This window comes from Sinohyriopsis cumingii, chromosome 10, assembly GCF_028554795.1.
Source record: "Sinohyriopsis cumingii isolate HCF-2022 chromosome 10, ASM2855479v2, whole genome shotgun sequence".
In the NCBI taxonomy this organism is placed as follows: domain Eukaryota; kingdom Metazoa; phylum Mollusca; class Bivalvia; order Unionida; family Unionidae; genus Sinohyriopsis; species Sinohyriopsis cumingii.
In genome coordinates this window covers 24729309-24801397 of record NC_142970.1, presented here as the reverse complement: position 1 = coordinate 24801397, position 72089 = coordinate 24729309, and the positions used below count along the sequence as shown (strand labels likewise).

Genomic DNA, 72089 nt, shown 5'->3' with positions numbered 1-72089 from the left:
AATGATTCTCTGAAAGATTTATTTTTCATTTAACTTAACCAGTGAACGAACTTCACATCTGCAATATGTTGTTGTTGCAGATCTGGATTTTTATAAGCGACATCATGAAAGTGGCAATCTTGATCAATCGCTGTTATAGGATACTCTCCTGGTCTGGATGATCTCACTCGTCGAGTCGAATATCAAGTCGAGTTCCAGGACCACAATAATTATATCCTGGAAGATGTTTTTCTCCGGGGTATTTAGCCCATTGAGTTTCTGGTAATTTTCCTAATGAAGAATCTATATCACATCCTGTCTTCATACAACACGAAATACATTTATATTTATTTTTACCACATTTCACACAATTGCCTGCAAGTGCACGCATTTTATTTTTTGTTATTGTTGTTAATCCACTTGTGGGGGTGGATAATTTACATCGAACACAATGTATACACATATTATTTATTATATTTCTATAACATAGATGTCATTGATTTCTCAGCGACACGGAAGCAAGAGCCAGTATAACATCTTTTAGTATTACCGAATTCCATCATAGTAATAATAATAGGTCAATCTGGGTCTGGTGATACGCAATTATTAATCTGATAATGAGATAGCTCTAGTGGGATAAGTTATATTTAGTGGCACCATCCGTAAATGATCAGAGATGTTACGATGTACTTTTAATTAAAATATCACATTCTTGGACGAGGATGGTAACGATATTATTGATCTTATTACCGATATTGATTAAGTTCCATTTGTAAATGACGTCAATGGATTTATTAACAATCTCGTGGTATACGATAATGTAATGCTGGACAAAAAATTAAATCCAGCTCGGATATTGTCTCGAGGCAGGCATAAAAAGGATGTGAAATATGTGACTCAGCGACATACACAAAATACCGAAAGTTATCAGACACAACTGTAATAATTTAGTTGTGTTTGGTGGAGTAGATACACATACTGTGCGAAATATTCATCACACTTGGTATTCAGGGGACATGGACATGATTAAGTTCGAAAACTTCTTTTCAGAGGCACAACCTATCCCACACGGATTTATAACAATACATTTACATTATCCACGATCGCGAAATCGTATAAATCTTGATAAAATCTTTGTTTGAAAGACTGATATAATAATGATTCAATTACTCACAAAATACATCAGCAGAGAGGGTGCGAAAACAAATAAGTGTCAAGGTGGGTAAACAAAACCACGCATTAAAATTTAGAAAAACACAACGACAATAATAAAGTAAAAAAAAGGATTAACCCAACGAGACAAACCCTTGGTTTTATTTAGAGGCTTTGGTTTTATGTTATTGACCTAATAGTTTTCATCTTTGAAGGAAGCTTTATTTTCAACAATGGACCTTCCAGCAAGTGGTCTGTTCAACCTCCCTGCTGCTTGTACTGTAGCTTAAATTTCTTTGGATATTATACTTGTGGAAATTGTATATGATCAAAGAACTAAGTTAATTAAAACGACTACTCCCTGAAAGTGAAAAGAATTACCAAATACATGAAATGCAAAAACTGTTATCAGCTTTTTTACAATTTACCGTTGAAATCCAGGAAGGGAAAATGACCAAGTGGAGCTATCAGGATTATTTTCTTATGGGTACACATATGTCGTAAGCCCAAGATCTATAATCTATAACCCATATTACACACTTCAATATACACCAAAATAAAGGGAATTAAAATCTCTGGCACCATTTGTAACTAGATAACCAGGTTGGAATTCGGATTCATGACAGAAACACCTTTGATGGTGATACCAATATAATGTTTAATGATGAATTGCTCCAATGAGAAAAGAATTATGATTATTATGTGCATGCATAAGATCCAAATATTGGAAAAATTAACATGATCTACACGAACCTAATAATGCAACAAATGACAATACAAATAAATGAATTTACGTAGTACAAGGAAAAAGGTGAATGAAAAGAATGATGTGTTTTAAACAAATAGTAAACATGAATTTACTCATATAGTAGAAAATAAGTAAAATGATCAAAACAAAGGGACAGATATCGTACAAAATATGTTTGCAATCCAAAAGACACTGTGTATTACAAACCCCCAAATTAGCCCATTACTAATAGATTACATGTATGGAGTTACACACTCCATCAAATGCACATTTGGCTACCAGTCACATTGGTCAATCAAGCACTCAATATTCCAGGTAGTCACCGACCACCAGTCAATTCCTTGGTCAATCAAGCATCAGCGCCAACCAATCGGTCAGCAATGCTTGATCACCCACTACTCGACTGGCAACACATTTCACTCAGCTCTGCGGCTGTTATATTTCAGTTTTACAGCTGTTATGTTCAACGTTTATGGAAAGCTCTACAGCTGGTACCATATTGACTCTGATCAGCTAAAAGTACATCTAATACCTAGTACTATGCATGACACGGGCATATACGATAACTTGTAATGCTTTTATGTACAGCAAGCTACACAAATTACATTATCGGCACAAAGAAGTGAACCGACCCGTGTCCAAAAAGAATCCTACTGTACTAAACGTTTATTAAAAATGCGACTTTTAATTGCTATATAAATCGCTTGCTAAGTCACAAACAATATAAAAATTTCGCGTTATTCTACGTAAGTGACGCTTTATTGAAAATATACAAAATTAAACATAGTAGTTTAATACTTATAACTTATTATATACGTAAGACATTAATAAATATCTCGCATACCTCTACAGCTGAGGATTTGCAAATACTTAAGTAGGTGTTAACATCTTTCATTTCTCCCCAGCACAAAGCTGATTTGTAGTCAAGAGATGACACCCTGATTTTCCAAATGTGTGTGTGTTTTGCATTGTTTCCCTGCCCAACCATAAAAGATGTGCAGTGTTGGTGTAAAAAGGTAATAGGTCTAAATAAGTGGTTTTGCCAGGGTTGATCTTGATTCTGTTCTGTAAAGGTATGTTAGTTATCCCTTCTGCTGGGTACTTACGCCACATGGAGCTCATAAATTCCTCAAAATAGGTTTGCCTGGAGAATCAATGAAGAAGCTGGAATGTAATATCCCTGACTAACATTCTGGTGGAGTTTCTGTTCCGGAGGACTCTTAATTCTCAACCACTCCCTAAAACCAATTAGAATAGGTCTATCCATGGGCATAGTCCTCGAGCAGGATAGGGGCGAACAGAAGTGTTGCTGGAACGTCATTTTTGGAAAAGTGAAAGCTTCTACGAAAACGAAAAGAAAGGGTCAACAACAAGAATCCGAAGCTTCTAACTTTCCGAGAGTTTATCTATCGGGTTAGCTTTTTCGCTTTGTTGTTTTTAGCAAGCATAAAGAATACATTTCAATTCTCCCCGTACCATAGTGTTATAGATCAACATATATGCGACGACATATATTCGTCAGTAAATGAAAAATAACACCACCTTCACTGACAGTCAAGGGGAATAATTAAAGGGTTTTGTCACATGGTCATAAAACATTAGATTTCTATGAATTAAGATACTCTTGCTTGTATTTCTCGGAAAATACCGATTTGATTATAATACTTGTAACCCCGATTTTTTTTTGTACCAAAGGAGGGAGAATTAACTACAAAAAAATAATTTATTTTCAAGCCAATACTATTATAAACTACAAGCGATAACTCCTCACCGCGTCACGTATCCGCTACAAGGTTATCTCTCTTGTCTAACATAATCGGAACGTAATAGAATAAAATATTTTGATTATACATTTTAGAATATGCCGATTTATATATTTTATCAGAGACTGGTTGTAATGAAGTTAAGCAGTTATCAAAACACTTGCCAGCTGCATTCATTGATCGAAATATTTTTTCTCGCCAGTCTATGTATTTACGGACTTAACGCTCCTAGGAAATGTTGTTATACTTTCCAGTGTTTGCGAATTTGTTATCCTCGGTTTGTGTGATAGTTCTCAGGTTATACAAATTATTATTTTTCTTATCTGAATCAATATGACCGATCACAAGACCGTCATCGAGTAACCCGTGAAAAGTCTCGTATACAAAACGGTGACAATGATACTGATAAGTAGCATTAGTGACATCACCAACTGGTTCTTTTCAGGCGACTGTTTCTTATTACACCATTACGAGTCGCTTCATAATTCTCAATGATGGGATGTCTCACAGGTTCTTTTTACTCCATTTATATACAATAGTATTTGTGTGAATATTTTTTTGAAAATCTAGCTAAATAATCTTCGGAGCTTTTATCACTTTGTTATTGTGGTCGTTGTTATTTTTTGTCATAATATCGCTTCAGCTCCCTGTATTTTTTACCACCACATTTGGAACGCCGACATAAAAATGTGCATACTCGATTTGTTTAGGCGGTGGTGGGTAAATTTGCAATATTGCCTGTGGTGCTAACCACGATGCAGCGGCAGCACGTGCGACATTTGCTGCTCATTTTTCGTGTTTGATTGATTATCTGTGACATAATCAGATTTTTTTGGTTCTGGCGGTATTGATAATGTCTGTGGTAGAATTTCAGGTAATCCCAATACCGTTCTAATCAATGATTGATATATATCCACGGCGTAGTTGGGAGAATTTATCTCGATTGCGAAAGACAGAATTGGTTCATAGCGGTTATTACTATACTGGATTCTTTTCCTGTGACATTTTTTATTCGACGTTTTAATTCTTCATAGATTTCTTCGAATTGATATCTCCCGGTTGGTATTCCAACAACGTTCCAGTCGGGTGTACCATCTGGTTTATTTTTATTTGCGAATACAAACGAATTATTTGCTGGTAATCCACCAAATGATTTTTATCTGATATTTGGCCAACTATGGTATATTTGCAACTGTGCTAACGCGATCGTGTCGATCCGAATAGCAGTTGGAAAATTAATACTGAATTCAGGCTTGGTTGACCTTACCGTCATCATTGTTTTTCTTGCCGGAGTTGTATTTGCGGCTATCGGCTGAAGTAGTTCTGTCATTATTATTTTCATTTTCTTTCAAATGGTGGTTTACTTTGGACTGCTTGCAGTCTGCATATATCTTAACCATTAACGCGAATTCGGAGTCTGATATTTTTTCGTCGCTGAGGCTTGATGATATCATCGACGATAATTTAGAATATGCTGTTGCTGAAGTGTTTAATTTTACAACTGTGTCGCTGAGTTTTGTGCTCGTGCACGTGGATATTTTTTTTTTTTGCTATGATATTAAAAACACCTGCAACCGCCGTTGATGATGAAACGCATATTGTTACTGCTACTGCAGTTGTTACTGGCGTTAGCGCTTATAACACTACTGCGGTGGACGCAACTAACGCAGATACCGAGTATACTAGAACATCGATGACAGCTGCACGCCGCTTGTATTTTTTTAATTTCAACGTATACTGGTCAATGATGGTTTTTAACTCTGATTACCATTCACGTACTTCATCATATCTATATTGTTGGACGGTTGACGCCATCAACGCCATTATTATTTTACACAGTAACCAACTGAGGTGTTTCAGCTACAAATTCCAGACACCACCAGTGAGATGTTGCGGTTAATTTCTTATCAGCTGCTTCCAGTATAAATGTTTCTTCGGTTCCGCTATTTAAGATAACACTCACAACCCCGGAAAACTTATCGGTTGAATGCCGCCAATGATATGTTGTAAATATCTCAAATTTTGCAGCACTGAACACAGACAGCCTGTACACACCAGTAATTATTGCGGTATGTTTGATAGTATTATTTTGTTTTGACCATGTTGCGAACCCGGATGACACCGTGTATACTATATTGGTAATATGCCCTGGAGTTACTCCGGGTGGAATTTTAATCAGATTAATTTTGTTAACTATATTAGGAATTCCACTTACGATGTCTTCTTGTTTTCTTAATCGTATCCATTGTTTTTTTGTTTTTTTGGTATCAGAAAGTTTCACGTCAATTTTATCCAATTTTTTTTTTTTGTATCAGAGAGTTTCATATCAGCGGTCAACGGAGTACCAAAGAATTCCTCTGCGGTTTCATTATTTTTTCTAAAGTTTCTACGGATATTTGTAAACATACTGACGTGAACGTCATACTCGGCCCGCAACGTGGATTATTTACCATCTACGGTGCTGTAATTAACGTCAACATATTTTTGTTGCGGCATCTTCGTTGGATGTTGGATCTCTTAATACTACTATTTTGTTTCCGTTCATGTTGAGTTCACCTGTCATTGTGTCACCGGTATTTTTAAGCGATTAGCAACACTTTTTGTGTTTTCATCTCTGATGGTTGCAAATGATATACTTGAATCTCTGATTTTTCCGCTGTCCGTAAACACAGGGATGTTATCCGTGACCGCACCGAGTACTCGTCGAACTATGTCATTCCATATGATATTGCTGGCTTTTAGCTTGCCATATCGATCCTGAGAAACAACAACATCATCTGGGTCTATCCCGGATAAGTTTAAAAGAACATCGATTTCATCTTTAGTCGCGTATTTTGATAAATCAATATCATCGCTTTTTTTTTTTTTTTTTGCTTTTACTTGTGCTGAGAGATCTTCCGTAAATATCAAGTATTATTTATGAAGAATTAAATAAAATTTTAAATCTTGCTGCGGTATACTCGTGTACGACTTTGTGAGGTGGTTTGGCTGATCTCGACAAAGCGTCAAGTACATTAATTACTTCACGGCCACATAATGGTGGATCGGTTAATGTTTGTGTTCGTAGCGTTGAGTACCAAACTGGAATACTTGGAGTGCTTTGTAGAAATTCAACTAGCGGTGCTAACACATACGAATCGAAATAAATAATTCCACGTGGATCAATTGCGTAAGCAACCCAATGAGTTCCTGGACCATCGCTGTTATCAAGATTAATAATTCATGTTTCTTTGATATTCGGTTGGCTCGGTAACTGATTTCGCATAAAAACACCTCTGAAATTTTTTTATATTTAATTGTTTAGTAGCATCAAGTAAATCAAAATTTGACATCGGTGAAACTAAAACTGTTTGAGGTACGGTGATGGTGGAGTTCCTGGGCCTGCTCCCTTTTTTATATCCTTTCCCAGTTGTTTTCTTTAATGCCATTCCAGCAGCGGTTCCAACAGCGCCTAAAGCAGCTGCTTTCGCAACAGCTGGTGCAGCAGCAGCTATCCGAGCTGGTATTGCTGCGAGAAGTGGAAAGATACCATCTGTTTTATTCATGTCTTTGATGGCCCTTGGAGCGAAATCAAGTTGAACTCCAGTTTTTTGCTTCTTGAGCTTTATTGAAATGTTTTAGTTGAGTTTTAGTCAACGATAACTTGTTTGGGCCACTAGCAATTTGATCTCGCGCTAATGTTATTTTCGCCCCGCACACGCTTGCGTTTTTTGATTGTAATTTTTTCGCCTGACCGGGAGTCAGAGTGACATTAACGTGACTATATGACATTTTTATAATTAACGCGTTTGGTCTAATTGTCTACATGTTTTCTACTGGTGCATCAATAACTCTCATTTGCCCACCAACACCTTCAAGTAACATTGCTTTATCGCTGAGGATAACTGCGATTGATCTATATTCTCTCTAAACAACTGGTGGACCAACTGTAGCACCAGGAGGTGCTGTTACATTAGCTCGAAAGTGTATATCAACGACAGATTGTCTAACTAAATCAAGATGTTCCAGTGAAAATTATTATATTGGATGATATGCTGTAAAATCTAATTGTGATATTTGTAAACCAGTATCTATATTTAGATCACGTCCCAGATATTTCGTCAAACGATGGTATACGCGTGCAACATGATTAGTATGAAAATCTAACAGTATACTTTATGTTCTCAGATGGTTCTTGATGTCCGTTTATTCTTAAGGAAACTTCAGAAACACCGAGTTTATCAAATAACATATGACTCCGTGTTTGTGAGTTTAATCGTGCAGTATCTTGAAAAGCAATAAAAATATGTCGTGGTACAAAAACTCCCTGCTGCGATGTTATATACCATGTAAATAACCCTTAATTCTACTTTGAACACTATCTGTGGTTACTGTAAAAAATGATAACAACGATTTACCACCTTGATTCATAAAAGAAAGCATTCGCTGTTCTTCAGTAATTGCCGGAGTTATTACCGGCATCCACACCGAAAGTTTTGTCAGTATTACTTCACCAGCATCACCCCCAGGTCGCCAGATAGCATCATCATCAGCAGCTTTTCTAACAAGCACAACTGTATGTCTTGCTCCAAAAATTATTGTTCTAACATCTCTACTAAATCCAAATATGGTGACAAAGGAATTGCACATGACAATCTTCTACGATAACCACTCAACATTAATTTACACGTTGTAAATCCTAAATTAAATTCTGTATTAGCACAATAAACCACCGGCCATACATGAGCGTCCGCGTTGTTGGCATTGTTTCTTGGCCGTCTTTTATTGTATTGATCATTGTTAGGAAAATCAGAAGTGTCTTTAGCAAACATCTTTGATGGACCATCTGATCTTGTATAATCATCCGAATATCTTGCCAAACCTATTATTGTTGTAGATACATCAACATCTTTTTCAATCGATTCAATTAGTTTTCCGTCATATACATAGCACTGTCAAACAAGGCCATAATTCCATTATTAGCAAAACCGACATTAAGATTATCTCCATATGGTGTATCATCTGTTTTTATAATTTCACCTTCTACTTCAATAAATGCTTCAGCGAGTAAGAAATATCTGCTTGTATCTTGAACCTGTAATTCAATTCGTCCACGCTGATCTGGATTTCGTGCGTCGTAAGAATATTACTGAAAATCACGTACTGATTCATTTTTAAGAACCGGTTCGCCTATGTCAAACGCTGTGTCGGATTCACGTTTATAGATTTTATTATAATTTGTTATCTTCTAAAACGAAGACCACTTCCGGATATCAGACTTGTATTTATTTGTTCAGTCCCTTCATTCATCAAGGCTGCTAGTTTTTTATTTGCGGCTTGATTTATTATTTTACTGACATTTGCGAGCATAACTTCAGTTCTGGGTAATTTCACTGGTTGTGGTTGGATCGCTTTTGGTCTGCGTATTAATCGTGCTAGCCTGTCCTTGATTGCCAAATACGCTATATTGGCAACGTTACCAATAGCACCAGGAGCTTTATCACGAATAACATCAATAGCTTTTATCGATAATTGTTTTGCATTTGGCATTGCTTTGGGGGTTATCTTTGTGAATAAACCCTGAACAACATCACCAAGTCCATTTCTGTAAGTCATCCTATATACTGGTAATTGTGAATGTACCACCCTGGCCATGATTGTTCTACGATGAGAATTTTGTACGATCATTTTTATTTAATTATTTATTTATCTAATCATTGTGACAATTAGTCACTATGATAATCATCAACGAGCTCATCATAAAGTTCTCGGTAAATATCAGTATCCATGATACCGCCTTGAAATAATCGTTGACAAATATCAGCTGCTTCATTAGTTATTTCTCGTGAGTTATTTCCTCCTATGAGAACTTCTATCCGTTGCATGTCATCGAAGATATTGTTAGGACAGGCAATAAGACCACTTCCTAAACCACTTCCGGTTGCTTCTTCTTCTGTTTTTCCCGTGCTTTTCTTACAGCTTTTTCAGTAACCGCTGTAATGGGTTTAAATAATTGTTCTGTAACATTTACAAATTCAACTTGTGCTTCTTGACGTTCTTGATGTTTTTGTCGCTCTCGTACTAATTTAGTGGTATATGCTTCACCGATGTTAGCCATTACTGATATAATAATGATTTAATTCACAGCAGCAGAGAGGGCGCGACATCAAGTTGTTTCGTTTTTTTGTGATATATTCGCACACTTGATGTATTTCCAGTAAAAAGAAACAGAAAAAAAGCAACTAAACACCATGAGGGACTCTTGGAGATAGGCTATCTTTGGAATCCTCAACGAGGTTTGTTATTTTGATTTTGTCATTTTATTGCTTTTTTGTGTAGGGCTTATTTCGGTATTTGGAACCCTCTAAAAGTTGATCTGTTCGCCCTCTCTGCTGCTGCTTGAAAATGGAATCTTCCAGAACTCAGGACGAACATGGCGGATGTTACCAATAAGCAGTTGCCATCATATAATCTTGTATCGAAACATACATTGTGGAACCCATTAGACAACAAATAACGATTATTATTATTGGTATTAGTATTAGTATTATTATTATACAAAGCATATTATTCTGTATATCTTTATAGTAATTTACATTAATTTTTGGCCATTGTTTTGACATTTTTTCCCCCTCTTTGCACACTACGACTGCGACCCTGTATCGAAAATGGACTCTTCCAGACCTCTGTACTAACATGGCTGTTTATTGCTATAAATTGTTTAGTCATGTTCGTAATAGTGAAAGTTGAATGAGAACAGGGGTATGTCCTTCTAAAAATGTGTTTCATCTACGTTGAACACTACAGAAACACAAAATGTTAGATACTGGAGAACATACCTTTTAGGGCTTATGTGTCAAGTGTGTGATCAGTTATTTAATCAGAGTGGAAGTTTAAAACGGCATGTGAAGAAGCATAATGGAGAAAAACCATATAAGTGTGAGCTATTTGATAGACTGTTTAAGCTGAATGGAGATTTGAAACTGAGGATACATACAGGAGAAAACCATTTAAGTGTGTAGTGTGTGGCGTTGAATAGGAGTGAGATTTGAAACTGCAGATGAAAAAACAAACTGGTGATAAACCCTTTTTAAGTGTGTCGTATGTGATGAAAGGTTTAGTCAGAGCGGAAATTTAAAGTTGGAACATACTGGAGAAACACTATAAAACTGTGATGTGTGCTATACAGAATTTAGGCACATAATGATGCGATGCATAGAAACACCGGAACGAACCGAAACGCCGGAACGCAGTAAAGTAGAAACACCGGAACGCATCGAAACTCCGGAACGCACCGAAACGCCGGAACGCAGCAAAGTAGAAACACCGGAAAGCAATAGCTGAAAATTGTAAAACTTTGAACATTTACTATTAATAGTGTCTAATACAATTGTTACATAATTATAATGCTTAATCTCTTACTAATAAATACATAGTATGATTTATTATTAATGCCGGGATGAATGAACATCGTCAAAATCAACAATTTAAATAGCCGTACAGTGGAAGTGTATCAAGATTTATGCGCGGACATGTATTTTAATGATATAAATATAAAGATAGTTGCAAAAATGGCATGTCAAATCATTTCCGTATTTATTTTGTAATTTACATCACAACAAAATTATTTAGCACGAGATTCATAGTAGTTACATTTTCCATATCGATTGTTCAACGATAATAATATTCAGAAGAAAAAAGTACACGCAGTTTTCCTATTACGACAGCTTTTCTTCAATCCCCATGTGTATTCACTTCGAGGACCGAAAGAAAAAACCGAACATAGTACGTATTGTAGCATACTGTCCAGTAGACTCAACAAGGGCAACATCCCCGCTTTTTATAAGATAGTTGACGTTTTAATGCTGTGTAGTTCCCGTTAATTTTTTTAACAGTTTATTTTAAACAAAGTTGTAAAAAAAAATAATATGCATAATTGTAATTTATTTTTTTACATTAAGAATCTCTCTCTCTCTCACACACACACACACACATACACACACACATACACACACACACGCACACACACATACACACATATATGTGAGCGATAAAGATCTAGAAAGCAATGAAGCTAGAGGCCGAGAGAGAGAAACACTAAATACGAGTATGAAAACGTGTTTTCAGCGTAGTGACTTGTGCCATGTACAAGTACTTACAAAAGTTATTTATATTTCCTATTGACTCATGCTTAACTTGTCGAATTTACCTCTAATGCGGTTAATTGGAGGAAAGAAATGGTATTATGTTTTGGTTACCCGGTAAACTGTTCGTTATTATGCTTCTGACCACATTTAAATGAATTAAAATCTATGTCAGTAATTCGGAAGCAAAGTACGCAAGCCGGCAGCAGTGTGAATTTTTCCCGCGTAAACGGGGACGCAGTTTTCCGACTGACACACCCGAGTTTTTGAGTCGAGTGTGATGTGTGTATTTTTGTGTATAGCATGATTTGAAAAAATACTATGAAAATGGGGATATGCTCAAATATGCTTATTTTAAGGTTTGTATCATTTAATACGGCCTCGGCATTCCATTTAAGCCGACATAACAAAACGTGTGTTTTCTCATATATATATATATATATATATATATATATATATATATATATATATATATATATATATATTGCTTAAATGTATTTAGTGTATTTAAGTATTTTAATTAGAATGCGCAGTATATGTTAGTTTGTGTTTTCTCAGATATAAGTATGACCACTTACATTTCATATCCCATAATCATCCCCCCTTTTGAGTAATCCCTTTTAGTACATATATAAACAAAACAAAAACACAGGGTAGTAATCGTTATAGTTATTATATATACCTTTCCTCTAATTACACAACTCCCGCACTACATAGTTATTGGATTCTTTGGCATTATTCTAAATAAGTAAAGAGACGGCCTGTTCGAGTCGGGACAAGTACAATTAAAGAAATAAAGTATGAACCCTCACTCAAGTACAGACTGTCTCAGTATAATGTTAATGCGAGAAAAGACACGCATCAGCAAGCATACAAACCAATATGGTTTATTTTTCCTTTAAATATAGTACACCGTTTACTCGCCCAAATTCCAAATTTAATATAAAATAAGCAAACAATGACAAATTATCATTGGATGGATTGTATCCAATAAGAAAATGTAATATTAAAACAGGGATGATTTGATTAAGTGGCTGTCCCTGCACGGAAACAATATAGCATACACACAATATAGCATAAATGCAATTAAAAAATATAATCAAAGATCAATTAGAAAGAAAAAAATACGTATAATAGTCTATTGAAGTCCAATGATAACCAAAGGCTGCAGATAAAATAATATCTATTCGTTAAATTAGCATTGGCATTTTCATAATTAAATACGCACACCAGAAGATTGTAAGGATAAGGAGGAGGATATCTTGTTCAGGTTTTAAATAAAGCATAACTTGTACAATACTGAAGATTCATATTGAGTTGGAATGATATTTTTTAGTATTAAATTTGACAATGACAATCTTAAACGTTGTTTTACAGAATTCGGTCAGCTTCGGATGATGGGAAGCCAGCAATCCTTATTAATGCAGCCAGATTGGAGGAGATGCTCCTACACACTCACAAAATCAGGCCTATCGCACAGAGCGGCAACAGCAGCAACCGTGATCCAGTAGCAACGGAACTGCTTAGAATGTTCCATCCGGCGTTTGAAACACGAAACATACCACTGTCTGTAGTTGGAGACGGCAACTGTTTGTCTAGAGCAGTATCCCTAGCCGTTACTGGTTCTGAACATTTTCACAAATTGCTAAGGTTGAAGACGGCTATTGAAATTATTTTGAACAAAACAACTTACAGTGAAAACAGTGATTATAATTTACATGACTTGTTTTCAGATAATAGAATTGTAACAAGCAGTTATTCACAACTTGTACACATTGCCGTTGTCATCAATTCGTATTCTGAAATGGCACATATGTATATGGCACATATGTATGCCCTGAATGCAGCAATAAACATACCAATTCGGTCATATTATCCGCCCCAACAGCATCCAGAGATGTCGTCGGAGCCGTACACTAGAATCGTACAGGGTAGAGGTGTAAAAGTTTCTGATCCTGAAATTTGTATCATGTGGAGTCAGATGTTGCTTCCTGACAATCTTATGACTTTTAAGCCAAATCATTTTGTTACAATTCTTAAATTGCAATCTGAAATAGAAGTGGTAGATTTAAATAAGTCTAATTCTTCACACAGGAATGGAGAAATTGAAATATCAATCTCATCTGCAGATCTCAATAAATCGAATAGCACTCATTTGAACAGCAGTGCCGACGATGACATGACTGAAAAAACCCAAATACGCTCACAACGATAACATAAATCTTACGGACGAGGACGGGAATGAGGACAATCCTGCAAAAGGAAGACTAGAAATGGGAAAATTCTTAGATAATAGCAAAGTAGTTCATTTTCTTTCATCTTCAGATAGTTGCATAGAAAAAATCCCAACCGGAAAAAAAGAAAAATGTATATTTTATTACTGACAACGGATCGAATATCGTGAATCGCAACAAGAAATCCAAGAGTAGCTTTTCTGATGATTGCGGTAGTTGGAACACGGCTTTGGGTACCTCACCGAAATCGTATTATTTATTATGTGCAAACGGTGGTCTCAAGAAAACATATTATTACAAGGGTCAATTCTGTAATAATTCCAGAGTTATAGGAGAACACGGGCAGATGGAGCGGAAATATATACCTATGGACACTCAACCAGAATCAAACAAAGTTGTTGTGGTCCATAGGTACTATACTTCGCTAAAAGCGGATAAGTTATATAAGAAAAGAGTTACCTGGTTAGGGGAAGGGGATTTAACCAGCCGACTTGCTGTAGTAGAATACAATGGCACATTTCCTGGTCAAACCCCCAACCCCCATGGAAGTTCAAAAGATCTAGTGTGGGAATATTTACGCACACCCGACTTTGTAATGACAGAAATAAAGGACATGTTACAGACAGACAAACCAAAATGATCTATGCAAAACTAAAGAAGAAATATGACGAAGTGATGCGACCGACTGGAATGCAGCAAATACGTGATATAAAGAAGTATGAAAGATCTAAGAGACAAAACTCCGGACATAGAAAAACTGTCGCTGACCATATTCAGCAACTTGAGAACATGATTACACGAAGCCATCCTTTCGTAAGAGCTCTAATACGGACTAACGGAAAAACGTATTGCATTTTACTTTATGACGATGAACAGATAACTGACATAAAGAATATGTGCTGCACTGGACAGATGTTTTAGAAGTGGATAAAACGTTTAACCTCTGTGACATCCATATGACTGTGACTTCTTATAAACAACTTTCTGTAATTAGACAGCGTACAAAACAGCCACCAATTTTTTATAGGACCGGTCCTCGTGCACGACAACAGCGACTTTGAGAGTTACTGCCACTTTTTCCACCATTTGAAGATGAAATTAGTAGACATAGATTTGACTAAACTTGTGATTGGAACCGACGACGAAACGGTAATGGACAAAGACATAATGACCGCATTTCCAGATTCTACTCATGTCTTATGTACCAGACACCTTCGCGAAAACACTACACGCAAACTTAAAGACGACGCCGTTGACGAAAAAGACCGCAAACTTATTTTGGACAAAATATATGGATTTGGAGGAACTATGGACGCTGATGACACAATTTGTTTTGAAGAGAAATGTGAAAACTTGAAGTCTTTCCGTCGGGAAATTTCCTCAAAATTTATTGACTATTTTCAGTCACGACTGAAAAATCAGTTGATGACGAAGGTAAAATGATCGACGACGAATGGACTAACAGCAACTGCGAGTCCGTTAACCACGTGTTAAAGCAGATTGTAGAGTGGAAATCGAAGCCACTGAAAAAATTTGTATCACATTTAAACGACATGGTGGGCGGACAGTTCAAAGAATTCAGAAGTACATTAATTGGTACTAGTGAATACCGACTCGCTGACAGTTACGGGCAGTTTCACATTTCGAAGACGGACTGGGTGACACAAACTACCCAAAAAAAGAGATAAACTCTACAAAAATTCAGACGATTCATTGTTACACACAGTAAATACATGACATCATCTAACGGACATTCAGAAATTGTGGCTCCGAGGACACGTGGAAAGAAACCCGGACAAAGAAAACGAAAAATGAACGAACAGTGACGAAAAAAAAAAGACTAAGACGAGTAAATAACATGTATACTCCTGTTGTTGCTACATTTTTTTTTTCTGAGTGGGCAAGCCTTATTTGTATATTAATTTTGAAACATTTGTGTGTTATATGAAACAACAATATAATGTTTGATTTCTGTGAAACTACTATCTTTGCATGTCCGCTTTTCTTGTTCATATTTGTATAAGTTTTAAAGTTAATATTAATAGGAATTATATCATAAATTGATGGTAGGTTATGTGATGCTTTGTATATAAAAAGGTATAAACTAGTAAATTGTCCTTTGGAATATATAACATGGCAACGTGTTAATTACATTGTATATTTTAGTGAATGTTATATATATATATATATATATATATATATATATATATATATATATATATGCCACCATGTTGGCTAATGCTGCTCGTCGGGTAAAACTGCGCAACGATTCGTACATATTTTGGCAATGAGGCTGTATGCTGAGGCCAAAGTCTTATCAATTTAATTGATATAACTTGGTATGTGTTTATTCATGTTGTTGCTACATTTAATATTATTTTATTTCTGAGTGGGCAAGCCTTATTTGTATATTAATTTTGAATGATTTGTGTCTTATATGTAATAAATACATTTTGAAATATGATCCAAATCTTGTCTTTGTGTATTTAAACCCATTTCTACCACTATCCGATACTCTTCTTCAAATAGCAGAAGAGGTTTAAAAAAGGTCAACGAATGACGGAAATGAACTGACACGCAAATCTCGCATGTTTCTTTGCATTTAGACCATTTGCACGCATACTTCATGATAGTTACACTCAAACTAAACAGCTGTTTCACATGCTGGGTTGCACAATTCTCACACATCTCGGAACTTAAGATAATAAGAAAAATTAATAAGTGATAACCACAACATAATAATCAACATTATAAGAAATTAATAATAAATCAATATTAATTTGTTTTTATTATTAAGAGCTGAAGCATTAAACTCATGTATAAATTGCATTACACGCTGTTAATATTAAATTTTGTTACTATAAGAATTGTCGCCAAAATGCGCAGGTTCCAGCTTCTTTTTTGTTTAATGTTGCATCACTTGCAGAAAAGAAATTACATATTAATTTATTATATAACTACTGTTAAATGTCACAAACATGAATTATACATACACCACCAATATACGATATGATATATACGATATAACTGATGTGCGTTGCGGTGTTTCTACTCTACTGCGTTTCGGTGTAGTGTTAAATTTTGACCCTCGTTGAATTCTGACCCGCCGGGTCATTTTTCAACGACCGTGATCAAAATTTCACGTTAAAATCTGACCCTTTTTTAAATGTCCTGTTAAATAACGACCCAGATGTAGTATCACATTTTGACCCTCGTTGAATTCTGACCCGGTCGGTAATTTTTCAACGTGATCAAAATTTCACGTTAAAAACTGACCCTGTTTTGATGTCCTGTTAAATAACGACCCGTTCAGGTGAAATTATGACCTTAGGGTAAAATGTTCTGTTATCAAAACTCAACGTTGATTTTTGAACATCTTCTAAAATGAAATTAACTTATTACTCACTGAGCTGTGTCTTTCTTAATTTTTTTTTTTTTTTTTTTTTTAAGGAAACAATTGTGTGCAATAGAATGTCACTATCGTAATTCTCTCCGTTATAATTTTTTTTTAAATGTCCCAAAATGCGGAACATTTTCAAAATAGCTGAACTTTGCTTTGGACAAATTGGACAAACTGATAAATGAATGACTATGTTTCACTTCGGTAAAGTCGCAAGGTTCAACAGGGCAGGTAAACAACTGAACAGTATATTAGCGTTGATCAGGAGCGTGGCTGCCTACAAGGCAGCTGCCTACACAGAATTTTGACGATTTTTTTCAATGGTTTAAGTTTCACTCACGAAACCGATATGAAATCTATATTTATATAATACAATACATACGGAAAAGAGGATTCATTAGAAGCAAAAACACGAACAAGATAGTAGCAAACTCGATTTTATTGAGTCTGTTCATAAGAATTTGATGTTTTCTTGTTATTTTGACAGTATTAAAACAGTACCAAGGTTCAGAAAGTCTCAACAAGATGCATGAAATGCTATCTCAGAGCCTCTAGATTGTAACAATGTTGCCCAGTACCCACACACACCCCACTCCTCTAGCAGTTCGAGGCTTCGCCGTTCAACATACCTAATCATCAATCATATACTAGCTACGTCCCTGAGGATAATTATAACAGTAAATAAGAACCCGTGAATAATGAATAAACCATCTACAGTCGGTTTAAAGATGCATACTAATGAAAAACTTTGTCTATTTGTTACTGTAGATAAATCGGGTAAAATTAGGATTTTATTAAATGAAAATGCAGGTTATATATATATATATATATATATATATATATATATATATATATATATATATATATATATAAGAATTAACGTTCAGTTTAAAGTTTGTGATGGATCAATTGCCTAGGCGGTTCAGCGTATTATTTAAGAAAACCCTATATATATATATATATGTGTGTGTGTGCGTGTGTGTGTGTGTTTAGCATGTGTATAAGCGTTCGAATCCCAGTGAGGGCGCTCTTTTATTAATTTATTTCAAATCGAATTTTGAAGTATTGATATGCAATTTGTTCTAACGTTTTCTAGTTTATAATGTATTTTTGAAATTATTTTTGGGAAATGCATATTATTTTATTTTCATAAACATTCTGCATTTAAAATTACAAAATAATATTCAAGCGATACGACAAAAAAGGCGTGGCGATGTAACTCTTGTTAGACCTAATATGCCGTGTATGCTTCTGAAGTGACCGCGCCTTCGCTTGCTGTTTATATATACGTGCATTTAAGACATTTTGATACGATCTTAAAGTTGCACACCGGTACTCTTAAAATCGATAATGCTAACTGTTTTGTCATGATATTACATCAAATAAAAATCTCAAATATGCACCGGCATGTATTATGCATTATATATATATATATATATATATATATATATATATATATATATATATATATATTTTAAAATCATATCGATTGGGAATAGAACCAATGACCCTTTCTTGATACCCAAGATTTTAAAAAGCTTACAATGGCATGCATTTTAATGCGAATCATTTCAACTGTTATCAATATACATGGGTATAACTTATCTCTCTATAAATACACCATTGTTTATAACGGTTATCATGTAACTATCGGCCGACAATACAGAGAAGCAGAGATCAATTGACAATGTTTACGTTTAGATCAAATGTAAACAATATATATATTTAAATTTTAAAAATACATTTCATAATTTTATTACAAGAAAAACGTAAAACCCGCGGCCGTAAATTATCGCTAATTTAGCACGATTTACCTGTATTAAAAGATTTCCAAAAATGGTTTCCTTCACTTGGAATTAAATTATATTGTGCTTGGGTAGCGAACATTCCATTAATCTTTTAAATTCTGACGAATACAATTGAATAGTTGGGAGCAATCAAGTTTCCCAAAAGCAAGCAAGATCTCTTAAGTTTTTGCTACATTTAAACTAGTATTATGTGTTATTTGTTCAAAATCCCTCAGCATGTAAGGGTGATATGGAGCGGAAACCAAATATATAGTCTATTGGACCTTTGATCACAAAATATCACATTTAGCATGAACCAACAAGACTGGAATCGGCTCTCTGAGCAAAATCTCAATATTGTGCAAATTTGTGCCAAGTAATATCAAATCCCTCGAGACGTAAGGAATATATGGACCGGTCATGAACTATATTCAATTAAACATCAAAATATTATATTGACCTTAAACCTACGTGGCTGAAACTTGTGCTCTGCAAATCGTCTCGGTATGATGAACATTTTAAACCAAAAGCACTACGTCTCCCCATTCTTTGGGGGAGATATAATTTGACAAAAATATTATAAATGCTTGAATACAGCTATAGAAAAGTCATCTTTTTCCCCATGTTAAGAAATATTCCTTTAAAACACCGTGTACGCTAGTTAGTTGGACTGGGTGACAAATGAAAAAAAAAAAAAAAAAAAACAACATAGGAAGCAGGCAAACAAAAAATAACATGTTCGATAAACGCTTCATTTACAGAAAACACCATAGTAGTATTAAAACTGGCAGACAAGTTGGAATCTGAAAACTAAGAAATAAATTGTAAATAATTCAATTCAAAAGCAAGCGTTTTGAACTAATCGACCTAAATGGACGTTAAGTTCGAAATTAAATGATAACTTCAACTGTAATATTTCTTCAATAAACAGTATTATTGTCATTACAAAGAGCAAGGCAATGGCCTGAACAGTTGCAAATTGCTCAGGATTTATAAATGTGATTCTGTATGCAATTGTTTTATGTTATTGGTCACTTCTGACAAAACTTCAGCATTTGGTGTCCTGCCTTTCACATCTGTTGAAAAGCTGACAATCAAAACAGTAAGTCAAGAAAGTTCTCATGGTCATATAGCAGATTAAAAACGTTAGGGTCAAATTCCTTCACGGCATCTTCGGTTCCTGGAATTTTGTAGTGCGCATCCTTATATTTCTGTACATAGACAGTATCCGGGCATTCTCTCATTTCTTGAAGTATTTTTTCATCATTATAGTTGTTGACAAGAGCAGCTTCGAGTGTTTCAGCAGAGACATATTTCCAGTATTTCTCCGGAACATATTTGCGTATAGGAACGTAAGGTGGTCTGCTGAAGAGGTTTTGGAATTCGCAGTCTTCAACATCTAATACTGGCTCATAATGGTCATTCCGGTGTAATATGTACATGCTACTCTCTGAGGTAGAATTTATTGGAGTATACTTGTTCCAAGAACAATTATGCTCTGTAATGTACGTGCAATACACGTAAACGTTCGTGTTTAACATACTTGCAACAGCTCTTATTTCCACATCCGTACCCCATTTTCCGTCTTCCCACATCTGTGTTTGATTTAAATATTGTGTTAAAGTTTTATTAGTGTATTGTTCAAATGTTCTGCTGTTCTTTGTCATGTATTCTATAACCTTCTGTCTGATCTCAGCATAATAGGTCTGAACTCCAAAAATGATGTAGCTAAAAGTGCGGAACAAGCAATTACCGTCACCTCTCATCTGCGCATGTTTTACTGGACTTGCATTGATGCTCACATGTCTGGTAGGAACTGGCTTGTGATAGTTCTTAACGTTAAGACCAAAAAATCTTGACTTTTCCTTCTGCCAATTTTTACTGGGTGGGTCAAAAATAATGCTTGTTTGAGCCTCAACGTGAAGAATTCTAACATCATTTGCCTCATATTTATTCCAATCACCTCTAGATCTTTTCCTTTTCTTTGGAGGTAGGAAAGTTTCATCGTCTGGATTTTTCTGGCCACCTATTTTCGACCTTAGTTTAGAGTCCTCTTGATGGTCTTTAATGGTTACTTCCGGTTCCCTTTTGCGTTTTCCAGCGCTACGTGTTGCGTTCACCTTTTCACTACAATACCCATCTTTTTGATGTTCCTCTTTCATTAGGAGATGATGTTTCAATTGGCAATATAGGTGAATCAGTTATAGTACTTCTGTCATTACTCACGACATTCCGTTCACTGCCCTTGACATAAATTTGCTTTATGTCGATATAATCATTCCTTCCATATTTTGTGGAATTGTTACTTTTCATTTTCTTCTCGCCACCATATGCCATGTTAGAACCGCGCTGGTCAGTATGTTGATTTGTTTCATTTTTAAATTTGTACTTCTTTAGTCTGTATCCGTTTACAGCTACACTTTGACCATTCAGTCTATAACAACCCGATTTTAACACTTTTTGAATCGTGTAAGGTCCACACCATAACGGATTTAGTTTTCCACCTTTTCTTGTAAGCTTTCGAGTGTTATGAAGCAAAACTTGATCGCCCACTTTAAACTGAGACGGTCTGATTGTAGAATCATAATACATTTTCTGTTTTTTCTGCTCTTTCTTTATATTTTCTGCTGCATACTGCCGACATTCTGTTAATTTCAAAAACATGTTTACTCTTTTGTTTAAGTTTTCTTGGTTGTTTAAGTCATCCTGCGTGCTAGATGTTGTTGGCAACTGTAACTCGACAGGAAGCCTGGCCTTTCTACCATATACAAGAAAAAATGGATCTTTTTTCGTAGTACTGTGCTCTGCTGTTCTATATGCAAATAGCACATATGGCAACTTCGAGTCCCCGTCGTCGCAGGTTTTGTTCACAAAGCTGACGAGCATGTTAGAAAGTGTACGGTTGAAACGTTCCGTTTGACCTCCAGTTTGTGGGTGGTATGGAGACGCAACTTTGTGATTTATTCCCATTTTCTCACAAAATAACTTGTTCAGTTCATTACAGAATTCTCTGCCCTGGTCCGTTATTAAAGTGTCCGGAATTCCGTGGATGCATACGAATTTAACCAAGCTGTTAACTATAGTTGCAGCATTTTTGTTAGGCACTGCCTCAGCATCTACCCACTTGGTCAAATACTCGGTGTACACAACAATGTACTTGTTTCCTGAAACAATAAAAAAACAAATACTGTATAATTACAGTGTAGACGAAATATCACAAATTATGATGAAACAAGAAATGTTTATAAAGAAAATGCAACCTGACCTTAACCTTTAGTATTAGTTGTTGTTGGGGGGGAATACAAATTCATATTTTGTAAAATGAATTGGATGGGATATTTTGAGATAGCTCGAGGAAGAAAACATTGGACGAATTATTCAAATAATCAATTCCGAAGGTATTGTGATGAAATTAGATACCCGGGGAGTGTTGTGCTATAACATAGTGACAGTTATGTTTTTCGTAGAGGACTGATTGAACAATTAGAGCTGTTAATTATAACAGAACTGCCTGGCCGAGGGCAGTGATCCATCGGAGAGAGAAACCTTAACTGCTTTCGTGTACCAATTATCAGGTTCTCAACTAGATTAAATTATGGGCTGGGATAGTGGCTTTTATACGATTCACAGACTTGAAAGAAGGAGAGAGATTTTATAGCTTTCGGTGTGAAAGGATGAATTATAAGAGTAATGGACTAACACAATGGGATAGAGAATGTTTACCTTACATTAAAAAAAATCGCATTAAAAGCATCAATCTAACAGACACCCATAGTTTCTTACATCCTACTCAAGAAACTTAAACCTAGACAAGAGGCGAGAACTTTGGATCCAGAATCGACAAATTTTACACTCATGCACAACTAAACAAATAAATAATAAGTAGTGACATCCCAACAACAACAATAGCGGACCGTCATGCGATAAGTCTCAAACTCCAGATAATGAGCTCCAATAAATGGGGCAAGTGACATTGGAAACTAAATAAAGAAATCTTAGATCTCCCTAAATACCAGGAAGAAATATGCTGACTTCTAAGCGAAACACTTGAAAACCATACAGAGGTCTACACCAGATGGTGAAAAACTAAAACCGAAATAACAAAAATATCACAGAAATATTCAAGGATGAAAAGGGAAAACCTGAAACTAATCGAAAAAGAATGCAATCAAATGATCAATGATCCCAACACAAGCAAAGAGCAACTAGAAACCACAACCAAAATATTAGAAAAAATCCAAAATGACAAATATAACGGAGCTCGAATCAGATCAGGAAAATTTGATGATGTTTATAAAATAGGGAAAACAATATACAGAAAAGAAGAAATAAAAAGGGGAAACGAGAGAAGCATTTCCCAACTGAAAGAGTGTGAAGGGGCAAATTTCTGGCGAACTAACAAGAATACATTAGTTGAGACCAGAGAACCATTAATTAGATTTATGGAGACAGGCGCGAATCATATCGCCATGCTACCGTGTACGGTAATGTCCTTGAGAGGGAGAATTTTATTCTTAATTAAGCATTTGTTTATACAGCAGCCAGATGGACTATTAGGGACACGGTAAACTACATTTTCATGGTAAAGTTGTCACAACTGAGAAATCGCAGAAACTCTGTTGTTACTCAAACTACCAGGTCAAGCTGACCCCGACTTTGGCGCCTCTGAAAAAGGCGGCAGAGATATTTGATTCTGATTGGTTACGTTAAATAAGAGGCGTGTTTCCCACACAAAATTTTCTAGGTTTTAAAATTGCCACATCGGAAAGTTTAATCAGTCTAAGCTTTTCTACGAGAGAAATCAGAGTAGGCTCAGAGGTATTTGCAAGAAATTCCTCGTAAAAGAACTGTTGTCCAAAAGGGACTATTGTCGAAAGGAACCGACGAAACAATTTTGGCGATTAGAGGGAGGAACTTTGAAAGCAAACGTAGTATGACAGTTCCATGTAATTTGTTGATGCCATATATAATGCTCTGCTGAATTTATTTACTTGTATTTGCATGAATCTTGTTTCTACATTCTTATAATAATTTGCTTTATGAAGTATAACTGTGTTGAGTTTATGCATAGGAAGTCGTACATTAATCTTCTTTAGATAAGTTTGACGAATTGGTTGAATTTGTCGTCTTGTTTGCATAAGAATTAGGTTCTAAGAATTTAATGCATTACATTAGTTAATATGATTACGAGAATCCCTGTGAATTCACCGAATTTAGAAGATTTCACGTATGATTCGGAGTAAATGTGTATTGACTGAAATGATCTAGTAATTGATGTACTGTATCCCATTTATCCGCTGTGTACATTGAGGCTGGCTCAGAACCCTAGGCTTCGTATGATGCGTTAATATGTAGGGTCAAGGCGTAACGAATTAACCATTTGACTAACTAGGGTCAGTATAGGACATGTGGAGTCGATTGATAGCCTTAGCATCTGTCTAGCACTGATAGTAAAGTATGATAACGAGGGAGAATAATGAAGAATCCCCTGTATCATAAATAACAGGAAATTTAGGTTGTCTCTATTTATATTTATTTAAAAGGGAGAAATAGCTCCTGTGACGTATGATGTGACGTTACCCTGAGACGTATACTGAGAAATAAAGAATCTATGTTGAGGATTGGGCCGAGACAAGGAAATCCCAGTCAAGGGTTTAAATTATTTGTGTCCCCACGAGGCTTGCCCGAGTGGTGAGACATATAATATAAACCTACGACTGGGATTTCCTTGTCTCGGCCCAAACCCCAACGTATATTATTTTTCTCACCCAATATTTTCCTTTAAAGTAAAAAGAATTCTGCACTAGTGTTCACGTTCAATGTTTACATGCGGCGCATTAATATAAATATGTTAATGAGGGCTGTGGTGTGACCGTTGCGTCCGAAGTACACAGGTTATACGCGTGAGCAAAGAAAAATAACAACATAAAAACGTCGCATAATAATGAGGTATTATCACATTTAATATATGGATGTTATATGAAATTTACAATAAATAATTAATGTTTATTACAAGAAACTGTTTAATTTTAATCAGTTCCAATTTTTAAAAGTTACATTGTAAATAATAAAACGATATTGGCTACTGTAGTTATACATAGTACAAGCTGTAACGAAGAGCAACATCCTTCTTTAGATTATTCAATGGTAATTAGAGATCTGTGTCACAATCGTATATAACTAGCCTTTTCTTTGGAGGAGGTGAAACTGTGCGTGACATACTTGTGTTGTCCTTAATACTGATTGTAAAATTACCCCCGTGTATAGATAGACCCTTCAAAACCTGATTCTAGCGGATAACCATGTGCTAAACTTTAAAGTTCACGGATTCTTTGAACATTTATTTTTTGTCCTGGAAATATGGCAAGTGCTACAGTGAAATTTGCTTATGCATTAAGGTATTGGTGGATAAATGATTCCTTCTGCGTGGTAAATGCATTATTTGTCTTTAAATATTGTAGTAATATTTTTTATTCAACCGGGGCACAATGGAGATGCTTAACAAAATTAGAAAAAAAAGCATGTTTTATATAACACTTTTTTGGCTGTTACTAATTTTTCCGTAATTGTTAAAAGAGTTGGGAGGCTATGAAGTGTATAGGTCTATAGTCTATATGCATGGAGCAGTGTTTTCTATTATAAATACTGTTCATTTCACACAGCATTGAGATTTTTATCCTATCTGTAGCACAGTCATTTTCAGGTCAGCGTCATTAAATGTAGCTAACAGTATATACTTTGTTTCACACGAAATATTTAAAACTAGTTAGGTAGCTTTCGCTACATTTAATGACGCTGATTTAAAATTGTACTGAGCTAGGACTGGATATAGGATAAAATTGACCATGCTGTGTGGAACGAACAAGCATAATACCAAAAAGCTCGACATCATATGCGTTTGTATTTATCTCTCTCGAAATGTTTTTGTATGGTGTGTTCTCAAACATGGATTTAACTTAAGTTACTATGTTTTTGTTATATATTTGTTACTGTAGTTGTTGTTGTTTGATTTTAGTACAACTACGTCAGGCACAGCAGAAGACAACAAGGGTTTCTTTTTTAAAAGTAGTTCTGAGCGCGTGGACACCTTGACTGAGACGACTGGTCTGAGATGACTAGATTGAGACAGGAAAAGTAACGTAAGCAAAATAAGTAGATTTATCTGTCGCATGGGTGAGAAGTATAGAGAGAAGTGCAGTGAGACGTATAATCCTGTGACGCAATCCTGTGACGTATTAATTTCTGAAACGTATTCTGAGAGTATCCTGAAACGGATGGTGAAAAGTATCATCCTGAGATCCAAGCGTCTGAGCAGCTACAGTGGAAGCAGAACAAACTGAGGACAAGCAGGTTATGCAATCATACAAGACGTTGACTTCGATTGTTCACTCGATCCTATGATGAACTAAATCTATCAGTAAACAGATCGGCTGTTTTATTTAAATATATTTGCGTTTTCTTTGTAATTCGGTGAATGTTTTATTTCTAAAAGCAGAGTATATTCCTGATGCAATGAATTTTCACGGTTGTTTTATGCAATTGATTAAACTGTTTGTTTACATGCACGGGGGCTCGTGTTGGTTTGTTCTATATACCTGCTCAGATCTCTATCTATTTCACCTATAAGTTTCACCACTTATATTTATATTTACTCGAACCGGGCAATAACATCGAGGGCGGTCAACCCTTAGATAACGAAACCAAAATTAAGTGGGGCACCCAGCAAAAGTCACCTACCAGAGAAAACATCTCCCCCCTTACAAAGAGGGAGACAACACTTATGACCACAAAAGACCAAATACTCAACCACATTGAAAAATTCTACACGTCCATATGCACAGCTCAAAACATACCCACAAGATATATAAAAGACTACATAAATAAAATAAACCTACCCAAGGTAACACAACAACAAAAACAGCAATGCGATGAACTCATCTCACCCATAGAAATAAGTAATGCAATAGAACTGTTAAGCAAAAATAAATCCCCGGGAATAGATGGCATAAATGCAGAATTCTTTAAAAAATTCAACAAACAAATAACACCAATTCTCCATAAACTATACAACTCCATATTCACAAAAAATGAAATCACAAAAACCATGAAAAAAAGGCTGATCACCCTAATATAAAAAATAAAGGATTACAAACAGACCTAAGAAACTGGAGGCCCATTTCCCTGTTAAACATCGATTATAAAATTCTAAGCAAAATACTAGCTAACAGACTAAAGGATACCATGGAAACCATACTATATTTCAACCAAACATGTGGTAAGAAAGTTAGGCACATTACAGACAACATACCATCTATTAAATCTATAATAAAACTAATAGAGGAAAGGAAATCAAGGGGGTAAAAATTCCAAACCTAGAAAAAGAATGCAAAACATTCCAACATGCGGACGTTTGTACAAATTTCATCACAGACAAATACTCATACACAGCGCTAATGATACAATATGAACTTTTTAGCAAAGCATCAACGTCACAAATAAACCACCAAAAAATCGAAATTCTTCTGATAGGAATCTGGAGGGGAAGTCACTCAGGATTCCCCCAGACAATATCAAGAAACAAGTCAAGTCATTAGGAATTTTCTTCGGAGAAAATAACAAATATATCAACTATCTACAAATAAAAACTAAACTGCAAAAACATCGCAGTCTGGGGATCTAGACACTTTAACCTAATAGAAAAAATACAGATCGAAAAGACATATCTCTTTAGTTCAGTATGGCACGAATTCGACATAATAGACTTTGAGTACCATTACATAAATAAAATTGAAACACTAATTTACAACTTCATATGGGGAGATAAAAAATACACTAATTACCCAAACACACTATCCAAAAAACGATGTCAGAAGGAGGCCTAAACACACATGATCTCAGAGTCAAACAAATGACAAACTACATAGAAAGAACCCTAAACCTACCAACTCAACCAATATACATCTGGCAAGCGATATATTAATATTGGTTTGGTTTTCTCTTACAACATAAGCCAGAATTATATAGGAACAACAAAATCACAAAAACATTATGTCCACCCAAAAAGGAATACAGACTAGCCAACACCATCAAACTTTACAGGTTAGATAAGGAAATATGGAAAAAGATGGGAAAGACAAAATCTACCAACATCTATTCCAACTCAAACAAAAACAATCCAAATAAAATAGAAACAATCAATCCCACCATAAACTGGGAACCAATATGGAAACAATGGTCCAAAATTAAAGATACAAAAAGGCAGGTAAGACTCCTCCTATATCTACACGATGCGTGGTGGACAGAAGAAAATGCCTTCAAAAGGAAATTAGTATAAAAAAACATTCCCCCATGCCCAATCTGTAAAAAAGGAAGAGACACAAAAAACACCTAATTTTATACTGCAAAATGAATGAAAAACACAGGCAAGAAATTATAACAAAGATCCTAAATACAATAGGCAATTACAATGAAAAGCATCTATTATACACTAACAACATAAGGAACCCAAACTCCATAAAGAAATATTCGACTATATCTATAATATTATAGACATGAGGAGACGGAATACATGTATAAAAGAAACAATAATCACCTAGTTCCCCCCCCCCCTTTTTTTTCTTCTTCTTCTTCTTTCCTTGCCATTCTTTAACTCTCCCTAAGATATTCTCAGCTACCGGTAAATAACAAGCACAAACAAATCTTTCCTAACTATCCCAGTACTTCTCTAGAAACCAGCTAATTAAATCTTTTCACGCTTCTCTGTAGCAGGCATATACAATTACAACCACGAGCGAAAGCGAGCTGGGGGGGGGGGGGGGGGCTTTGCTCCCTACAGCCGTATATCACCAGACATGCGCAACACTAGAAAACCCACACAAAACCTCCTCACAGTCCTAATTACTCAAACAATAACCAACACAAAGTTTAATTTTGTGTAAACTACCCAACACAACCCCTCTAACAACAATAAACCATATTAAACTGCACATTGCCAAAATTAGGCTACCTAAAGAGGAGTGCAGCAATAAGGCGCTATACACGACCACCACGCAGTTCATTTCCCTCTCCTAACCTTACTATATGATTAGAAACAATGATGACACGACGAACAGAAGTGAGAAATCCCAGTACGGCAAAGCTATCACTAGGATAAGCTATCTCAAGAGAACCGCACTTGGGAATTTTCACAACAACTGAGTCAAACAGAAAATAAATAACTTAACTGAAAACCCCAACTTCACTTAATATAAACAAAAATCCTCTCCAAACACTAAATAGGTCCTCACCAAGTGCACCACGGTACAAAACTTTAACTACCTAAAACCCTTCATTCAACACAAACTACGGCCTGTATAAACCTGCGACAGACAAAACAAAAGCAGACACACACATCAAACAGCAAAATCGCAGATTGTAGACACCTTATTTCTTTTATATCTTTGGCGTTAAATTATCCCTCCAATATTCAGAAACGATATAGAGGAATTAAGGAAACTGACCAACATTTGATTTGATCTAAATACCCAGTCCTAACATAAACAACCACAATGACAACAACAACACCAACACCTGAACAAACACAGGACAAAACGATTCTGGCAAAGTCACTTCGCGGGAAACCGAAGGGAAAAGGGCTGAAAACCGACCCATATACTAAAATAGCCTATAGGGAAATGAGTACAAACATAAGTTTCAAACCAAGAAATAAATAGAAACCAGACCCACTGCCAACACGGACAAAGGGAACGAGTACATTTTTCTCAAGGACACTGGGAAAATAAAAACTAAAATACTAGACGAGCAATAAAAAAGCAACATTGCAAAATTGTAATACAACATATAGTTATTATTTTTCACTTATCTACACGAATGCAAACATAGTACAAGGGTGGGCAGGGAAACACGCAATAAAAACACATCTTTAGGAAAACACTTCGAAGTCTTAACCAGCAATATATGCTGGGATGAGGCTAAGAGGTGTCAACAAAGAATTATATTTTCTCTGTTCCTACGGATAGTTAGATTGTAATCCTACAGGGTAGTGTGGGTTTCTTGTGTAATGCAACACAAGGGAAAATGAGTGTGTATATTGTAAATAAGCATGTGCATAGCAGAATTATTTTATGGATTTATTTCTGAACCCATCACGTTACAGTATCAAGACAAGTAACATAATTAATAAAGAGTTCACAAACGAGTGCGTATATGATTGTTCTTTCAATAATGTTTCAACAAAACTTCTACATATAGTTCATTTTCTCCAGACGCCTAGATAATTAAGTAAATATACTGTAAGAACTACCAAATCTTTACACGAAACGTTGTTTAAATTCCAACAAGAATTCGTCAGAACGCACTTTGCCAATACATGTATTGTACAAGTTCTTTATCCTATTGGAATTAAAAGAAATCCGAGTAAAAGGATGAGGTACTATGATGTTATTTTCCACTGTTGTCTTTTAATCAAACTAGAAATATGTCCACAAGACACGAATGACCCCACCATTTCTTTACAAAAAGTATGGGTTATACCTGAATGGAATTTAATAAGAATACGCCAAATTATTAACAATCACGTTATATTAAGTCAGTGAATAAAATAATTATGAATAAAAACAGCTTTTCACAAAAACATATATTATTTTGGATATTTAAGTAGTGGTTGCTGTTGTGGGGTTTAACGCCATTTTTCAGCACACGATAGGCTATACATGGCGGCCAGTATTAATGGTGGAGGAAGAACCCGGGAGAACCCCGGAAAGAACCACCGACCCACGAGAAGCTACTGGCAAGCTTTCTCACATATCCACATTGGCCGAATCCGAGACTCGAACCCACACAGACAGAGGTGACATGGCAGTGATCCGTAACGGAGAGCGCTTTAGACCACTGGGCCACTCGGGGCCCCGCCATATTTCAGTAGTGATATCTTGTCTGTAAAACAGCCAATATTGGAGGGTAGACGAATTTTTTTGGTAACATTTCGATATCGTATTTAAAGCAGCTAAGCCAAGGAAAACGGCAAAAAAAATATGTTTCCGTAAATCACATTTTTACTGGTTTGCTGCAATCAAGTTGTTGGGTAGTACATATCCTTATGTTGGCTAAATCAGTTGCCATAACTCGGGCATTACTGGTGTGACACAAATATAAATTCACAGGTGCACAACTTCAGATGGTACTAAACATTTGTGTGAAGTTTCATGAATGCGGGTCTCATAATTTTAGCTGATCGTGCGAAACGAGCTTTTGACATACTACCGTACGTACATACGAACGGACGGACAAGAGCAAATCTATATGCGAACGACATACGAACAATTAAACCTACCATCTTTTGTCTCTTCTAATGGTCCAATCAGATCCATTCCGATTTTCGAGAACGCAGCATCAGGTACTTGAATTGGATGAAGCGGTTTCTTTGCCTTTTTAAGCGACCCTTTTCTTTGGTATACATCACAATTTTCAACCCACTTCTTAACTTTCTCGAATAGTCCTTTGCAGAAGTATCTCTCTTTTATCTTTTTGTAGCTGAAAGAAAGTTTGAAAAAATATGTTTTGAAGTTTTAGTGTGCTATTTGGTGATAGATGAGAAGAACGTTTGTCGATTTCCTGCCGTAATTTCGCCTGTTTGTGTGTATGTGTAGAATAATCATGGAACTAATGTATGGAAGGTTAAAGCTGTCTTAATACGAGGACTTTATTAATATTATGTAGTTACATTATTATGTTATGTACTTATTTTGTTATATCACGTGGTTACGACGTTTAATCGTGTGTCTGATATTTTGGATTAAAATTGCTTAATCTTGATTGTGTTCCAAAAATAGAAATTAATCCGTCAAGATATTGGTCAATTTTAAATGAAATTTCTTACCAAATATTGTAATATAATTTTGCGTGGTAAACTACGTAGAATTTTTGTATTTCTCCATAAATCGTCACAATTGCGTTGTATTAATATCTTTTCTGACTTCAATTAATAAAAAAGTTGACCTGCAAAGTGAATTTCGATCGGTTGTGCACATTTGTGAATGAATTGACTCACATACAAAATTCTGTATTAAATTGTCTATATACACCATTAAAACGTTAATAATTAAGTATGTAATAAATATGACTCACGTTTTGTTAATACCCAAATGGCCTCCGTGTGGTGCGCTATGAATACTTTCTAATGCATCCTCTAACTCTCTTTCACTCAACACGCGCAGGTTTATTCCTTTTCCTATTCTGAACAATATTCCCTTTTCTACCAGAAAGTTTGTACAGTCGCGACGAAAATTTCTTTTTTCCCATTCAAGTTTCATACGTTTAGGGTAAGTCTTCTCCGTTAAATATTTCCTAATTTCGTGATAGGTCTGAGCGTCCATGTTATGACCTTTCTTGTTAGTACTCCTAGGACAGGCCCATAGGTCTGAACATCTTTAGATTCTGATGCTTGCCTGCCAGTGTTTCCTTTAAATGTCATCACCTTGTTATCGCCAAGTGTGAATTTTACTCATGTCAAATATAATTGCTTTTAGACTCCCAGCTAACTGTCCAGTTATAATGCCCCTGTTTCAGTTCCCTGTGTTTGAAAGCTAGCTTTAAATATGGGATTTCTATATTGTATTGGGCATACTAGATTCTGGGTCTATATTTTGTACCAAAATAAGATTAGCTGACTGTTGTTGTGATGTATTTGATTGACAGATGCTTGAAATACATTGTCTAAATAGTTTTGTGACTTTTAACAAGAATACTTACAGTTTTATCTTGAAGACACGGAATATGTAATATCATCAAGAATTTGAGGAGGAAGAAATGGTAAGAATTCTATATTACTTGCATTCAGTAATTTGTATTATCACTTAGTGTACCACATACATACTCCTTCTATTGTGAGTTTCTATTTGAGATACTTTATATATATGTGTGTGTGTGTGTGTGTGTGTGTGTGTGTGTGTGGAATTGTAGAAATATAATAGCTTTATACCACAGTAATTTGCAACTGTTTATAGAATTAATGTATCAATTCAGTTTAAGTTCATTGGCAGTTCATTAATAATAAGTTAAGTTCAATAACAGTGCTCTCTCCAAAATCCACAAATCAAGAAACCCAGAGTTCATGTCGCTTTAACAAAGACAGCCTCAGGCGCCGATCATCAGCTGATTTCTACACATCAAAACTATCCTCTTTATAGTGCCATTTCGATTCATCACTGAACATACTTAACAGAAATTACAGTGGTCTCATACAAGATATTGTCACAGACAAGTTGTTCATCGACTACTATAACATCACATCTGGGTTTTTTTGGTCACTTTAAATCGTATCTGAAACCATATCCACTTTGCTATATAAAAGCAAGTGACGTCTCATCTTCTGAACATTTGGTTTGTCTCAGAGACGGCCATCTTATATTTTTCATGGACAATCTGGTCCAGCTCACCATTAAAACAGACCCACAACCTGGTGAAAGGAGAATAAATCAACTACGCACCCTGCCCATTACAATCAAAGGCATTCCAAAGGATTCAATCTATGTATTAGCATGGCATCTTCCACTATGTGAAGAAAAAGAAGATAGTGCATGCAAGGAAGCACCACAGCTGAAAAAAGAAGATCTAGAATGGGTTCTACTAAAGATGACCTCTGATAAAGAGTGTGCTTTTTAACGTTTTCAGCAGCAAGCCAAATGGGGCCTGAAATACATATGGTCAAGACTTACATCATTACAGCCCTTCACAAATATTCTAGGCAAAGCGGCTTCGATGGAAAATTCGGAATATCAGGAAGAAAACATGGACCTAGATGAAAGCTTTTCATCCTTGGCCATTCATGATTTGGAGAAAATGGATAATATTAGTAATAATGATGGAAACGAAAACTTCCCACTAAACATCTCCAGTGAAGATATAGAGAGCATTAATGGAGCCATTACCTCCATTACATCCGTTGACAGTAATGGGGATACAATCGAGGATATGAAAAATATCCAGGATGATCCAAATGTATCTTGTGATTTGTTGCCTTATAATGATGTCAGTGATATAGATGAGGAGGATGTATATCCAATTTATGTAGATAAAATGAATGAAAAAAGAGGAGAAGAAAAGGAAGAGGAGAAGGAAGAATATTCAAACATTAGGATAAAAGTTGATGCTAAAAAAGATATTCTCCAAGATGTTCAAACCCTCCTTGAAGAAATACAGATACCATTTATGACAAACAAAAATGAAACTGTGGTCTGCGGTACTAATGCTAGCATACTAGAGTATCAAGATCTAAACAACACACCATCACCGCTACTATTATGCCGCCATCCTCCACCCTCCAGTGGCAGAGATGATGAAATAAACACATTGAAAGTGGTTCTCGATGATATTTTAGAGAAGGTTGAACTGAGTGAAACAAATTAAAAGGTTCTGTTTGCACCTGACTACAAGATTGCAAGAAATCTTTTCAAGCTTATAGATGGGAACAAAAAGTATGCAACATTTCTTCCAGAATTTCCAGTACTGCACTTGAGAAAGTCTAAAATCATGAATTTAATATCAGCTTATGAAACATTTTGTGTTAATAGTATAATTGGGTTTTGTTTTTGCTTCCCGGTGTGTGTGAATATTATAGTTAGGGTTTAAATTGGCTTCTGCCCGTGTGTGGATAGTGTAGTTTGGGTTTGATTTGACTTCTCCGCGTATGTGGATAGTAGATTTTGTGTTTAATTTGGCATCTCTGTGTGTGGATAGTAAATGGTGTGTTTGTTTCTGCTTCTTGACGTGTGTGAACGGTAAATTTTGGGTTGGATTTGGCTTCTCAGCGTGTGTGGACAGTATATTATGGTTATGTTTCTGCTTCTCAGCGTGTGTGGATAGTAGATTGTGGTTCTGTTGTTAGCTTCTCCCGTGTGTGGATGGTAAATTTTGGGGTTTGATTTGGCATCTCTGCGTGTGTGGATAGTAAATGGTGGGTTTGTTTCTGCTTCTTGGCGTGTGTGGATGGTAGATTTTGGGGTTTGATTTGGCATCTCTGCGTGTGTGGATAGTATATAATGTGGTTAGTTTTTTGTCTCATTACCTTTGTGTGAATAGTAGATAATATGAGAAGACAAAAGAAGGGGATGTTTTCCTTCACGTCCGTTCTTTAAATATAAATGTAAAAAGGGCCCGTCATTCGCGCCATTCTACGGAATAAGCGAAAAGAAGATGGTAGCAGTATCTGACTTGTTTAACCAGTTGAAGGAGAGTTGGTATTGGATGATAGATCCGGAGTATATAGTGGAAAGAATTGAAAGAGAATGGAAGTTCCCAGGCAGCTTGGACTTTGCAAACAATCTGAAAATAGCCAGGGAGAACATTGAAGGGATGATAGAAGAAGAGGTAAAGAAGTTGAGAGGTTTCATCTCGCCTGAATATGTAAGAGTCGGAACATTGAAGCAGTCTCTTGAAATTGTTATCAAAGTCAGGTGTTTTTTGGATGATATCTTCAATTTGACAAAGTGGGCTTTTGTCAAAAGGGGACGGGACCAAGTCCATAAAGCAGAAGAAATTATGAAAAGGGTCTTGGAAGAAGAAGTCAAGAACGTTAAAGACACATGGGCAAAAGATAGGAAAAAACAAGAGAACAGAAAATAAAAAGAAGCATTTGAGAGAATGAACAAAAACTGGATGAATGTCCAGGAGAAATGTAGAGCGATAGGTCATCCAGACTGGATTCCTGAGTCGGAACACAAAAAGAAAGGAATAATGGGAAAATTTAGGAGATGGATAAAGAAATGGAGAAAGTAGAAGAATAAAAAGAAGAAGAACCAAATGACTTTCATGCCTAACCCTCCAAAAAACATTATTTTTTTAAATGTGATATCAGTGTTTATAATCCACGATATATTCCCATGTTTATTTCCCCTTGACGCTAGGCAAGCCCATGATATATTCCTATGTTAATTTTCCCTTGACGCTATACAGGCCCAGGTTGTACTTCAAAGTACTTGTCGCTATATCGTCCCACGGGACCTTGTAATGGCAATTCCCATTGTCGCTATAACTCTTGTCGCCATATCGTCCCAGGGTGGTTTGTAATGCTAATTCCCATTGTCGCTATAAATCTTGTCGCCATATCGTCCCAGGGTGGTTTGTAATGCTAATTCCCATTATCGCCCTATCGTCCCACTATACTACTCTGATGTCTTTCTTTAAATGTTGGTCTACATCTGAAAGTGCTCTACAGGCGTAGGCAATCATCTTTCCATTATTAGTTAATAATGTACCTAGAACGACAGGAATTGCATGTACAAGTAATTGCGTTTCCTTATTAGGATCGAATTACGCTATTATTGCGTTATTTTATTAAATTCTGCTTGAGTTTTTCCAACGCTTTATCGTTTTTCACTCCATTCCCATGGTTGATTTTGTTTGGTTAAGGCTCGAAGAGGGTCATTGATTGTTTGATGGAACGCAGCAGGCGAAGTACAAACAAAATTACATAATATCCATTTCAAATATGGAAGATAACTATATTCATAATTTCATTACTACATGTACTGCATTACATTGCTTTTGTTGATTTTATACATACTAAGCATTTCCTCATTGACGATTCATAAACCCATGTATGCATAACTTAAAACAATATCCGTTAAAAAATGACCCGGAAATCTGATCAAAATTCAACGCTGCGATCAGTTTTCAACGACTGTGAAAATCAAAATTCAACGTTAAGAACTAACCCTGGGTCAACTTTCAACGTTAAAAGCAGACCCGGAGGGTCAGAATTCAACGAGGGTGAAAATTTAACACTACACCGGCGTTTCGATGCTTTCCGGTGTTTCTATGCACCATGCGGAGGCATACTGGTGAAAAACCATGTAAGTGTGAAATGTAATCTTTAATAGGAATCGAGATTTGAAACTGAACATGAAACTGCATACTGGAGAAAAAACATAAAAAAGTGTACAATGTGTGATAAAATGTTTAACCAGAGAGGACCTTTAAAAACTCAAATGAGGATACATACTGGAGTAAAACCATTCAAATGTGAAGTGTGTGGTAAAATGTTTCATCACAATGTTTCTTTAAAGATTCACACGAGGATACATACTGGAGAAAAACCATTTAAGTGTGAAGTGTGTGATAAAATGTTTAATCAGAATGGATCTTTAAAGATTCACATGAGGATACATACTGGAGAAAAACCATTCAAGTGTGAAGTGTGTGATAAAATGTTTAATCAGAGTGGAGATTTAAAACATCACACGAGGATACATACTGGAGAAAAACCATTTAAGTGTGAAGTGTGTGATAAAATGTTTAATCAGAATGGATCTTTAAAGATTCACATGAGGATACATACTGGAGAAAAACCATTCAAGTGTGAAGTGTGTGATAAAATGTTTAATCAGAGTGGAGATTTAAAACATCACACGAGGATACATACTGGAGAAAAACCATTCAAGTGTGAAGTGTGTGATAAAATGTTTAGTCACAATGGATCTTTAAAAATTCACATGAGGATACATACTGGAGAAAAACCATTCAAGTGTGAAGTGTGTGATAAAATGTTTATTCGGAGTGGATCTTTAAATACTCATATGAGAACACATACTGGTGAAAGACCATATAACTGTGAAACGTGTGGTAAAATGTTTAGTCAGAGTGGAAATTTAAACGATCATATGAGGTTACATACTGGTAAAAAACCATTTAAGTGTGAAATGTGTGATAAAATGTTTAATAAGAGTGGTGCTTTAAAAACTCACATGAGGATCCATACCAGAGAAAAACTGTTGAAGTGTGAACTGTGTGATAAAAAGTTTAATCATAGTCAAGATTTAAAAACTCACATGAGGATTCATGCGGGAGAAAAACCATTCAAGTTTGAAGTGTGTAATAAAATGTTTAATCGGAGTGGATCTTTAAAACCTCATATGAGGATACATACTGGAGAAAAACCATTCAAGTGTGAAGTGTGTGATAAAATGTTTCATCAGTAGGACATTTAAAACAGCACATGAGGATACATACTGGTGAAAGACCATATAAGTGTGAAATGTGTGATAAAATGTTTAATCAGAGTGCAAATTTAAAAGATCATATGATGTTACATACTGGTAAAAAAAACATACAAGTGTGAAGTGTGTGATAAAGGTTTTAATCAGAGTGTGGGTTTAAAGCTGCACGTGAGAATTCATACTGGAGAAAAACCATTCAAATGTGAAGTGTGTGATAAAATGTTTAAATGGAGTGGACAGTTAAAAGATCATGTGAGGATTCATACAGGAGAAAAACCGTTCAAGTGTGAAGTGTGTTGTAAAGGTTTTAATCAGAGAGGAACTTTAAAAGGTCATGTGAGGATTCATACTGGAGAAAAACCATTCAAGTGTGAAGTGTGTGATAAAGCTTTTAATAATAGTAGAGGCTTAAAGCAGCACCTGAGGATTCATACTGGAGAAAAACCATTTAAAGGAGACCAGAAACCAATGGAAATATAGAATAATAATAAAAGTACTATAGCAGAAAACCTTATTCTGAAGTATCATCTGCGACTGTAATGCCAATATTTAAATATTGGCCTATCTTCTAGGAGCTGAATTTCCGTGACCTCGTATGCAAAATTTCCGCGCCTATTCGGTTACTTTCGGGATGTGACGTCATAGTAGCGACTCCAGCAACCCAAGTGGGAGTTGCCAGAGTAAAAGACAATACCGTTTTGCGTTGCTTACGGGTGTAATAGAACATTAAGAAAAGCCTGCGAACATATTTTTTTCTTTTCCGAAAGATAAAGGCATCATGAAAGAATGGGTACATTATTACAAACGAGTCGATTTCAAAGCAACACCATACAGCACTATGTGCACGTTACATTTCTCAAAGGAATGTTACGAGAGGGATCATGAAAAAATAGCAGCTCAAAGATACGCAAATGCTAGGCCTAGACTAAAAGTTGGCGCTGTTCCAGACATACCTTTGAACATTTTAAATCCTGGGAAAAGCGTTAAACGTGTGAGTTACGAAAATGGGCAGAAGGACGAGTAAGTGACCACAAAATGCAACAATCAATCCACATATCTTTTATCTAAAACAGCAGTGCTAAAAACAAATCTGATAGCCCGACACCCTGGGCCCCTTCTGGTTTTAGTTCCGGCCCATCCTATATTCAAAGTGAGGTGCCCGTCAGGCTTGTCGAAACAAAAAGTGTTTGCCTGAGGAAACTTTGATCGCGCTGGTGAAATGAGTAAATGTCTTTTCAAGATGTTGACATACATGCCTTAACACGGCACAATCTAAATCAAATCACCACTGTCGTAGGTGAAATTTAGATTTGATTTTAATCAAATCGAAGCTTTGCTAAAAATAAGATTCTAAACCTGTCGTGTTTCAAGAAAACACAATTTTCAGTAATCTTATAAAAATTAAATTTAAAAAAAAAATGCATTGTATACATGTAGTATGCATAAACGGTAATCTGTATTAATTGGAACTGATATAAAACTATTCCTTGGGCAGTTAAAAAAGGAGCGATTAAAAAAAAGGTCAAAGTTTCACATTAACTGTCTGACAATAGAACGTCGGAGGGACTATTGACCCCCCCCCCCCTTGCCCCAATGTGCGACCGCCCATTTGACGTGCCTTTTCTCGCTGTGATACGCCTTATTATTCCCCCATGACAAGCCCCTTTTGCATACTCTGGTCAGTTCTGGCTAAATTGCAAAATAGCTAAAGTTTTGATTTAAGTACGCAAACAATAAAGCCTGTGTGACTAATGAACAGAATCCTTATCCTTACATTGATCTTGTGAAAAGGACTGCCCTTCGGACATGCTTCCAAGAAACCATGTTCGACAGTGTGTATGTATAAGCACCAGCAATTGATTACCAAATAAACGATGCCTATTTTGTTGTTACTTACGATGCCATGGACTTCATTTTAACAGTTCAAATCTGCAGTCACAAGTTACCGTACATCTGGCAACTGTTTTTCTCAAGTTTTATGCCCCACCTTATTTTCTTAGGTTTAAGTCTTAATGCTTGTAACACTGTTTGCTGATTAAAATATTTATTCAGAATTAGTTCTTTAGGGCCACATATACTGCATGGTATATTTTGTTTTATTCCTTGTAATTTAATCATGGTAATTAAACTTTTCATATACGGTAGAGGAATGTCAGGTGTTAACTGGCCGAGTTTCTTTGGCGGAAATGGAGATGCGATTTTGTTTGCAGAGAAAATTTCAGCGTGATCATTCATTTAAGCTAATTGGTGACAATTTTATTCTTTTAATTATTTTTTTTACTATAGTACTGTTGTAGTTGTTTAAAAAATCTGAAATTTACTTGAATAATGTTTAATCTTCACGTTCTATTTACTGAAGAAGAAAAAAGAAGAAAAAAGCTGTTGTATGATATTAATTATTTCGTCCAGTGCCGGGTTTAGACGTGTGTGCGTGTGATTTGAATTTTTAACGTAGCTTTAACAATTTTTCAGTCATATCGCTACGATGTCAGCAGTGTGGCAGTTTAGACTGTGGATTGCATACGTTATATTTAAAAATGGTTTGGGGTTGGGTTTTTATCTTCTGACAAATGAAAATTGACAGACATAATGTAATAATCGGGACATCGCTGCGCAAAATTGAGAGATATTACGAGATCGGGATGTAGATGAGGAAATACCCCCAAAATCGGGAGGTTTTTCTCCCGGCTTGAGAGTTGACAGGTATGAACTGTCCGGGCTTGTGGAATTTCATTCAGGACTTTAGTTTATTTAAGTCACCAGCCCGGGGCCTGTGCCTAACAAATTTCTTTTAGTACTTATCAGTACAGTACATAAACTGTTATATCAGACTGCAGATTCAACTTTTGAATGTGCAACCCAAATGTGGTCTCCTGTCTGCCTCGCTCGCCAATGTTTATGTTTGTATTCGAGGACTCGCTAGTATAGCGTCACGGTACCACGTGATCTGTCGTCTCATTAAAACTCGGAAAAACTCGGCAATTTACGGAATCGTTGTATCTTCCACGCAATATAATCACTACCCGCTTACGATATTTCATTTATAAACATTGCAGTCGAATTAAAATCTGTAGAGAATTACATACGTAAAAGGAAAATTTTGATTTCTAGTCTCCTTTAAGTGTTAATAGGGTGATAAAATGTTTAAGAGGAGTGGACATTTAAAACATCATGTGAGGATTCATACTGGAGAAAAAGTATTCAAGTGTAAAGTGTGATAAAATGTTTAATTGCAGTGGACATTTAAAACAGCATGTGAGGAATCATACTGGAGAAAAACAATTCAAGTGTGTGATAAAATGTATAATCAGAGTGGATATTTAAAACAGCAGATTAGGATACACATCAGAGAAAAACCATTCAGGTGTGAAATGTGTGAGAAAATGTTTAAATTTCGTGGAGTTGTAAAATTCCACATGATTATTCATACTGGAGTAAAACGATTCAGCTGTTAAGTGTTTGATAAAATGTTTAATTGCGGTGGACATTTAAAACAGCATGTAAGGATTCAAACTGAGGAAAATCCAGTGAAGTATGAAGTGTGTGATAAAATGTATAATCAGAGTGGATATTTCAAACAGCACATGATGTGTCATGCTGGAGAAAATCCAATCAAGTGTGACATGTAATGGAAAATTTTAGTCAGTGAAAATGTGAAGAAACTTACAAGGATACATACTGGAGAACAGCCATATAAGTGTGAAATGTTATGAAAGATTTAGTCAGAGTCAAACCCTGAAGAATCACATGCTGGAAAATAAATCATTTAAGTGTGAAGTGTGTGATGAACGGTTTCATTATCTTGGATATTCGAAGGTATACATGTGGAGACATTGTAAAATAGCATTTTAAGGGGACCTATATAACACAGCAATCATGGTCCAGGACACGTAAGGACATGGGCAAACCCCTTTTTTAAAAATAGATGCACCCACATGTTGGGTGTTTCAATTCATTTTGAAAGGTTTTAGTTCATTCATTATGCCAACTGTAGTGCTTCAGTTTATCTACATATAGTTACAGTATTGTTTTATGGACAACAAAGAAATTGAGACAAAGAATATGGTATGGAAAAGCAATTGCATTTGCTCTCATGTACATTTTAAAGGGGTTGTTTCAAACAAGTTTATAATTTTTTCAAGTGCTGTTGTTGTAGGGTTTAACGCCAGTTTTCAGCACAAGATAGGCTATACATGGCGGCCAGTATTAATGGTGGAGGAAGAACCCAGGAAGAACCACCTACCCACGAGAAGCTACTGGCAAGCTTTCTCACATAACCACATTAGCCGAAACCAAGACTCGAACCGATGCAGACAGAGGTGAGATGGCAGTAATCCGTAACAGTGAGCACTTTAGACCACTCGGCCACATAGGGCCCCTTTTTCAAGTACCGTTTTTTGTTTTATTACTGAACTTTTATAAAGTAGAAAAGGAATAATTAAAGTTTAAGGATAGTTGATTATGCATTTTTACTAACTTGCAATTACAATACCTTAGTTTAGTTGCTCTAGTCATTTGAATTTCATTATCATTTCTACATTGTTCTTTAAAGTCATATTGTCAGAATACATTGTATATGAATATGATCATTTTTATACAAATTCAGAATGTTTTTATAATGTAAATACAACTCAGATGTGACTTAAATAGTCTCACTTACCTATTCAAAATAGTGAAGGTTATATCATTTATGGATATTGCTAATTACTGAGACTTAAACAAAAAAGAGTTATAAAATCTAAATCTTACACTAACTTTGAAACCAAACAATTTGTAGAAAATCAGGTCACTAACAATCCTACATGTTTTGTTAAAAACTAGAGGAGTAATGAACAATTTAGAAACTCTTTCATTTATATTAAATTGACTTGCATGTTTTTTGAGCCTGCCCTTGGCTCAAAGATCTCGCTAGGATTTTAAAACTAGGAGACCAGGCTCCTATTTTGGAAAAAAAACAGGAGTCCCACCAGCAAAAGTTGCAATCCCCTACCAGAAGTGTATTTATTTGGCGACAGCTTTTTAAAAGCCAGGACCATCCCTGATTGGGAATACCTAAAGTCAATTAATTTCCAGATGATTGGAACCAGTGGTTGCCAATGAGTTTAAGTTTCTAACTTCTTTACAACACTGATATATAACTCGTGTTTGTGCATTAAAGTGAGAGTGAATTATGACAGGCCTTGGTGTGATGTGATGTGGTGTGATGTGATTTTGATTTTTAACATAGCTTTAACAATTTTTCAGTCGTATCGCTACGATGTCTGCAATGTGGCAGTTTATAGTGATGTCTAGCACTGGAGCATCATGCCGCAGACATGTAACCTGATGTCCCACCCAGTCACATTATCCTGACACCGGGCCGACCAGTCCTAACACTAACCTCTTAATGCTGTGGTTGACAATGAGTTTAAGTTTCTAACTTCTTTACAACACTGATATATAACTCTTGTTTGTCCATTAAAGTGAGAGTGAATTTTGACAGGCCTTGGAAATTTCTTACTCCAAGTACTAAGCTAAGCATCACACATAGTGTTCCATGTGAAATGTGAAATATCAGTTCCAGCAACTTCTAGCACTCTGTTTAGTCCTATTATAATCTTTGCCAATTTGCCCCAAAATACTTACCCAAATTTGCAAAAGCATTTTGTCAAACTCTCAACATGTCTTTATTTCGAGGTCATATGCACTGCTTATTTGGCTACACTTGGAAATAAACACAATAATGAAAAGTAAAGGTGTTCAGTTTGATGTACTCTTACACAAAAGTACACACTGGGTATTTCTATCTCTGTATTCAGTCATTGTAAATATCAGTACATTCTCCCACCACCCTGCAGCTAGTCATGTCTTTTAAGTTGCCACCAAGCTATTGGGTCATGTTCTCCAGATGTACTCTTAAATGACTACATGCACATCTGGGGGTCTTTCAACCTCTGAATTTTCTCATTGTAAATATTAGCTCAGTTAAAATGATCATTTGATCTACACATTTTCACACTCATCAGATGGTTGAAGCAGGACTGGCATGCCCTTGAATTTGCCATCCGGCAAATGTGTGCGTACAGATGACTCCTCTATAAGTCATTTTCTGCATCCCAGGTAAAGAAATTGCATTCAAATACGCGTGATTAAGCATTTATGAGACCTCTGTGGCTGGTCATTTAGGAGTCGGTAAGACTTCTTACAAGATCTTGAATCACTTTTATAGTCAACAGTTTATAAGTGATATTTCTAAATACTGTAGATCTTGTTACACTTGTCAAATGCATTGTAAAAGCTTGATAACCATTTTGACATTTTATGGACATCCCAACTCTGTCCCACCTAATCAAGGGTCAGAGTTTATGTCTGGAACTTTTCACAATGTTCTGTGTGAGTTATGCATCAAATTTAAGTGTTCTGTCACCAAAAGTCCAGGAGTTTTCTAGTAATTTCATCAATCTTTGAAAAATGTGATTTGGTCATACTGATTTCACAATCTGAATAAATTATAGACTAAACCTAAAGATTCCATAACAAACGGAAACAGATTTTTTAATGGATTTTTAATACTGTATTTAGGCTAAGATCACCTCATTCTGCATTACGTAAAACTTAAAGAACATTAAACAAACAAAAGATGAAGAAGTAAAGAAAACAAAACAAAGTGAAATTTCATTTTTGCATGATACGTTATTACTTTTAGAATTTTCTAAACATTGCATCCAGCAAACAAAATCAAGACACCAATAAGCCTGTCCCAAAATTTAAAGTCTGTACAAATGTATATGAAGGAATATTCAGATTCTTGGGGGAAAAGCAGGAAGGGCAGCAATAACATTATTAAACGTAACGTGTTGACATCAGTGTAACATGTTGAAAAATACGATTGCTATCACCAAGTAAAATTAAAGAAGAAAATAATTCCAAATGACTAGGCGAAGTTTATTGATGTTTCAGATTTGAAACCCCATATTCCTAAGGTGCATCAACCACTTGACTTAAACACCATTTTTAGAGCAAGCATTTTATTTTTTCGAGTAAAATTCTCTGATTTATCAATTATGCTTTATTTCACATCTTGTCAAAGCAATTTCATTCGAGATTGCCTATCTCTAAAAGAGAAGGTAATATCAAATCCCCTAGCTGCAAGCTTGCATGTGAATTTCACTGAAAATAACTACCGGTACATTTGATATCCACCATTTGCATGAATGCTGTTATCACTTTGTAGTAGATCTAATTGTCAATTATTATATTTTAAAAATCCAAAATTTTTCATCAGTTAAGAAGTCCTGGGACTTGGCAGAAAAGGAAACATGATAATATCAATTAACTGAGAAATATTTCACACAAAATCCAGTTGGTAATTCACATTACATAGTAGTAATTCCAGCAAAGTTACATAAGGGAAGTAAACAAAATGTCCCAAATACACATTATTGCACCTTAATCAATATGAAGGAATAAATGACTACAATGAATAAGCATTTTAAATCTTACTGTAATTTATTCAGAATCAGTTTCTAGTTGTATTCTTAATATTTCAGTAGTTCCATTTATGCATTTGACAATGTCATAACACATTTTTATGTATCAAGCTGTTTAAGTAACTGTTCTCACATATACACAATAGCTTATAATTGCAGTATGGAAATATGCTTCAAAATAAGTTCACAATTGTGTAATTTATAACAAAACCACAGAGAAATAGGGGATATTGCAATAAAAAACAGCAATATAATCAAAATGTATTTTTATTTGGCTAATATAAGAAGCTCCATTAAGTGTTGGCATGCATATGAAATGCAGTTGCAAGATTTAAATGGACTTTAGAAGACATACATTTGTTAAACTGTTTCTCGATGAATTTAGCATCTGATGTCTTCAAATAACCATTATTGAGATTTCTGTTTTAATCTAAAATAAACAATGAAAGGTGACAGTAGCTTGTTTAATTTCACGTGCACACATTACAGCCTGAAGATAATCTTTCTGTGACTACAATGATGACATCGTAAATAGAGGACATGCAGCTTAATTTAATCGTTGAAGTCAGAATTTTTTTAAAATATAATTTTCTTATATATATATCAAATTCACAATATTTTTATTTTAATTGTTGATTGATTTTAGTTCTGTTAATATTTCAGCACAAAATTTTGAATCAGATAACCATGTTATTTCCAGGGGACCAAAATGGCTTCGAAAATTTCTGGCATACCTCTGCCATATATATGATTCTTGGGATTAATTATTAGATTATAATGACAATTATAATATCCATTGCAGAAAAACATTTAGAGAAAGAACATTGAGGACTAGAGTGAAGGAGGTTGCTGCAAAACGTCAGCTTAAACATTACATTGAATCCCCAAAAATGCCAGGAAATCTGCAGTGTCAAAATGCCAAGGTTAGAAAAGCTGCTTTCGCCAATAGTAGTTGACAACAAATTAAACATTTTATTCGGAAGTGAATTGAAAAAGTGTCAAAATGTCTGAATCAGGGTACTTGTATCGACAGAACAGTACAAAGTGTAGTCGTATATCCCAGTCTCAAGATCAGTGAGCAATTTTGTGGTTTGTGTATGCTATATGAAAGCTGGCCATGGCCGATTTTGTCAGAAATGTTCAAGTTGTGTTAGTAGTACATATTGTGTTCAGTTGTAGACTGATGACATTTTAATTGGACCTGGCTTGAGTGTTCTTTCATCTGAGAAAACAGTCATTAACAGCAGTTTTACATTGGAAGCAGCTGTTTAGATTTCTGATACCACTATAATGACAAAATCCCAAGTTGTCAACCCGATTTGACGACTTATTGGACAAAGTGGTAGCTGTTCCTATAATTCATTAAACACCCTTGGTTAATCAGATTATTGTTTCGTTTATAATGTTGGTTGCTATATCCTTCACCAGGGGCCAGTGATGATAGTAACTATACTCAAGGAATGGTTTTCTTTCTTATTTTGGTATACAGATCTGACAGGTCATATACAACATCATTACACACCTCACAGACATTTGTTGAATTCTTGACAGACTGTCCTCGATTAATCATAAATTATATAACTTAAAAAGTTTGTAATGAAGAAAATAATATTTTTAAAAACTAGTTACATATTTTATGTTGAGACCAATTTAGTTATGCTGCTCTTAAAATAATGTTACAGTTTAGCCAAGTAATTTAGCTATGCATGCCTTTTACAACAGGGGTCAGATATATACCTTTTTAATATAAATAAAATTCAGATCTCTAATGATTTCTGTATTGATATGGGTATGTTGGATCCTTTACCGTTGAGTGTTATTGATGGATTCGATTCATTCATATTTATAAGAATGTAGCAAATATTTTCATTAGTGGGTATGATATTACTTTAAATAGATGATGTGTCACAATATTTTTAAATCAGTTTTTCTTACAATCTAGATTACAGTTTTTGTTAGACTATTCAGTGAAACCTTACTTAAAAAATAAGGCCAGTAATGTTGAAATATTTAAATCTGTTAACGTTCTGTACAGAGTAAACAATAAAAGAACCCTCATGCACTGGTGTAAAATAGGAATATTGTATTGGAGAGTCAAAATTCTGTGTAAGGCATAGATCTTTGCTGACTAGTGTCTGATGCAAATTATTTAACCTAGAGTGGAATTTTCCAATCGTACACAGAATCATAATGAACGATTCTTGTCACATTTTTTAATGAAAAATGAGGGTTGAATTTAAAATAGCTTATTGCGAATACTGATGTAACTTGAACATTTTTTTTTTTACATTATGATCGAGCATAAAATGTTTGGTTTACACATTTAGGAGTTTGATATTTGGCAAACAGCTCATGATAAAACATGAGTAATTGTTATTATTAGTGTAGTGAAAGTTTGTTTTTAATTGTATAATTATGTGTGCTGATTCTTAGACATTCCAAATTAATTACAAGTGCACTTAATGGAAATAAATTTAAGTAGCATTCTTATAGTTATAAGGCTATAAACAATCTACAAATAATGTGTCGGCGAACGTGGAGCTGAGACAATATGTATGTTTCTTTAAGGTATTAGCTAAATTATTAAGTAAGGAAAATGATTGAGCAAATACCCCACTTTTTAAATGCTTCATTTTCACATCAAATGTGTTATGAATCACTGGTTTAGCATCCCCTCTTCTATAAAATAATAGCTGGAAGATAACAGTCAGTTTTCGTTTGGAATTATTGTCAGATCATTGCCATCCTATACTTGGAAATCACATAACAGGACGGACAAATTAGATTTTCAGCTCATGATTTCTTTTTCCATCTGGATAATAATCAACATAAATTTACTACAACTGCATAATGAATACAAGCAGCATGGTTTAGATGTATATAAAACGGGAACACACGTATTCATGATCCGTCAATTAACAATTCAAATATTACATTATGATTTTGCAAATATTCTTGGGAAACGTTTTCTGGATATTTCTTTTTAAAAAGATGTTCTATTGCAATTGGCAGAAGCTTCAAAAGACACACCATTGTTTCAAAATGTAACTCGTGTAACAAGAACAAACTAATTTTTATTTCAGTACTAGTCCACATTGACGGAAAGGGCGTTTGTCTCTTTATCTAAAGATGTCTTAAGTAACGCAGATGTCATAGCCTGTAGTCATCAGAGATCTCGGAAACGCATAATTACGCGTATTTGGATGCAATTCTTTTATCTGGACGCATAACATCACTGAAGCGGGAATCCTCCGTACGCTTGTAATATGTGTGCGGTAAAATTCAAAGACTTGCTAGTCCTGCTTCAGCCACCTGCTTTGTGGGAAAATGTGCTGATCAGTTAGCTGTGTTGATATTTACAATGACAGAATTCAGTGACTGAAAGACACCATGATACATACATGTTGCCATTTTATAAGAGTACAAAAAAGAACATGATGCAATAGCTGGGCGGCAAGTTCAAAGGCTTTGACTGGCGGCAGGGTGGGAAAAGGTACTGATATTTACAGTGATTGAATTCAGAGGCAGAAAGACCCAGAGATGACTCATAGTCTGAATCCAACTTATGAATGGTATGTTTCTATATTAGATTCGTCAATGTTCGTATCAAAAGTGGCATTTTGTTAGAAACACAGCTAAAAATTTGTCTACCCTCCTCGGTATTGCCGCTCTATGTATCAGGCTGATTCGGATCATGGCTGATTGAGACCATGAGTAGTGAAGTGGGACGATAGGGCGACAATGGGAAAATACATTACGGACCCCCTGGGAGGATATGGCAACAAGCTTTATAGTGACAATGGGAATTAGCATTACAAGAACCCCTTGGGACGATGTAGCAACCAGACTTTTAAATACACCCTGGGCCACTATAGCGACAAGGGGAATTTAACATGGGACTATTGGGTTTGTATAGCGACAATGGAAAGTGGGGTCTGTATAGCGTTTGACGTCACGGTAGAGGAGATTAGTAACAACATTGCAAACAGGGGAGGTGACGTCACAGTACTGAGCAAAGAGCGGGTATACAGATATAACACAGACAGGAGACAAACATTTATAGAACAGTTTTTAAAAAATTGGGAGGCAAGAAAGCTATTCTTTTCGAGGTATATGAGTGGCCTTGAAAATGGCTTTTTGGTTTATGTTAATAGTATTCCGTTAACTTAGTGGGCATCCCAAAGGTTTTCTTCTTTTCCTCAAACTGTGTCTGACTTCTGATCCGTAAATCAGAACCCCCTTCAAACAGCATTGTTTCTATACATAAATTCTTCTTTTCCAAACGCTTGTATCTGTGATCATGACAATCGTCCATGATGATCTGACATACATGGGTAAGTCCGTACGGAACAGCATTGACGATACGAGAGTAGAGGATTCTACGTTGGTCCACATCTTGTGACGAGAACAGATGAAGGGAATGCGGTTAACTACGGTTATTTATAGAGGAAGGGAGGATCGAAACGGATTGAGTCAATTAACCAATCCAAACACGCGTTACAAAATTCAGTCACAACATGGAGTCATTCGTCAAATCCGAAGAGAGTAGTCTGTGACGTCACATTCCCTATATATAGGCGCTAGCGTCTGTGCGCACTCAATCCATGCGACACAGTTTTCATTCATGACGGAAACTAAAAAGACGATACATTGGGGTGCACCAGCTGTGGAGACGACAAGTAATGGAATAGCAGCGGCTACTCAAGTTAACTCATTTCTACTTCCAGAACAGGTTGGTTTTAACTGGGATTTTGTCGATTTTCTTTCTTCTTCGCAAGAATATGTTCAGGTACCAGTACCTTGGCCACCTTCTCCTTCTTCACCACACGTGGAGAATTTCAAACAGAGACAGACATAAGAATTGGAGAAATTTTTACAACAGCAGATGGAAGCAGAACAAGCTTTTCTTCTTCAACAACAACAACAACAAGAAGAGGCAAGAAGGAAAAGACATGAAGAAGACGAAGCAGCGAAGAAACAAGGTTTAAAAGAGCATAATGAAAGTCAAACGGTCACGGTACTTTTAGACATTTTGGCAGAATTAAGGAGTCTGTATCAAATGAATCAGACTTCTTATTACGACCGAAGAGAAAAAGACCTTCCCGGGCTAAACAACCCAACCTTGTGACTACGCTTGCACTACCACCCTCTTTGATTTCTATCAAATCATCATCGACAGCAAGTAGGCCCAGGCCGTGGCAAAGGCTTGAGGCAGTTAAAGTTGATTTCGTCCCATTCCTAAGTTTGTTGTTTGTTCTTTAAACAAACAAATACCCAAAGGCCCTTTTCAGTGCCACCAACTTCTCTCGAAAAGAGATAGTATTTCAATTGCCAACATCAATTAAAACGCAAAAATCCTTTTAAACCCATCATGTACGTGTGTGAGTGCGTGAGTGTAGATTCTTATTCTAAACGTCAAAACCAATAGACACTTACGTTTATGCCTGGTCTATTCTGGTCCAAATTTTACAATCCAATTCACAGCACAACATAACACTTTAGAAAGTTCATATGCTTCTTCTGGATGTATGTTCAATGCTTTCAAATTTCTTCACTTTCGCAAGTTTTTCCTCCACTTCTTCCTGGCTATCACATCATCTTATTTTCTTCTCATGTTTCTCTTTCTGAACGTGTCTGGGTTCTTGGGGTAGGTACCTCTTCTTCTTCCTGTTCTGAACCCCTCTCTTCTTACTCCTGTTGTTTCTAGGGCAATCTGAAGAGCAATGTCCTTTTTCTTGACAATGATAGCAGGTATCTTGAATTTTGTCTCTTCTAGCACCTGTTTTACTTTTTTGACGGTCTGGACACTATAAAGACCAATGCCCCTTCTTCTTACAGATATAGCAAGTATCTTGACTTTTAACTCGAGAGGAGGGTGAGTAGTCCGTCGGCCTGTCTGAAGAAAATTTTGTTATGGCAACTCGCAAAGCACTGATCAAAAGTTCGATCTGTGTAGGCTCTTCCATCGTTCTGCTCGGCTTGAGAAACACTCCCTTTATATATACGCAGGTCTGTCATGGATATAAAGTGACCCATGGTGTTTAAAATGTAGTCATTTGACTTTTTGCAGTCAAGATGAAACGATCGCATCATTTCGTGAAGAAAGGAGAAGAAAGTAAGAGGCAGAAACGTGCTTTATCGCCTCGTAAATAACTGAAGCATTGGCACAAATTCATGCCAGTGATTTTGAAGATGACATGAGTGAGCCAGAATCCAGACCCAGCCAACCAAAGTTCACCACCATTAGTAAACCCTGAGTATTATCACATTCGAGAAACGGAAAAGCGCTCCTCTAGAAAATTTAGAACGACGGCTTACACTTACACGGTGAAGTTTAAAGATTTCAAGTCCGACATACCACTGGAGAAAGCAGAGGGCTTCAACACCGAGGTGTGGGATTCTTTGTTAAACAGTCTGAAACGCCAATGTCAAACCAAAGAAGACAATCGTTTGAGACTTTCCATTCATCACGATAGTCTGAAATCCCGTTTGGATCGGGTTGAGCAACCCATCAAAATTGACACCTACCAAAGTCATCGATAAGATGCAACACGTGCAACAATCCAATGACTAGTTTCACTTCACCGATGGAAAAGCCACACTATTCGTGACTCACGTGTTACTCCCCAAGGGGACCGGACAACGCAGAAAAGTGTTATTGGTGAACGACCTTCGCAACATTGAGTGTAGCCTCGTCCAAATTAACAACCCTCAAGACCAGATGTGTTTAGCCCGTGCCATCGTGGTGGGACGAACGTATGCCAACAAGAACGACACGGTAGAATGGAAAAGAGCCTGGAAAACGTTCCAAAAATCGGACCGAGCCAAACAACGAAGTGAAGCAGAACTCCTGTTACGACAAGCCGGCCTGTACAAAGACACACCCTGTGGCATTCCTGAAATGCAAAAAATGCAAGATGTCCTAGCTACACGCTACACCTTGAAAATGCATCCTCAAGCAGTGTGCGGACCTTTGTTGTTTTGAGGCAAATATTTCAAAGACGGAAAAAACGTTCACGTCTATCATCACGATGAACATTTAGATATCATTACCAGTACCAAAGCATTCTTGGGATACGGATATTATTGTGTGAAATGTGACTATATGTATAACAATCGAGAGTAACACAAGCATTGTGGAACGAGATGCTCAGGATGTTTGGCCTCTCAACCCTGTCTGGAATAAAGGACAAGAACGAGTGCATTGCCCTGCTTGTCAGTGCACTTTTGTTAGCTCTGTCTGTTAGGAACATCTGAAAACACTAGGTTCACAGCTGACAAGTGCTTGTGAACCCTTGAGATTGTACCCCACTTGTGGACAAGGCATATGTACCAATAATGCCAAGGCACACGTATGTTCAGGAAAGAAAAGATGTCACATTTGTCACCAAATTGTGAACTTGGAACATTAATGCTACATTCAGAAAGACCAACCCCTCGAGGAAAAATGACCAGGAGAAAGGCAATTTCATATTTTCCGATTTGGAATGTATGCAAGAGACTGGCATTCACATTCCTAATTTCTGTGTGGCTCATCGAGCGTGCGAGGAGTGCATCCAAGAGCCAATCTTTAGCCATTGCCCTCACTGCAGTGTGCGGATTCCTGGAGGACGTGAAAAAATATTTCTAGGACCAAACACGCTAGCCGAATTCGCCCAATGGATCTTAGACCCCATCGACGAAACGTGGAGCCAAGAGGACATCGAACGTTACGAAGATTGTCATCGCCATGTCACAGTGATGGCTCAAAATTTTTCGGGATACGATAGGCAGTTTCTTCTCAGATACTATACGGAACAAGGCACCGCACGTCCTAAAGTGACTTTGATCGGAGCCAAAATCATTTCCATGCAAGTGGGACAAGTACACTTTAAAGATTCGGTGAGCTATTCGGCCATGCCTTTGAGTCGAATGCCTAAAACGTTTGGAATGACAAAAATCGCTAAAGGTTATTTTCCTTACTTTTTCAATACGGAATCCAATCAACATGACGTTCAACCCCATTTGCCTGAATCTCACGATTACGCGTACCGAACAACGAGGAGCTTTCTACGCTTGGTAACAGGAAGAAATGTTAAAGTATTGTCGTTCCGACGTGGACATTTTACGGCGTTGCTGTGGAAAATTTCGAGAACTGTTCGTGGAACACGGAGGGGTCGATCCTTTGAAAGAAGCCTGCACCATTGCCAAAGCGTGTTCCTTAGTGTACCGACAACGATTCATGCCAGAAAACACCCTGGCTGTCATCAATCCTCAAACAACCAACTTTGTCAAACGTCAATACTCGGTCAAAACCCTATGCTGGTTACATTACTTGTGTGACAAGGAAGACAAATGGATCCAACATGTCCGCAACGGAGGAGGCGAAAAGACTATCGGAACGTATTGCGTGGATGGCTGGGACTTAGAAAAACCCAAGATCGTGCACAAGTTTATCGGTTGCTTATTTCACGGATGTCCCGTTTGTTACCCTGAACGTAACACTAAAAATCAGTTTTCACAACGAACCATGGAAGATTTCTACGAGGCTACTTGTCAGCGACACTTGAAGTTAGAACAGCAAGGACACCAAGTGGTGGAAATATGGGAACACGAATACGATCACCGTTTGAAAACCGATCCCGAGTTTAAACGTATCGTAGAAAGTTACAAGTTGATGGACCCCCTGAACCTGAGGGACAGTTTGTACGGAGGACGGACAAATGCCACCTGTTTGCTGTACCACGCTGACGAAGAGAAAGGAGAAGAAATCAAATACCTGTACGTGTGCTCACAGTATCCTTACGTGTGCAAATATTGTCGCTCAACTGCAGGATATCTGCAATTGCTGCCGGACCACATCGACCTGGATCACATTCGAAAGTACAAAGGCTCGATCAAGTAAAAAGTTTTGCCTCCCACAGACTTGTACTATCCCGTGTTACCTCACCATTGCGAAGAAAAACTGATGTTTACCTTGTGACGTACTTGTGCCGAAACGTGTAACCATGACCAACCTTGTCAGCACACCCAGGAAGAACGCGCCTTGACGGGAACGTGGGTCAGCGTGGAAATGTTCAAAGCTCTGGACATGGGATACCAACTGTTAGAAGTGTACGAAATTTACCACTTTCCCAAGACACAAAAATACCACAAGGGTGACCAAACTCAGAAAGGCATTTTCGCAGACTATGTGGATGCTTTTTCAAAACTTAAACAAGAAGCCAGCAGCTATCCTTCCTGGTGCCACACTCGCGAAGACCAAAATACATTCAGAGAGAAATACTGGGCGCAGTAAGGCTTCACTTTAGACCACATGGAGAAAAACGAAGGTAGGCGATCGTTTGCTAAAGTGATGTTAAAATGCTTGTGGGGTAAAATCGCACAACGTGCGTGTTTACCTAAGACAGAGTATTTAACAAAACCTTCCCGGTACTTCCTGATGATTCACGACAAAACCAAATACATGAAACACGTGGACGTCGTTCGTGAGGATTTCATATTGGTCAATTACAAAGATATGGACTTTGTACAAGCCGCAGAATTTGGAAATGTCATCATTGCGGCTTACGTGACAGCTCTTGCTCGCTTAAAATTGTACGAAGTTTAGAACTGTTAGGTGATCGCGTCCTGTACTTTGACACGGACAGTTGCATCTACATCGATCGCCCGGGTCAACGTCACCCTGACATCGAAGGAGACCGTTCATGAGCGTTGCCAGACGAGCACCCCAACGAGATGATTTTAAGTTTTGCTAGTGGCGGTCCTAAAAATAACGGCTACGAATACCGGGAGAAACAGGGAGAAGTGCACACGGTGTGTAAAGTGAGAGGATTGACTCTCAATTATAGCACCAGTCGAGTGATGAACTTTGGGGTATTGAAAGAAGCCTTGCAGTCTGGAGAGGATGGAAACTTTAAAGTGACCACCTACCAACCGAACAAGATTGTACGTTTACCCACTCATAAAATCGTCAGTCGACCCTTGGAAAAACTGTATCAAATCGTGTACCAGCAGAAGTGCGACTTCCCAACCACTTCACTTTGCCGTACGGTCACGTTGATATTGGTCAGCATATAAAAAGGGATAATATGCAAGATCGATAGTTCATTGTCACTACCAAGACCAAGCGAACAAGATGAATCCTTTAAAGCAGACATCATTCAAGTTCGAGGATTGTAAAACAATTTTACCTCCCCATAGTTTGACAAGTAGTGGATGGATATGACCCATGCATTGCGACAGAAATTGTCCGGAAGGAAACTGCAAGTGTCCATGTGGTTACCATTGTAATTGCGTAACGGAGTTTGCAGTTGAGTACGGTGCTGTGCCCTGCAATGAGAGCGATGCAGTAAAGCATCATGGGAACCTTGTTCTCACTACCACTACCATAGAAAGTTATGCTGTGAGTATCAAACCTGACGGATGCGAAAGCGATGCCACTCATCATCGTTGACTCTTTACTGGTTTTCATTGTGGATGTCAACCTTCACGTCTACCACGATACTTATGTCGTCCGACACTGAGCAAACTCCTGTCGATGTCACCCTACCCTCATCGAAACGAACCTGTGAAAGACGAATATTTGTTCCCTGTGTGTTTGCCTGAATACTGCGACTTTGAAAATCGTCTTCAATTGTTCAAGGGAAAATGGCCTAAATATATATAGGACCGATCCATCAAGAATTAGCCAGAGCCGATTTTTCTACTTGGGCGAAGGAGATAAAGGAGATAAAGTCGCGTATCTCAGTTGCGGTGTGTCACTGCACCAGTTGGAACAACAAGATCTAGCATATCTGGAACATGCTCGATGGCCTCCGAATTGTCACTACCTACCTTTAGTGTGACCGAGTCATTGAAGTGACCTAACATGTCGTTTAAGAAACCAAATTGGCTAGGAGTCAAACGTTGGAAACCACTTAGACCAATATTTTAAACCCCATTTAGAAAATAATATTCAATCATTACCAAACGAACTGCAAGAGGAGATCTACGAGGAAGTTTGGCAGGGACTTGCCAGAGCAAAATCTCAATGGGTGACTGTAGAACTTTTGTGTCGAGAAATTCACAAGAGGAATGTGAAAAAGTCAACAAACGTTTAAGATTTCTCTGGATCGAGTGTGTGTTCACCCCATTAATCTACTTTAGACCGTTTAGATTTCAGTGGCATTCTTGATCCTTACCCTGAATGGCAGTGGCCAGAAATTACTCACTATGTTCATTACTTTCGCTCTATGAGAAGATTGTAAATAAAATAATACTGACTGATATTATCATGGATACTTTACAAGAGAATATTTTGGGTTTGCCTTATGGAGTTGAGAAAACGGATTTACCGAGAACTGGTCAAAATTCAAGTGACACGTAAAGAACAATTGTATCCGTTAGGTCACCGGTGTTTAAACCACTGGTACCTGAATGCTATAAGAGGACTGATTCAGGAGAAAGTGTTCCAGTGGTCAGACCTTGTTGAACTGTTCGAGGACGAGAAGGATCGGTATGTTAATGATTTTTTTTACTACGAGATACACATACTGCAACTAAGTCCAGAGAAAGAGTTAGAAAGTTACCAAATCTTTTACGCAACGTCAACTTAGTGGAACATGAAACTTATGAACGAACTGTGATCTGTATGTTAGTGATTGAACCATTTAGATTCGCTACTGGAGTACGATTATCTCGGTGCAGAAAGTGCATTTATTGCTTTCGAAAAAGAGGGTAGTTAAACAGGCTACCTTGCCACAAATTTTCTCAGAAGTGATTCAACAGATTCCGTGGAAGGAAATCAATGACACTATTCAAACAGTGGAAGATTACCGACACTTATTACGAAAACTGTGTCCATTCATTGGGGTTGACATGTGGTGTGTGTCTTAGAGACTTGTTTTCTGGGATTTCGTTTACCAGCCGATTCCTCGTGTACTCGTTACCAACAATACTTACCACCCAATAAAATATGAAAGTGGTTCCTTTAAATGTCCACGTCATCTGGATACTTCTCGACCTCTACGGGAAAAAAGACTAGTCAGATTTTAGGTGCCGAAGATGTGTATGACGATGGGTGTGTAGCTTGTGACTTACATCTTCATTTGACAGATGTACGTGACTGGAAAAATTGGGGTTTTGAGGCTTGGACCCAAGAAGTGACTCATTATGCTCGAGAGTTGTGATCCTCCATTACAACGTCCAAGGAAAAAAGTCACTTTTAAATCTGTGTTAGTTACCGTGCCAGAAGATACCGTCACCGATGGCAACCACTCCCCTGAGGACAGGACTGTCATGGACATTCACGAAAGACCCTTCCGGGAGGACACTTGTGTGACATTACCCCATGTAGAGACTTAAGGACATTACACAGTGTCCCTAGGACATCTTGGTTACCCAAAACATGTTGTACAGAGTCTTGCTTATATTTCCCTTTGATCATTTTTATGCGTATTTTATCGTTGTACTTAACCATTTCGCTTTTATGCATTTTTGTATTTCGTGTTTATTTTTAAAAAAATCATTAAACGTGTCCTGAAAAAAGTATAAAAACTCAAGTCTTGTTTGTCTTCGTGTCACAAGTGACATACCTGGCACTTTGGTTACCTCTGCTGTCTCTGTTCCCTCTTCCTCCACTTTCAAAATCATCGACGATCGTGCCAGTTGGGAGTCCTTGTATCTTCGTCATCCCTTTGACATGCTCATAGCTGGGCCTAGTGGTTCAGGCAAAACCGAATTTTTCAAACGTTTGATCGAACATAAAATTCATTTGATCGATCGTCCACCTCAACGTATCGTGTGGTGTTACAGAGTTTCAATCGGAGTGCAGTCTCTTGTGAGAAAGTCAAGGCGATTCCATCGTGTTCGTCGAAGGCATTCCTAACGAAGACGACGGAATCGTGTCTGACCCATATGTCAAACCCATCTGGTCATTTTCGACGACATGTTAGAAGAAGACGAAGAAGAAATTAAACTGTTTTGTTTTTTTTTGTGCACGCAAAAGATATCATCGTAATGCCAGTGTCATTTACATCACTCAAAGGTTGTTTCAGTAAAGTAAAGCCCATCAGTCTCAATGCTCATTATGTGGTCTTGTTTAAAAGCCCTAGAGATAAATCGCAAGTGCAAGTTTTAGCCAAACAGTTAGGAAGGCCTTGGCTAACTCATGCGTACGACGATGCCACTCAAACACCACACGCCTATTTACTCGTCGATTTGAAACCCACTACCCCTGATGTTTTGCGATTTCATACCCATTTGTTTCACCACTGGTGTCAATACGGATGGCCTGTCCTGTGCCTGTCTCCGTCGTCGACTTAACCAAAACATCCATATTAACCTCGGACACTTTTCGTCTGCCTCACACAGCGTCAACTTGACGTCCCTTCAGTCTCATCTACCCGTTAAATTGATTCATGCCTCGTATGGCATCAGTCGCGAAAAGATCCACAAATACGTGCTCGTGTCTTAGAAGCCAGTCTCAAAGAAGTCTTACGATGGTTTGCGGTGAAAGCACGTCAATTACTGCAAGGCATCATTAAGATTCCTCCTCAAACCAAACGCTTTTTGATAGAAACAAAGTAGCCTTGACACAATTGGCCGATCCCCGCATCGACACTGAAACCAAAAGGCAAATCATTCTTAAACCATAAGCAAGCGGTATTCTAGGAGGTGTCATCATTCGCTCCCTCGTAAAATGTGATCCTAATGCTCTCAAAGTTCTCCCCAAGAAAAAGGCCACTCCCAAACAAGCCAAAGGAAGTCCAAAGAAGAGCAGCGGTGTCAACACCAGGTCACAACCCCAGAAAAAGAAAAGCCCACTGCAAAAGAAAAAGAAAAGTCGCCATAAAAAGAAAAGCCCTCAGAGAACAGCTTTTACCAGCAAGAGAGGCACTTCGATCAGGACGCAACCTTACATTAGCAAACCACAACCTGCAACATCAGTGACAGCTTCTCCAGTAGCCTCAGGTTCTTCCAACTCTCCGTTGCTGGAAATGCGTGTCTAACTCCATTTCACACCCGTTCGTCCTCAGTTGATGACACCATGGAAACCCGCGTCCCCAAGAACTTCTCCTCCAGCGGCGACACCCTCCTACTCTTTAGCTGCAGGCACTGCAGTCTCATCTTCCAAGCAGCTCACAAAGTATCTGCTCCCAAAATCAAAGTCTAAGACAGATTGGGCATGTTACAGAGTTTGCTGGATTTGTCCAAGCAAGAATTGTCCCGAGTTAGTCCGTTGCGAACCCCTCCCCGACGCGTGATGCCTATCAATGCCTGGAATCAAGTTGATACGACGCAAAGACAATCAGTGGCGACGCGTTCCAGTATATAAAAGACCTGAGACAAAGCATTGGTATCAGCGTTTTCTTGTGCTCTAGAATGCTCAAAGGAAGTCACTTCGATGTTACCCTAAGAAATTACACCGTAGTCCAAAGAAAAAGAGGAGTAACCAAAGGGGAGGAATCTTTGCCGATTTTGAAAAACACATTGTCATCTTTATGATGAAGCTATAGTCAAAAAAGGCGTGTGCTAAATCATCGACGTTAGTGTATTTTTGGTGAGTGTCCCGGAACCAACAAGCAAAAGATGTCACCCTCCAGAAAACATCCCGCTTCTAAACCCAAAGGAAAGAAAAGAAAATGACTGCATCCTCGTTTAGTCAAACATGGGTACATGTTGTCCGTCCTGTTCAAAGCCTATCCACCCATGTGATAAAAACTCATTCAAACGGCCTCCAAAAATGTCATCGATACCGTGTGAGAATGTTGTTTGAACGTTTTGAAAGGCAGGATACCTTTGTCTCAACATCAGAAACAATGCTCATGCAAACATCGTCACGTTCTTCAACAAATGGTTCAAAAGAAAGTCCCCATTCGTCAAAACAAGATGTTGGTCCAACGCGGCGAAATTTTGCAACTGTTGTTAGGACCTTTGCTGAAGGGAGTAATGGTAACCATACTGCGATGACTCGTGAGAGCAAGATAAAAGGGCCCTCTGGAGTCCCAAGATCTCAGACGTCACCCTTGACACCGAGTGGAATGACGAAAACTAGCTTTAGTGCCTTGCAAACAATGAATGGAATATCATCGTTGGCAAGAACAACGGACCCCACATTTGCCTCACAATACACGTTTGAGCGAGACGTCCCAGTTACAGCACGAATTGCAGTCCATGGTGGATCGCCACGATTTGTCCGAAATAGAAAAATCGCAAAAGTACGGTCAACTCTTGCAAAAACTGCAACTCTTTCACCAAAAAGCTTGAGACGAAACAGCTCCACCAACTCCGAAAGATTTCAAAACCTTTATGAAAAGTCCATTACCCATACCACCACCGCTATCCCCAGTGGTCATGAGAGACCTCTCCCTACCAAAGCCTGAGGAGGAAGAGGTACGAGAAGTCTTTCAAACACAGTCAGCAGCTCCCATACCTAGTAATATTGCAGCGTCCATGTTGACCCCTTCCCCCACACCACAACGAGAAGAAATGAATGCTTGGGTTAAAAAGATGATGTCCACTCCTCCTTCAACAGAGGTGAAAATGAAAGAAGGGAAACGAGAAGTGAAAAAAGAAAACACGACCAAAGTCATTCCATTACCACCTTCATTACCTTCGACTTCTACTCCTGTAGCCCATCGGACACGTAAATCCGTTTCCAAACCACCCTTTCTCCCCCTCCAAATTAGCATCAGCGAAGTGTGGGTGACTTATTAACAAAATCGATCCATCCCATCCTGCAGATTACGGACGAGTTGAGAAATTGTATCGTGCTCCCAAAACTCGACTGAAAAGTCGCCGTTTACCTCAAGTACAACGATGGTTACAAGAACAAGCTTCATACACTTTACACAAACCCACTCGACGCAAGTATTCCAGAAGTCGCACCCAAGTGGAGGTTATTGATCACCAATGGCAGGCTTATTTATCCGATGTCTCTCATTTGGCCACCTACAATCGTGGTTACAAATATTTGTTTTGTGTCATCGATGTCTTTCCCACATTTGCCTGGGTCGTGCCATCGATTTCCAAATCGAGCAGCGAGTTAGTGCGATCCCTGCAACGGGTGTTGAAACAAAACGGTCGTCACCCTCTTCGATTGCAAACTGACTAAGGCACCGAATTCCTGAGCCAAGCTTTCCAAAAAGAATTAAAGAAACTTGACATTCATTTTAACACCACCGAGAATCACGAAACCAAAGCTAGCATCGTGGAACGTTTTCAACGCACTTTGAAAGAACGCATTTAGAAATATTTTACGTATCATCACACTCTCAAATACATCGACATCTTACCGCACCCGCTTTAAGCATACAACCAATCTTACCATCGAAGCAATGGACGTGCCCCCCAAGAAGTGACTTCCAACAACGAAATGCTCGTTTCTGATCGCCTGTTTGGTACGTCTCCAACGGTGGCTGTCCCCAAGAAAAGTGGAGTGTTGGCCGTAGGAGATTGGGTGCACATTGGCAAAACCAAACGTACATTCGACAAAGGTTACTTACCCAACTGGACCAACAAATTCTTTCGTGTCACTGGACGAGTGCATGGTCGTCATCCTGCCGTCTATAAATTGGAAGACATGAACGAGGAAGTGTTAAAAGGAACGTTTTACTTACCCGATCTACAACTTGTCACCAAAAGAGAAGACGAAGTGTACGACATCGAAAGCATTCTCGAACGAAGAACTCGTAAAGTGGGGAAAAGACGTGTCAAAGAAGTCAAAGTTCGTTGGAAAGGATATCCTCCCAGTTTTGATTCTTGGATCGACGATTCACAAGTCGTCGACTATAAAATGTAGTGACCATCATGCCATTTCACACAGCCTCAGTTACTGCTACCACTGCAGCGACCACTCCTTCACCCAGTTCTTCTCTGCAAGATCTACAAAAACAACCCTTGTGGGTGTGGTGTGGAGAACGTGTGCCTAAAACGCAAATCTTCTTTATCTGCCAAATCTTTGTGGTGTATTGTGCCATCGGTGCAGCCATTGCCAATGTGAGTTTGCAACAAGGAGACAAACCAATTGTGGACCATTTTATTCAGCAGAGATTTCAGTCTCTTGGTTGGTTGTTTCTGTTCTTATCGTGGTCGTCGTCTCTTCCATACTCTCATATTCAGATTCTGTTTGGTTGCATCTATCATCTTCTTCATCATCTACCTTTTCCTCCATTTCATCTTCAGTCTTATTTTCTTCCCTTGTCGTTTCTCTTTTTCTTTTGCGTCCGGTTTTTCCTCTCTATCTCATGTCCCTTGTGTGGCTCAATATCTGCACTCTCTTGTTCTGTTTCATTTTCCTGTGGCGATTCTATCCCGCTTTCAGCCTTTCTTTTATTTCTATTTCTTCTTGGGATTGGTGTTGATGTCAGTGGTGTTGCTAGTTCTAGATCGGTTAAGTCTTTTTCTTCTTCTATTTCTTCTTGTTCAAGTCCTTTAAATCTATTTTTAATCGTGATTTCTTCTTTTGCTGGTATTATTGTTGCTCCTGTTCTGTTTGGGCTTAAAATTTGCTGCCACTCTGGCGTTGATTGTAAGTCCTGGATTTCCGTTATATCAATTTCTGGTAACGTTGTGTTTGTATCTTCCTCTTCGTTTCATTTTTTTTCTACCCTTATCTTTTTGATCATGTCCAGAATTTCCTTTTGTTGTTGCTCCAGTTTTTGTTGTTTTTGTTGTTGTTGCTGTTGGGCCGTATTTCCTGAGATGTTCTTATGAGATACTACCTTACTGGCGTATGTATTTGTTTCTCCTCTTTTTTCAGTTTGCGGTCCTTGGTTTGGACAGTCTCGAGGCCCATGGCCGGTCTGCTGGCATCTGGGGCAACTTCTGTCGTTATCTGATCCTTTATACCATGTTTTGAGTTTGAAACCTAGTACATAAAAGAAGATCGGTATTTTTTTTTTTTTTTTTTTTTTTTTTTGCATCTTCCTTATTTAAGTACATTGTCCTGTTCCCCGATTTTATTGGAGCAAAGCCCCAGACCGTTGCCATCTTGTGGGTTACTATGTTCATCCTGAACTTTTTCTCTATCTTCGTTTTTAACTCTTCATTGTCCACTTCCAGTGGAAGCCCCATTACTTGTATTTCCGTGAGTCTCGGCTCTATTTGTCTTATGAAGGGTTCAGTCGACATCACTGTGGCTTTTACCCTTTTTATTTCCATCTCTCCAGGATCTAGCAGATGTACTTGGTCTTTTGTGCATAACACGTATTTATAATTCCGGCATGTTGGAGTCCATCGATTTTTCCTATGTTGACCCCCATTGTATGGTGTGCCGTTAACACTTCTGCCTGTTTGGGCGCTGTAGGTGCAACTCCAAAATCTATGGTCTGGCAACCTGCTGGGTGGCTAACAATTAGCGTATTTTCTTCCACTCTTGTTTGGTAAATTTCCCCAGCTTCGATCCTTTCTGAACTGTGTTTACTGGCATGGCATGTATATCTATTGTTTTGAATTAATTGTGAGCTGATTTCACTAAGGTAGATCGCACACCAATATTATTTGGATAAGACAATTATAAGTGCTATTTAGTGATTTTAGAGGCGGTGATGCCTATCAAGAAGGATTATCAGAACGTTTATTATACACTTATTGATACTATTTACCTATTTTACGTAGGCAAAGCTAAGCATATATGTAATAGGGTACAAAAAGTAAGATACCTATTAGTCTCACAAAAAAAAAATTAGTATCCAAAAGATTTGTATAAGATGCTAGATTTATAATGCAGGCAAATATGCATACGTACAAATATCTCACACGATTTTTCTTACCCACTGGTACACTGTTTCTAATCCAAAATGTTGAACATAAACATGTATCACACAAGCTCCACACTTGCTTGTTTAGGCGGCATTGCATTGTACTGTACTGTACTACTACAATCTAATAAACTGGTACATCCCAGTCATGTGCACTGCTTATTCCGCTATATTCGGAAATGAACACAATAACGAAAGCTAAAGTTGCTTGTTTGATATACGTTTATAAATGACCACATGTACATCTCTGGGTCTTTCTGCCTCTGAATTCAATCACTGTAAATATCAGTACATTTGCCCACCCGGCCATCAGTCAAAGCCTTTGAACTTGCCGACAAGCTATTGTATCAGTTTCTTTTTTATGTATTCTATATAAAATAGCAGCATGTATGTACATCAAGGGGTCTTTTAGTCACTGAATTCTGTCATTGTAAATATCAACACATTTTCCCACAAAGCAGGTAGCTGAAGCAGGACTGGCAAGTCTTTGAATTTTGCCACTCACCTATTACATGCAAACAGAGGACTCCCGCCTCAGTGATTTTCTGCATCCCAGATAAAAAAAATTGGCGTCCAAATATGTGTAGTTAAGAGTTTCTGAGATCTCTTATATTTCTATCTTTAAAATAATTTATTGATCTGGATGAGCCTAAATTGGTTTTTCTAGGGTGAGTCTTGATGCTGACAGTCAGAAATCACATTTACACATGGATTTCAATAGGAATGTGGAACATTTTTTTAACGTGTGTGTGTGTGTGTGTAGTCTAGTTTTTAAATGTAGGTTTAACAATTTTTCAGTCATTATTGTTACAACATCTGCAGTGTGGCAGATTATAGTGATATCTAGCACTGGGGCATCATGCCACAGATATGTAATATGATCTACCACCAGCCAAATTATCTTGACACCAGACCAACCAGCCCTAACACTAAGCTCCTAATTCTAAGCACCTAGCAAGGCAGCCATAAGTACCATTTTTATCAGTCTTTGGTATGACTTGGCCACGGTTCAAACTGGTGACCTTCTGCATCCAAGGTGGGTGCTCTAAACGTTAGATCACCAGAGCAGTCATATATTTTATGAAAGGTATTTATCTAAATCAAAGGATGATCATTCTTTCTTAATGCAAATTGGATTTTCAACCTGGAGTGATTTCTCCATCCACCCTGTGTCAACTTCTCCAGATATGTTGGGGCAAATTCTCCATGGGGCAATTTTATGAGAGGCAGTTTCTCCATAGAGTGAGTTCTCTGTGTGCTTCATCTAAAATTCTACTAAATACTACTAGGTCAAACAAAGCCACACAAAGCCAGACAAAGTCACACAAAGTCTGACAGTCATTTGAAGTCAACAAAGAAAAGACTACAATGTATTTATATTGTAAATGATACTGTCGAGTAAAAGTCAGACCAATTCAATTTGAAATTATCATTTTTATTTTAAAATAATATGATAAAACATGAATAAAAATAACATCTTTCTTTTTCTCATCGAGTTACCCAGCATATTTCACTTAAATGTTTTTTCTCCACTATGAATCCTCATGTGCTGCTTTAAATGTCCACCCTGATTAAACATTTTATCATCCACTTCACACTTGCATGGTTTTTCTCAAGTATGAATCCTCATGCTGTTTTAAAAACCACTCCGATTAAACATTTTATTACAGAGCACTTGATAAGGATTTCCCGAGCATGTAACCTCACGTGCTGTTTTAAATGTCCACTCAGCTTAAACATTTTACCTCATACTTCACACTTCAATGGTTTTTCTCCAGCAAGAATTCTCGTGTGCAGTTTTAAAACGCCACTATAATTAAACATTTTATGACACGTTTCACTTATATGGTCTTTCACCAGTATGTATCCTCAAGTGAGTTTTTAAAAGTCTACTCTAATTAAACATTTTATCACACTCTTCACACTTATATGGTTTTTCACCAGTATGTATCCTCCTATGCTGTTTTAAATGTCCACTTTTATTAAACATTTTGCCACTCACATCACACTTAAATGGTTTTACTCCTGTATGAATCGTCATGTGCTGTTTCAAAACTCCACCATCATTAAACATTTTATCACACATTTCACACTTATATAGTTTTTCTACAGTATGTAACCTCGTGCTGTTTTAAATGTCCACTATTATTTAACATTTTATCACACATTTCACACTTGAATGGTTTTTCTCCAGTATGAATCCTCATATGCTGCATTAAAACTCCACTCCGATTATACACACATTTCACACTTATATGGTCTTTCACCAGTATGTATCCTCATGTGAGTTTTTAAAGGTGCACTCTGATTAAACATTTTATCACACTTCACACTTACATGGTTTTTCACCAGTATGTATCCTCCTATGTTGTTTTAAATGTCCACTTTTATTAAACATTTTACCAACACATCACACTTAAATGGTTTCTCTCCTGTATGAATCGTCGTTTGCTGTTTTAAAGCTCCACTATAATTAAACATTTTATCACACATTTCACACTTGAATGATTTTTCTCCAGTATGTAACCTCATGTGAGTTTTTAAATGTCCATTTTTATTAAACATTTTATCACACATTTCACACTTATATTGTTTTTCTCCAGTATGTAACCTCTTGTGCTGTTTTAAATGTCCACTCTTATTAAACATTTTATCACACTGTTCACACTTAAATGGTTTTTCTCCAGTATGAATCCTCATATGCTGCATTAAAACTCCACTATCATTAAACATTTTATGACATGTTTCAATTATATGGACTTTCACTAGTATGTATCCTCATGTGAGCTTTTAAAGGTCCACTCTGATTAAACATTTTATCACACATTTCACACTTATATGGTGTTTCACCAGTATGTATCCTTATATGCTGTTTTAAATGTCCACTTTTAGTAAACATTTTGCCACACACATCACACATAAATGTTTTTTCTCCAGTATGAATCCTCATATGCTGCCTTAAAACTCCACTATCATTAAACATTTTATCACATATTTCACACTTATATGGTTTTTCTCCTGTATGTAACCTCATGTGCTGTTTTAAATGTCCACTCTTATTAAACATTTTATCACACATTTCACACTTGAATGGTTTTTCTCTAGCATGAATCCTCATATGCTGCATTAAAACTCCACTCTTATTAAACATTTTATCACACATTTCACACTTATATGGTCTTTCACCAGTATGTATACTCATGTGAGTTTTTAAAGGTCCACTCTGAGTAAACATTTTATCACACACTTCACACTTATACGGTTTTTCACCAGTATGTATCCTTATATGCTGTATTAAATGTCCACTTTTATTAAACATTTTATCGCACACAACACACTTAAATGGCTTTTGTCCTGTATGAATCGTCACGTGCCGTTTTAAAACTCCACTATCATTAAAGGTTTTATCACATATTTTACACTTATATGGTTTTTCTCCAGTATGTAACCTCATGTGCTGTTTTAAATTTCCACTCTTACTAAACATTTTATCACACTGTTCACATTTGAATGGTTTTTCTCCAGTATGAATTCTCATATGCTGCATTAAAATTCCACTCTGATTAAACATTTTATCACACATTTCACACTTATATGGTTTTTCGCCAGTATGTATCCTCATGTGAGTTTTTAAATGTCCACTTTTATTAAACATTTTATCACACACATCACACTTAAATGGTTTTTCTCCAGTATGCATCATCATGTGCCGTTTTAAATCTCCACTACAATTAAACATTTTATCACACATTTCACACTTACATAGTTTTTCACCAGTATGTATCCTCATGTGAAGTTTTAAATTTCTACTCTGACTAAACATTTTATCACACACATCACACTTAAATGGTTTTTCTCCTGTTTGAATCGTCATGTGCTGTTTTAGAACTCCACTATAATTAAACATTTTATCACACATTTCACACTTTAAGGCTTTTCACCAGTATGGATCCTCATGTGCCTTTTTTAAATATCCACTATCACTAAATTTTGTATAGCACACTTCACAGTTATATGGTTTTTCTCCAGTATGCACCACTTTAAATCTCCACTCTTACTAAACCTTTCATCACATACGACACACTGAAATGGTTTTCCATTAGTATGGTTTTTCATCTGCAGTTTCAAATCTCACTCCTGTTCAACGTCACACTGAACACATACATGGTTTTCTCCTTGATGTATCCTCAGTTGCAAATCTCCATTCTGATTAAACAGTCAATCACATAGTTCACACGTATATGGTTTTTCTCCATTATGCTTCTTCACAAGCCGTTTTAAACTTCCACTCTCCTTAAATAATTTATAACACTTCACACTTAGGCCCTAAACGTTTTTTTTTTTCCTTCTTCTCCAGAATCTAACATTTTGTGCTTCTGCAGTGTTCAACGTAAATTAAAACATATTTCTGGGTAAGTAGAGGCAACATAAAGGAACACGAGGAGTACAACCCTCCGCTCGATTCGGGTCTCACTAAACAGCCCAAGACTCTCCTAGAACCAATCAAGACCTTGTAAAATACCTAGCTTAAATTTCAACAACAACACAAGCAAACAAAGAAACAAAAAGTGTTAATATTTGGCGACTGTTCATGTAGCGGGAAAAGTAGCGAGGTCAAAAAGTTGCCAAGGGAAATAACTCCCATTCAGACGAAGAGTGATAAAATTTTTGATAAAATATGAACTGAACTGTGTTAATTGAGACAATGGTGTTTTCACCTTGTGTAAAATGCCATAGGCACATTAGGCCACGCTTGCTTGCTTTGTCTTGTAATATATGTGATAAATGGCAATATCGCATTTCGATACAGGTTAGTGTAATGATTCATTATCTTTTTTTTTATATTGTCAGTCTTCCTCTCTTATTTATTTATTTATTTTGTTATTTATTTATTTATTTATAAATATATTTGTGAATTTCTGAGTTGAACATACCGAGTAACATAGATGTTGCTTGTATATTCATACATTTTAGAACGAAATATATATATATATATATATATATATATATATATATATATATATATATATATATACAAACACACACACACACACACACACACACACACATATATATATATATATATATATATATATATATATATATATATATATATATATATATATATATATAATGATTGTTTCACTTCAAGCTTACCAAATTCATACAGTTCTAGAATTTCTTTATTTTTAGAACATAATGTAAATAGTACAAAATTGAATTAGTTAACGATTAGCAAAAAAACTCTTACCAATTTCAATATTTCAGACTCTCTCCAAAATTGTTTGTAGTAATTGCGAAGTATTAAATGCTTGACTTTAAATACCTATATATTATGTTCTGTAGCTTCAAAGGTTTATTCCTAAATTAATTATTACCGATCATGAAGTTAGTAGCGAGATCTTCTATACAATAAATCAATACTACGATTACAGGTAGTATCACATGATCAGGTGAGGCAAAATTGGCCTTTTCTTTTCCTCCTCTTCGTTTTTTTTCTCTCCTCCTCCTCCTTCTCTATTCTCTCTTTCTCTGCTATGGTCTCCATGGCCAGCTCATCCAATAGGCGTCGCGCGTACTCCAGGTGCATCTGAAGTTCCATAATCTTTGCTATTCTGCTACTCATCTTCAATATTGATCAATCAACATGGGTAGCCAGACTGACTATTTGAAGTTAAGTGGCGTGCGCTCGCATTGAGCATGTGCCACTGGTTAATTTGCACACGGTGCAATTCTTGATTACTCCTGAGGGAAGGAATGGTGCCGCACCCCTCAGGCTTTTATGTACTCATAGAGTACTTTTTGATTGGGCCGTTAGTTCGTAGGACGGTAACTGCATGCCCCTAACGAGAATAAATGTAAGGCCATACATGAGTGGGAATAGTGAACCCACGCAATCATGTTATTCAGTTGGATCGAGCTGCCCCAGGTGTCAACCCAAGCAGTATGTAACGCCAGCTGCCATTGGTCGGCAGCTATGACGTCACATTAGGACACCTGGGCTTGTGGTAAATGGAAATCGTTCCAGATCTTACCACTGCATGTACGTTGTCCGAGAGTAGAAATGGAGGAAAAGGCACTCGGAAAGCCAGCCATGGACGTCGTGTACTTCCTGAAACGCTAGCCCGTACTTATTTCAAATTAAGTCCAGTTTTACTATTGGACATTCCTAATATCAATAATGTGCAAGCCCATCTATGCAATTGAGTCAAATCTACATGAGTTACTAATTTTGAATAAATATGAACGAACAAGTTGGAATTTCGTGTACAGAGTGTACATAAAAATACAAATTTAATACCAATCGGTGAAGTCTGTACGACTTATATCAGTTTGAGTCACGCTTGGTTAAAAAATAGTAGGTGAATTTTTGACGGAGTTACCAATTCAGATCAAATTAGGTTGTGAAAATAGTTATCCGAGGAGGGGACCTTGCGAAACTGGTTCCCTATTACATTAAAGGCTATTTTGTAGCCCTAAACAGGGTTTTGTTTATGCAAATGTCCCCCTCTGGTCCTCGAATATTTTGCATACTTCCGCTGTCCTGTGCTCCTGTTTTGTTATCTCAGGGAAGTAGAAACCGTGGATAGTAGCGATGTGTCGAGTAGCTTTCGTGAGTAGATCAAGGTTTTAGTAGACATAGGCATCTTGGTAGTACTGGCTCAAAATACGAAACGCCATAGTGCCATTGTACCGGTCGTGGTCTCTGGATTGCTAGGGAGCGCCAGTTCAAGTATTGAACAGCATTGATGAGATGGCCGGCTTTCTTTATGTCTGTTGCTGCTGCGCTTAGTCCCATTTCCTTGATTAGATTGTTCATACTAGTTGGTAGATCTTCTTCGCTATCATCGCTGCTTGATGTAGACAGCTCCAGATCCTCTGCCAGCGTAGATTTGACAGCGGGTGGAGGCTTCGTTTGGGGAGTACTTGCTGGTGTTGCCTGTTTTTTGCCGAGTATTGCCTTTTCCTCAGCTGGTTTTTGTTGTTGTTGTGGTTGTTCTTTTTTTGACTGAACGGGTGCGGTCAAAATAGCAGAATTTCCCTCTATCCTGGCCTCTTGAATGGTTGTAGTGGTAGAGGGGGTAAACTGTTGTTGAGTGTTCATCTGTGTAGCCGCTGGGCAGGGGTCACGTGGTGGCGAGGGCAACTCTCGCTCCACGTGTTTTCTCTGTCTCCAGTTTCGACTTGAGGCCGTCTTGTAATTTTCTCTGTCTCTGTCTCTGTCGTTTTCCCAGATTAAGAATAAAGTCGTTCACTTTGACTGTGCTCTTATGCTCCATCCTGTGGCAACTTTAAGCCCTAACCCTTGAAGTGCACTCAGGACTTGTGCTGGGATTACATCCGTCGTTAGCTCCATTGTTCTTGATACGTGTTACTGCTTCTACGTTCGCTGCAGACTATAGCCAGACTGACGGACGTTTCCTATATATCGGACAAGCACGGACGTGTAGGAAAACATCCACTGACACCAAAACTTACATTGCCCATATTATCACCAAAGACGCGCGGACTTAAAAGAAATACTCACTCCCTTTTGTACTGAGAATCACTAATTTAAATTATTGACAAGCTACCGAAACGAAGGGCTTATACACGCACTTTCTAACAAAGATAAAAAAATTAATGTGCTTATAGGCGCACTTCTTTTTTTTCAATTACTGACTAACATACCATAGGCAATTGAATGAGTATTTCTTTTCTATAGTATTGGGTAGCACTG

The 72089-nt window shown here is 37.0% G+C and overlaps 1 protein-coding gene and 1 pseudogene across 1 annotated transcript; one reads left to right on the top strand and one right to left on the bottom strand.

Moving 5' to 3' along the window:
* The first annotated feature begins 37008 nt into the window (after positions 1 to 37008).
* LOC149789747 (uncharacterized) lies at positions 37009 to 42403 on the top strand (annotated as a pseudogene).
* Positions 42404 to 66981: 24578 nt separating this feature from the next.
* On the bottom strand, positions 66982 to 68986 carry LOC149789746 (uncharacterized). The gene has a single exon (XM_089971751.1). The coding sequence runs from the start codon at positions 68286 to 68288 to the stop codon at positions 67116 to 67118; it is 1173 nt and encodes a 390-aa protein (XP_089827877.1). The 5' UTR covers positions 68289 to 68986; the 3' UTR covers positions 66982 to 67115.
* Positions 68987 to 72089: the final 3103 nt, after the last annotated feature.

Coding starts and splice junctions, on each gene's coding strand:
- LOC149789746 (XM_089971751.1), bottom strand. CDS start 68,288: ATGTGTGATAAAATGTTTAATTATAGTGGAGTTCTAAAACAGCACATG.